The following is a 72,089-nucleotide window of genomic DNA, read 5'->3' as shown; positions in this document are numbered from 1 at the left end:
TAATGCACTATAAATCCGCAAAAGAGATATGGGACAAAATTGTCACGAGCTATGAAGGAGATGAACAGGTAAAACGTGCTAAACTTCAAACTCTCAGAATTCAGTATGAGACTCTCAAAATGTATAATGATGAAAGTGTGGCTAACTATTTTCTTTGGGTAGATGAGGTTGTTAACTGTATGAAAAATTTGGGTGAAGAAATAAAAGAGGCTGTTGTGGTTGAAAAGGTTCTAAGATCATTGTCCCCCAAGTTTGAATCTAAAGTATCTGCAATAGAAGAAAAGGAAAATCTACGAATTCTTACTATGTCTCAGGTACATGGAATTCTAACTGCTTATGAAATGAGAAAGGGAGGTCCATCAGATAGAAGAGAAGCTGCTTTCAAGGCATCAGGCAAAGGAGATTATTATGAAGCGAGCCACGTCCCAGAAGAAGAGGAAGAAGAATCAAATTTTGTCAGAAATCTTCAAAGGGGTTCTGGAAGGTTCAGAGGTAAGTTACCTTTTAAATGCTTTGCTTGTGGAAGAGTAGGTCATTATGCTGCAAAATGTCCTTATAAGGATAAAGGAAAGGAACCTGCTAGATGGAACAAGAAACAGAATGCAAATAAGAAAAGCTACTACACTCATGAAGATAGTGATGGTCTATCAAACAGTGATGAAGATGAACAAGGTAATGAATATAAGTTGTTAATGGAATTTGAAGATGAAGATTATATGGATGCTATAGATGTGGATAACCTTTATGATGAAATTACTAGACTCAAGAGATGTATAGAAGAAAAGAACATGATCATTGATACTCTACAATTTCAAATTGATGAAAAGGAAAAACATCTTGAAAAATTAGAAGGTGAAATTGTTGGTCTTAGAAAAGAGATTGAGAAAACAAAAGCTATTAATCTCAAGTTTTTCAAAGGATCTGAAACTTTGGATGAGATTATCAATGTGCAGCGGTCTCCTCTAAACAAGACAGGTCTGGGCTATAATGGAGAAACCTCTCAAGCATCCACCTCAAAAAGTTATCTTGATGCAGCAAGAAGAAATGACCCCTACTCAACAGACCCCCAACACAAAGATGTGACTCATCCTCGAGTCACTTAGCTAGTACATCCTTAATATTGGATTTCAGGCCCTTGTAGGTAGTATACAATGGATTGAGCATTGTTGTGGATTTATCTGTGACCTGCTACATTTCATCCATGAGCTTCTTTGTCATCAACCCCTCTGCTACGAGGCCAATGGTCCTCTGAGTTTGCTGAATTCTCTTTAGTTTTCCTTATATATCTTGTGAGAGCTAGTGGACCTCAATTTACTAAGGCTACGTCTACTTGGAGATGATCTATGTGTTTCTCTGCATCTCATCAATCTGTCCCTCCATAAGTGTTCCTTCCTAAAGATGGGAGAACTATTTCATAGGTGCTAAGGTTCACACCATGGCTTTAAGTTCATCGAACTGTAGATGCTTGTCTCTGATATCTGTTTCATTCTTATGCACATGTGGGTCATCCTGCAACGAGGCCCACACTTCCATTATATCTTCAAAAAGTTGACTACAATCCATAACTGCAGTCTCTATATGAACCTTAGCATCTTTGATGGCAGCTTCTCTGCTCGCGAACTTTCAATGGTGTTGTAGCATGCAGCTTCATCTAAAGCTCTATAATTTTCATCTATAGTTCAAAGCAAACCTTAGCCTCCTCTTCCTTTGATTATCTGACTACTGTTGCCAGTTTCTGAATATTTTCTGCTGAAGCTGCCTCAGCTAGGATCTGAAGCTCTAGAAGTTCACTACATGCTTTGGTGATGGCCTCTTCTAGTTGCTAGATGCATGCAACTACCTCCTAGAGATCCTGCATTGCTTATGTTTTTCCTCGAACCTCTATTGGTTATTGAGTTTGTCTTCGTCGATGACCAACAAAGCTGAATGTTCCCGTATATTGAGATCATCTGTGATGCCCTGATGAAGTTCGTGCAACGTTTGAAGGGGGAGTGCCGCAAGATTTAGGCTCAAATTCTGCAAGTTTTGGATGTGCTCCCTTTCCACTACAACTTCAACGTGCAGTGATACTTCTGGCAATTGGATTTCTCGAAGGTCTACAGTAAGCATGGCTAAAGGTACCACACTCGCTTGCTTCACGCTCACTTGAAGCACACTCATATTCATCTATAATTCTTTAAGGTGCTACTAGAAATTTGTCAAAACTAACCTGTATTGATCCTCAATGTTCCCCTATGTCTCTTCCATCACAACGTGGACAGTGCCACCAATTTCATCAAAGTCCCCCTTAGTGAGGACCAAAGCTTCAACGCTAGAAGGTTTATCTAACTTCTTCTTCTTCTACTTCTTGATTATAAATGGGGAATCAATGTCCTCTGTGTCTACATTAGGGTCTCCACTACCCTGCTCCCTTTTGCTAGTTGCCTTCTTGACTACGGGCTCAATAATATTTCCCTTGAGGCCAATGCTGACCGTCAGAGGTACTTTCTTGGTATCTTTTTCGGTTGTTGATTTTTTAGGCTATGCACTTGTTCCTACCTTCTCAGCCACCTTCACATTTGTTGGTGTAAGCCAATAACTCAACCACTTACTACTGACTGCCAAGATGTCATCTTCAGACACTAAGTATGGTAGTTGATGTTGTACCTTCTCCGAATCTTTCTTGGCGTAGATAAATACATTGTGAAAATATGCTTTAAAATCAGCAACGTCACCAAACTCTTAAAATAATGAAGGTGACAACCGTGACCTTTGGTTGATGATTGTGCGCAGGTCCATCTCAAAAAGAACCCAAAATATTTTTTTCTCCATAACCTGGGTCGGTTCCTTAGAGGCCCATAACGAGGCAAACTTCACAGCCTCACACACATTAGGTTCCACATTAGGGAATTGTGAATCCTCCCCTTCACTATCGTAATTTTCTCCACCTATGCCATCCTCCTGAATGTCGCACATCCGGTCTTCTTCGACAAGGTCCTTCCTTGGAAAAGTACTTTATAGTCTTGTGTTTCCTTCCAACTGCATGTAGCACTAAGACTGTCCTCCATTCATATAATCATTGCGCAGTCCCAGAGACAGAGTTGTCCCTGTAAAGTTTGAAACTAATCCCATTTACTCACCCAATAATTAATTCTCCATTCATCTTTGTGAGCTGAACTGCGCCACCATCTGAGATATCCCGGATAACGTACGGGCCTAACCAATGCATATTGAACTTACCAAGAAACTGCGGGAACTTACTATCGTACAACAAAACCAAGTCTCCATTCTTAAAAGTTCTCTACTTAATATGGCGGTCATGCCATGCATTTTCTCGAGCTTTCTGTACTTTTTGGTGAAATCCTACAAGGAATCGATCTTCTTCTAGCATGAGTAGTTGTTCCAATATTTCTTTCATAATATCACTGTCTACCATGTTTGTGACTATTGCCATTCTAATATTAGGGACTATATATTCCATTGGCATTAAAACTTCTTGTCCATACACTAGTCTCAACGGAGTCTACCCTATCATCTTCTTGCAAGTAGTCCTATATGGCCATAATACTATAGGTATGCGCACATCCCAATCATTCATGTTAATGTTGCACACCTTCGTCGAAGCGTTCTCCAAATTTTGTTAAAAGCCTCAATCATGCCATTCGCCTGAGGATGATAAGGCATGCTCTTCTGGTGATGTACTTGAAACTCTTATGTTAATGCTTCAATTGTGCTATTCAGGACGTGCGTTCCTTTGTCACTCATCAAGATCTTTGGGCACCCAAATCTTGATAATATATACTCAAAAATGAAGTGCGTAGTAGTATCTACATTACAGTATTTTACTGGTTGCGCCTCATCCCAAGTAGTCAGATAATTCATCGCGGTAATAGTATAGCGTGCACTTGTCTTCTTTCTTTGCGAATTGATCGACCCACAAAATTAATCGCCCACTTATCAAAATTCTGTAATGTAACTTTTGGATTCAGTGGCAATTCATCTCTCCGTGATGGTCTTCTGATCCTCTCGCAAACATCACAAGTACTACAATATTCGTTAGAATCCTTATGCATCGTGGGCCACCATAGTCCTATGCTCAAATTTTTCTGCACAGTTTCTTTACGTGCGTAGTGCTTGTCTGTGACATCACCTTGCGCTTCGACCAAAATTTTATGTCTTTCATGCTCTGGGACATATCTACGCAATATTTCATCAAGGCGCATTTTATACAGATGACCAGCAATCAGAGAAAAATCCGTTGCTCTAACTACTAATTCTTTCTTCTGCTGCATTATATACTCCGCAAGGGCTAGTCTGATAGTAAAAAAGGAAATAATAACTGCAAAATGTTCATCAACAACCGTTATGGCGAAGAGATGCGCATCAGGCAATCCCTCTTCAACATTGGTTATTTATTCACCATTCTCAATCTGAGATAGATGATTCGACCCCACGTTCAGTAGTCCTGGCTTGATAATTACTTCAAAATCATATTCTTGAAAAAGTGATAAGCATCTGCAAATCTGCACCCCCACCCCCAACATAGGTTTGTTCACCAAGTATTTCAGTGTAGAATGGTCCGTGAACATCTTGAAGTGTACACCCAACATGTCATTCCTGAACTTCTACAACACGTACACCATATCCAATCCTTCACGTTTTGTCGTGGAATAATTTCTCTATGCCTTAAACAATTTGTGACTTGCAAATGCAATGGGGTGATCAATATCCCTATCCACTGGCTGCACTAAGAAAACTTCCAAGTTATACATGATGAATCCACATGGACATGGAATTCCTTCTTCCAATTTGAAAACACCAGGATCATCCTAGCAAAAGGTGGAATATTTCTTTAGTAATCGATCCATCAACGCAGTGATATGTGTGTATGTCTTAATAAATTTTCGATAATATCCAATTTTTGATAATATCCAGTGTGTCCAAGAGTTGTGCGTAGGCACTTCACATTCTTTGGTGGATCCAAATTGATAATAACAATGATTTTTGCAGGATCTACCATCAACCCTTTTTATAGATAACATGTCCCGATAAAATCCCATAAGGTACACAATAGATGCACTCCTTCAGGTTGAATGAGAGTTGATACTTCCTGCAGTATCCAACATCAAGCACATGCTTGAGACATGCTTCTTTACCAACCCAAGGACTATCTAGTCATCAACGTATACCTCAAGGAACTTGTAAATGAATTCTCTAAATGCTGCAATGACAACTTTGGAAAATATCATTGGTGCATTCTTCGACCCAAATGACATGACTGTATATTAAGAGGATCCCCATTCAGTGGCGAAGGTGGTATTACTCCTATCTTCCACCATAATATTAATCTGATGGTACCCAGAAAACCCATTTGTAAAGGAGTAGTCCTCCTCACATCCTACATTTTCCAAAAAATTGTCTCTAAATGGTGTTGGGAACGGGTCATGTACGCATGTGTCATTTAGCTTTTGTAAGTCGACATGGATCCTGATTTCAACCTTAACCTTTTTCTCTTGTACTACCATTAGACTCATCCAGTCAGATTCTTCCATAGGTTTAATTACGCTGGCAGTTACCATCTTCTCAAATTCCTCCTTTACCTTTCCTTGTACTTTGGGTTGAGCCTATATGGTCGTTGCTTTACAAGCTTCACATTTGTCTATAAATTGATTTTCATGACACCTAGGTCTCCTACAATGAATTTTAAATTCGTAAAATTCGTTGGGAACATCTCCTGGTACTCATGCAGCAACTTGATGACCTTTCCTACTGTATCTTCATCCTAGTAATCCCCTATGCGTGCAAACATGGACTTTGCCTTTGAGCCTATCTTGACCTACCTCATATTAATAGGTTTTGTTACCTCAGGTTTTTTAGCATCTAGACCTACCACTTGACATTGTCCTTCTAACTCAAGAATGTTAATGCTTCACGGATATTCCTCGCCTTCCTTAATGGTCATATTATAGGACTCCAACGCGTGCTGCAACTGTGAGTTCCAGTTTGGCTATGCCCAATTCATTGGCTCCTTGGGTGTCCAAAATATTTCCACTTTAATTTCTTGAAGAGCATCATCGATACACTGAAATCCATTGTCAAATCTAAAAGGTCAAAATAAAACTTTTCTTCATAGTGTTCCAATCTATGATACCATGGCGCAACTCCGTTTCACAATACTAATTCATTGGTATCACATCCAAAGTGTGGAAAAAGACATGCACCCATTCTGGTTGAGGTTCTTCACCCCATGCCTTAGTCCAATGAGACAAATGATTGTGAGGATCATCTTTTCCATTGTACTTCTTTGTGATTCTTGTGTTTGTAGGACCAAATCTGAGCCTCATTAATCACCGGTACTCATGACAATCTCCAATATTATCCTTATGTGTACCCCACTAGCGCACATGTGTAGCCCTCAAAGCCAGATCAAAGACCTAAAATCATTGGTCTTCTAGTGAATCCCCTTAAAATTTATCCATAAATACGCTGACATCACCTATCTCATCATAATATGGTAAGTTACATACCTCAATTGATATGCATCAAAGAGATTTTGTCATTCTATTATAGCGCAGACCAGAAACTTCATGTAGCCGATTTTTCCAGTTCTCAAATTCTTCATCTGAGTGTGAATGACATGAACTATCCTTCTCCAAAATTATCCATCCATCTATGATGGGGTTGATATAATTCTCATCATCTGCAGTTAACTTATAGATGTGATCAATATCATCATCACTGTATTCATTGTAGACATGTTTTGTATATCTCGCTCCTTCAGAAGGGTCTAAAGGAACAATGATCCTGGTATTGTTTTTTTCGAATACCATACTCCTATATTTTTTATTGATTATGGAGTCCATATCAAAGTCCCAACCAATTTTGAGAAAAGCTGGATGTATATTACTATCATCCAAAATCTCAATTAATTTAAGTCCACCCATAGTCTTTCTCCTTTAATATCCACGTACTTCAAGATAGGAGTGCCCATATTCTTCATGATAGGAGTAAGACTACCTTCTACACTGAATGGGGATCCTTTCAATATATAGTCATGCCATTTGGGGTGAAGAATGTACTGATGATATTTTTGCATTCAAATACCATACTCTGTTTTAGATTGATTATGGTGTCCATATCAAAAGCCCAATCAATTCCAAGCAAAGCTAGATACAGAGTACTGTCATCCATGATCTCAATTACTTCGAAGTCTTCTTGTACCCTTTCTCCTTCAATATCCACCTACTTCAAGATAGGAGTACCTACCTCAGGAGCATTCTTCTTTGGTACTAATTGCGTCTGTGTCTATGATGTTGAAGCTCCCATGCCCATGAAACTCTTCTTCTCCCCGAAGAAATTTTCCTTTTCCTTCTGCGAATCGAACCTAATATTATTTTCTCTTGCTTTCCTAACCCATGTATCTGTCTTAGGTTTGTTACCTTCTGCCTTATCTTCTTCAGTAGCCACACCACTTCATGTCACTATATTAATGCTTGGATCATCCTCATGCAATTCGGATCTCGTCACTTGTATATTCTATGCAGGCTGTTGGTTCTTCTTTTCCTCCATCTTAGCCATTAAAATAGGGAAATATTCTATCACATGGTAAAATTATCCACAATAATGACATGAAGGGTGGGTGCGATTATGAAAATCTCATGCATACTATCTGGCTTTGCCAAAATTATAACATATGATATGAGCCGTTCCTTGTCTAGCAACAAAACCATTTGTTGGCTTCAGGCGATAAGACCTAGGTTCAGAGTTAGCTATGCTAACCAAAAAAACCCTATACCATCAAAGCTTTCAGTAATGATCTGCTCATGCAGATCACAGTCTCACCCGAGGCGATATTGGGGGATGTTAGAACCAGGTTTCTGCATCCAGAGGGACTATGCAGTGTGTCTGTAAGGTTCTAAAAAGTCCAGGGCTTAATCTGACCTTCATGAACTCTTAACCTTATTCTTATAATCATAAAGTGTTTTCTACTTTAATAGATTAGCGAACTGCGTGAAACTAGACTAACATGCATTCTTCATCATATAAAATAATATATGAAGCTTCGCAATGCAAGTACAGAAGATATATATAAAACGAAACATAAATAGTCAAAAACATAGAAACTATGCAAACATACATAAATTACACATATATGTCTCATAACTCTTTTTTATTAGTCAAGTATTTTCAAATATAGTCTTTTTTATCATGTGCACACAACTACAAGGGCATGTGCACTTAGCTACAAACTTACTAAGGTCTAAATACACACAACTATAGGAGCCTTCTCCTTCACCTCACTACAAAAGATCTTACAAAACAGGCTCAAAAGTGTTTCATCAGTTCATTACATCCTGTCTTAGACTTGCAAAATCATCCCTTTATATATGCTTCTAACCTTACAATACCATGGTCCACAAACCATGGGTAGAGCTGAAAATCCTCTAAGTAATCCCACCCCTTTACAAAATAAGGGGCTTTGACCTACCCTAAATCCCCGTTGACTCTTAGAACGCTGCGCTAAACGTGCTCCTCTCCTCAAAATGCAGAGTATTTACATACTTTGGACAAAATTTAGACCTAGGGGACCCCTACCCAACACCAAGGCATAGAGTTAAAAGGATGAAACACCTAGATTTTATGGCAAGTAACTGAGGCATTTAACAGTTTTAGAAAAATACAAAAGGCATGCCCAAGACTTGGTTTTGTGGTGGTTTCACATGTTTTGATGACCAAGGGGTTGTGTGAAAAGAGTGGCCTTCTAGATAATTATAATGAAAAATGGGTGTTGCGGAAAAATGTCTCAGGGGCCTTAGTCTATATACATAAAGAACTACGTACGTATTTAAAAGGTGCTCAGGTCAAATGGGCCAGGCCAGAAGTCTATGCGATATTAAGTCTTATGAAATTCTATTGAAGAAAAATATCCAGGTAGCATGGTATCCAAGCCTCGAACTCTATATCTGCATATGTATAAGAGTAGGGGCTCAGTGAATGCTTAAAATTATAGTCTCGTGTGTTTACATAGCACTGTGAGACTAGGATCTAGAGTTCATGACATGGATGTGTCGGAATCTGAGTAAATGCGCATAGTAGGGTTTGTGCCATTAAGTTAATGACAATTGTAGAATTACACTGTTTAGAGATAGGAAGGACCATGAATAGTCAAAATGAGTTAATGGAGCCAGTATCAAACATGAATAATCCATCTATGATCTTCCTTGCATGCAATGAATAAGTAATTTAAATATGGCTAAGAGAAGAAGCTCTAATTATAGAGAAAAAGAAGCCACATCTTCAAGTACACTCTAATCTCTGTGGGAAATTAAGATAACACTCTGTCTGAACTTAGAGTTAACTCCCAGGATGGAGAATGATCATGTGTACATACCATGTTTAATATAGATGAAGTTTTTGATTGAATCAAGACCACTCACTGTTAGCCTCCTATACCAATAGGTTTTCATTTTTCATGATTGACAGTGGAAATGCCAAAAATGTTCATCTTCCGTGGTACTAAGGTTCCATTTTTGTGAAAGAAACAGACAGTTAAAAAATGTAAAGAGGGTATGCCTTAAAAGAATAATCAAAAGGCAAGAAAATGAACTGGTCAAAAGGAAAAATAAATGAAATGAACCCCAAATAAAGACCATGAAAGTGGCTAAGCCAAAATGCCATTGCTATCGTGATGGATGGTCCAATAGTTCAAGCTGGGCCATACCATGTTTTAAATTGCATGTTCTAGACTAGAGAGAAAGTACCTGCTCAAACAGTTCAATCTTGGCAGATGACTAGTTGGATAGAGAAAGGAAGGAGCCCAATTGCTTAATCTGGGCCCTTGGAAGACATAAGGGTAGACTTAGATAGGAGGGCAGCAACAAAGAAAAAAGGATTATCAGGGTTTGCAAGGCTAAGTGCACCCATCCAAAAGAAGAAAGAATGCTAGGCATATTAGGCAGGGTAGGTAATTGAAGGTTGCAGAAAACAAGATCTAAACACATGATATATGAAAATCATATCTGATCTCACCAATAAGAGAAAGGCAAGAGCAATGGCCTATTTGGCAAACTACCAAACCATCACTAACTTCCCTCATTCCCTTCAAAAGTTTTCTTACTAACATCCCCTTGAGGACTGTAGGATCTGCCTAAACAGTCCTCCTTACATTTCTCATTTGTGAATTTCATGTCAAGTTGTGACCTCCTTCTCCGAAAAGAAGCCACATTTCTTGTGTAAAATCATCCTTCACTCTCATCTCCTTCTAAATCTAAGTTTACTCATTAAACTTAGCTCTCAGTTCCTCTTTAACATCCCAAAACCATATTAATTTTTAAACTTACTATATAGCTCCCTAAGTGTTCCCCCTCCCCCTACTATTATATCATTTTTTGCAAAAAACCCAAAAAATATGTAAATATCCCCCCCCCCTTAGCATTATAGCTAAGTAGCATTCTCATGGGAGACATTAGTCCATCAGGGACTCTAGTCAAACCTTACTTTGGAATTAATCTAACCCCTGGTTAGATTAATAACCTACAACTAAACCCTTACCCATCATTCACTCGAAAAACCTTTGAAAATCCACCCCCGCAGTTGAACCCTTTACATTAAACCACATCCATTTTTTAAAACCACCCCCAAAAAACCCACCATGACTAAGGTCTAAAGCCCGCCGCATTTAAATATTATTTAACTATCGGGTGGGTCCCGCAGCAAACATGCATACCGTGTCGCAGCGACCGCCAACCGTTGATCTCCCGCTGCCCCTGATCCAATGGTGGGCGGGTAATCTGGGCGGTGGATGTGCCGTTGTTTAGCGTCCGGGGAGCGAGTGGTTTTGCTCCCGTACGCAGGACACGCGTCGGTCGCTGGGGTTGTTCGGAGCCCCCCTCCCCAATACCACCTTTCCCCAAAGGCGGTGCGGCGAGACCAGAAACTGCCCTCCCGCAAACCGCCACCCCTGTTGTGTCAACCCCATGTCATGATGACGTCAAGCCCAAGGCCCTCGCAACTGTGCCGCGTCACCCTCCACGCCGTCTTGCCACCTCCGCATGCCTCCATCATGTCTCGCCACGCTGGCATCCAACTCAGCATCCACGTCACCATCCGTACCCGGGGCCTGCTGATGACGTCATGCTGACGTCATCGCGAAAAAGCGCCAAAATGCCATATCCGCCAAATTTATTGTTAAAAACGCGAAAATGGACCGTTTTTGGTCATTTTCATTGGAAAGGTGAGGGAGCTGTTTTGCCTGTTTACGCCGAAATTGCCTCCATATTTCGATTTCAAAAGATTTCGACACCGCCACCTACAAAATTCAACTACATTCTTCACCCATCGATCAACCCAACAGCTCTCGGCGCTAATTTATCCAGGTATTTTGCCAAACCAACCCATTTGCCGTGTTCTTACCATTTCTCTGTAAAATTTCTCCACTGAATCACCTGATAACTCTTAAATTAGATGGTGTTGTTCGGTCAAATGTTGGCCCAAAATAATCCAAAGCGCCTCCCTGTTCAAAATTCACTGTTGTATAGTCATTCTCGGGCCTAATTTTCGATTTACCCTCCCCAACTCCCCGGCATTGTTCCCTTTTGCCGAGCGTATAATTCAAAAACTTCATTACACTAGGTTATAATCCTGCTCCCCTCTGTAATTTACCCTCACTGTCCATAATTCCTGTGAATTCACCAGAAGAAATCAGAGTCAAGTCTACTCATCCAAGTTGCTCCTTCTAAAAAGATAAGTCTGGCCTCATCTGCATTCAGTCTGCCACCTTACTTCTAAAAAGCCTTACAAGCTATCATATTCAAACTGCTACACTTAGAAGCTGCATTCTAAAGATAACACCTGAAGGCTATACAATGGCTGCACCATCAGCTCTCAGTGTTGCCCCCATAAATCCACCAAACAAGGAGCTTGAGGCCATGCCTCTTGCTGACAGAGATTACCTCATCCAGGACCTTGTGGCTGACAACAACCATTTGTAGACCTTTCGCCAATTGAGAGACAACTACTTGAGCAACAAAGACATGTATGGGATATGGGAGTCCAATCTGCCTTACTACTTCCTCCCATCTGTCAATACTTTTCCAGAAATCATCCGCTTATGTGCTGAGAATTATGATCCAACTCAGAGAACTGTCAACTCTCCATCTGGGAGCATACTCTTCCACATCAATCCTGAATCCATCAACCAAATGCTCAACTTCAAGCAAACTCAGCTGTTGTTTCCCTTCTCCATGAACTATTTACTGGATGCAGGCGCCAAACTTTCCACTGCTGACATTGAGAAGGTCACCAAGACATTCATGAGACCTGACCGCCAGCCTACAGGGCCACCTCCTTTCTTGCATGTCCATTTCACTGATGAAGGCAAACTCCTGGTTGACATGATCTCCTATGTGTTGGGCTACAAAACTAGTGAGCACGTTGATGAGATAGTGCTGGTGTTATTAGCTGCTTACAGCCCAGGCCAGCCTCCCGCCTACAAATATAACTTTTCTAAATTTATAGCCAACAAAATACATGACCAACTCTTGAAAGTGGACAGGGAGGGTGTGTTCAAATATTCATCATATATCTACCACTTGTTCATGTATTATCAATCCGAGGCCTTTCAATGCCCTATCAAGAAGCTGGATTCTAGGGGAGAAAGGAGGTTTGTCATCTTCTGGTCATCAGTTTTCCACCAAGTCCAAGATTCACCATATTCATACTGTGAATTTATCGACCAATTTGTCTACCCGGTCTCTTGCCTATTGATGAGATCCCCTCCTCCCAGACTGTCATTTGAAATCCAGAAAACTCTGCAGTTTTCCAAGAAATATAAAATAGGTGATTGGTACCTATACCAAAATCACACAGTCATCAGAATCTATGGCTGTGAGCTCTGTCCATATAGGCTCCCAAGATATGTACCGATGAGAATGTTTTCCTTGGAATATTATAGGCAGATCATTAACTCTGACCTCACCCACTTTCATAGTGCCAAGAAGAAATCCCATCTCAAGTTCAAAGACCACCTGGGCCCCTTTATCATGAATAAGAAAGAGGGTTGGCAAGAGGCTGATCAAATTCTCAAAGATAAATACAAGCTATCAATAAGCTTCTGGTGGGTCCCTTATGACCCCGAAGGCTTCATCAGTGCTAGAAGAGTCAAGTACAGGCTGGTAGGGTATAAGCACTGTAAAATTCCACAAATTGAGCAGTATGCCAACCAACAAGAATGGTTGCAAGGCACATTAATTGAGGAACTAACTCAAGAAGAAATAATGGAAAGAAATGTCAAGGATTTGGAAAAAACTCTTGACTTAGATTCTGTGCAGTAGGTAACTTTCAAGCAGCAGGTAACTCTTGATTGGAGAAGGTACCTCCACTGCTGCAGCTGCACCAGTAACCCAGGCGCCATCTACATCAGCATCAGTTACAGAAAAAGGCAAGGGAATAATGGGTGCTGAAGAAGAAGTAGTGAAAGAAAAGCCTGCCTCCTCAATTGGGCAGCAGCAAGAGCAAACCCCTCCACCACAAACAGAGGCACCAACAGTGCCTGCCTTGCAGACCCCTGCACATGAGGAAAGGGGCAAGAAATGAGACCTAAAAGAGTCCACACCTGCTAGTGGATCCTCTCAGCAACCCGAAGCCAAAAGACAAAGGGTTGATTCTCTGGTCATAGAAGAAATCAGCGAGGAAATCCTTGAGATCCCAAGGAAAGAAAGAGGAGACAGCCAGCAGACAGCCACAAGCTCTTTTCAACAAGAGCAAGGAGTACAGCTTGGCATGGAGGTGTCCTCCTCCACTCAGTAGAGCAAGAAGCCTTCCAGTACCAAGGCTTCCTTCAATGAGATAAAGGCACAAAATGAGCTGTTAAGAGTGGAGGTATACAAACAATTCCTCAAAGCAACACCAACTAAACAAGAGAGGCTGATGTCAGTATATGATATCCAAGAGGAAAAGATAATCCTCAGCCATTTCAAACCCAAGGTACCGCAGCCTCACTCAGTTGCAGATTTTGTAAAAACAAAGCTAGAAGTTATGGCAAAATACATTCACCCCATGGATCAGATAGAGCTGCATAAGAAAACGGGGGAAATGGTCTATGCCACACTGGTAGACAGGGCTACAATGGCCCATGAATTGAAAGAATCGCTGAAGAACACCAACACTCAGCTAGATTTGGAGAGAATGTCCTCCACGGCCAAGGACAACAGGATCAAAACACTGGAGGACATCATTGTGGACCTAGGACATGATCCTAAGGATCCTAAGGGTGTGAGGGCCCTTATGAAAAAGAAAGAGGATGATATTGCTGCATTGAAGAAAAGACTAAAATTGCTTCCTACTGAGCACCCTCAAACAACAGAATTGTAAAAAGAAAAGGAGTCTGAAGATCAATTGGACCTAATAATGCAGTTGAATCAAAGAGTTATTGATCTGGAGAAGGAACTAGAAGGGGCACTTCTAGACAAATAGGGAGAATCAACCTCCCAACCTCCTCAAACTACCTCAACCACTACCACAACTATAGAGGTAGCAGCAACCCCTGCAACGGCTACAGCAACAACAGATGCGGCGGCAGCAACAACAATAGCTCCTGAGTCCAGCTTAAACATGGATGAATTGACAAAAGTTATCAAAGAGCTGGAGCTTCAGGTGACAGAGATCAAACAAGCCAAGGAGAAATTGGCAGATCTGGAAGCTAAGTATGACAAATCAAAGATGACTGTAGCAGAGAAGACCAGAGAGATTAAGGCCCTCAAAGACAAAATAAAGGCCTTAGAGGAAGAACTGAAACTTGAAAATACTCTGGCAGAAATAAAAAGGATTTTGTGGGCCCAGATTGACCACTCCCTTACCAGAAAATGGAAGTCAATCAAAACAGTGCATGAACAGATGGAATTAATTGGCCAAGCACAAATTGAGAGCCAGAAAGCCAGAACAACACTAGGGAATAGGCCGGACCAGGCCAACAGGATGATAAATTTCCTTAACAATCAGACCAAGGAGGAGCTGGTAGCCCTGAACATCATCAACAGAACAGATGCTGTCCTCACAGCTAAAAAGGTGCTGACACTCAGAAATTTTGTACAAACTGTAGAGAGAAAATGTCATGAAATGCAGGCTGAGGTGGATGAATACAAGCTTAAAATGAGGGCACTGCAAGACAAGGGATTGCCCAGCCTACTGACCAGCACGGGAAGGCTACTCCCCTGTGAGCAATATGCTACGAGGATGACAATTTTTATTGAAAATCAGATCACAGCATCCGCAAGTACTTCTGAAGAAACAGGACCTCCATCAGGGCAGAGCCTCTATGACAAGCTTGAAAATCTATTCTATATTGAGCATGAGATTAATCACTTATTTGAGGTCCCACCAAATTTTTACAGATATACAGAGGCAGATGAAACCTTGATAAAGATACGAAGACACCAACTGCCCAAGGAAGATTGGTGGCAGGCAATGCTGCAAATTTTGCCTCAGTAATCTCAGTTTAGTCAGCCCTAGTCCACTTCAGCTCAACCAAAGTCAAAAAACAGAATCAGGACAGCATGCAAAGCGGCCAAAAAAGATGACTCAGCGTAAATACCATGACAGCAAGCCAAGCCAAAGGAAATGCGCAGATTTTGGGCAATACGGCTCCAGCCGACTCAATATGTCACAAAGTCAAAGTTCTCTGACAATTTTAGACAGCTAATACACTAAGCAGTTATTACAACATTTATTCTCTCAGCTGCAATTCTCCAGGAGTTGGCACAGTATTTATGAGCCATTAATTCATGAGCTAGATATTTTCTGATCTAAATTTTGTATATATACCTCCCCTGGCAACGTATTTGTGGTTGGTGATTTTCTTTCTAAGACAATATATTGTATATTTTCAGATGATCTAATGTCAAAGGCTGGAAAAGCTCATTATCTCCTGAATGCTTGATGTCTCAATGATGCTCTGTGTGCTGTTACAGAATTCCTGTGCTATCTAATGGAACAATAAGTTTTCTCAAACTATGTTTTATCTTCTTATGTTTCCTTGAATCATATGCGTGTTTCACCAGTCTAACAATAGAGAAAAAGAATAGTACAGGAAATGTTTGATTACACCCTGTGCTTAATCTCTGTCGTTGAAAATGTTTTCTTCAGAATTAATCATGGACATGAATTCTTAATTGCTCATGTTTGTATCAGTTCTATAATTATGAATGTTATCCAGGAATTCTTCAATGCTTCTAAGTAATGTTCCCACTGTTCCCCATATCAGCTTACTGAAAGATCCTTAGTTGCCTTTCACGCCCTGATTACGTCCCATCAAATTACAGATTTAAAGAATTGTTCCCTAGACACTTATCTGGCTCTGTAGCATCATCGTTGTTTCAATACAGACATATCAAGCAATCAAACATCATTGACTCCATGCCCAATGGCCTAGATCACCCTGCAAAATATACCTGTTCTGACTGAAATCATCATCCAGCAAATTCAAAACAAAACCTTGTGCATCATAGCTAGCCTAAAACATCATATAAACAAAGTTAGATCATAAAGAGAGAGCCCTCTCTGGTTACAGGTAGGCTAGGACCTGTAACCCAAAGATTGGTTAGTGGTTACCTCGGCCGTATTCCCTTAGGAGTCAAAGGGAAAAACCTGAGTGTTAACATAATTGGCGACTCCACTTGGGACAGAACGAATTTTTCAACTGCTGCCTGCTTTAGATAGTGGTTCCAAAAACTTGAGCAGTTCCTTAACAATTCTAAAAATATTCTCAAAAATACCAAAAACAAGTTCAGAAGTTGGCTCCTAAAAAGAGAACTAGGCATACCAGGTCAAACCCTGACCCAAATCCTCCACCTGTCTTCGACAATCATAATTTGATTCCCAGGACTCTTAGGAACCAAAAAGAATCAGAAGAGTCTGCTGTGTCCAGCCCTGAGGCAATTCAACAGAGTTATATCCCAACACCGGTCAAACCATCAGTTCATCCCCATATAACCTAGTCTTCCCCCTCTTCCTCATCCACTTCCCAAAATACACTATTCACACCTCCACTTAATACACAAACTGCTATTGTTGTCCCAGTTGTTCCCCTTCTACCTGTTGTCCCGTTGATTCCTGCAAATATGGCTAATCGTTATGCCCCCCTTCAGCTACCTGGTAATCCTGGGGCTATGCCTCAGGACTACCAAAGTAAGATCACCTATTTTGATGGAACCAATACATACACTGCCTTACAGCATACTAAGAAAATGCAAGATTACTTTGAAAACTATGAAATAGATGATGATGACGTAAGAATGAAAATTTTTGTCCAAAGTTTAATGGGTGAAGTAAGAACATGGTTCAGGGCGCTTGCTGCAAATTCCATAGCTGATTCGGGTGCCCTTTATCATTCCTTCCTGAATAGATGGGAAAAGAAAAAAGATCCTCTACACATTTTATCTGAATATGACACCATAAGGAGAGGACCACAAGAAACTGCCTTAGACTATTGTACCAGATTCAACACTGTCTATAATGCCATTCCTCAAAATCTTAGACCTCCACCTGATCTTGCCTTAATCAAATTTCTGGATGGGTTTGATGCTGATATGGCATATCAATTAAGAGAAAGAGCCCCTACAACCCTGGAAGACATGCAAAACATAGCTGTAAGTGTAGAGGCAAATCTGATCGCCAAAAGAAATCGGGAAAGAACTGAAAGAAGAACCACTTTTAAGGAAGAATCCTCATCATTTGAGCAAAATCTAGATGCAATCATCAAAGGCATGGACAGACTTGGGGACAGGGTGGAAAGCATAGAAAGAAAATCATCATGGGAAGGTCAACCAAGCAATGTTAGAAACCCAAATTTTAGAAAAAATCAAAATTCTAATGTTGCGAGGACTGATCCTGATCAGCACATTAGACCTCCTTTCCAAGAAAATTATGCTGAGGCTTCAACATCTAATGAACCAAATGAGGAGCCTCACATCAACCTAATGGGTTTAGACAGTGAACATCAGGTCTTTTTAACACAGGAAGATCAAGAGGTTTATAATGACAATCAATTTCACATTAAGTCAGGAGAATCATTTGATTTTAGAGAAGGTTATGATGCAGCAGTCTATGAGGTACATAAACAATATAAACTAAGGAGTAGAACTATAGATGTACCTGAACCTCTTAAACCAAGGGACAGTAAGCAGCCAAAAAAGACCAATGACAAGACTGTTCTTCCAGAATCAGCTGGCAGCTCAAACCCACATACCACAGAAGTCACTGTGGAGGATATCTCAGAACAACAGCCCTCTGAAAACCAGCTAGCTCCACCCCATCCTTCAAAGGCAAGGTCACATACCACCTCTGAAAATAAATATGGTACCAAGTTCACTCAAAATCATACCAACCATGAAGAAAGGACTACGGAAAACCGAGCTGAAAGGGAAAAATCTGCTGCACTTAATGCCAAGATTCAAATAGAAAAGCCTTTTAACTTGGAAACAGAAATAAGTAAGCTGAAGATATCAGTCCCTCTTTCGGAATTGGCCAAACATGAAGTATACAGACAGCAGATTAACAATTCACTCCAAGTATCAGACAATAAAGATGCGGTGAATGTCCTAGATGATCAACCAGAGTTACTGTTTGGCCCTGAGGTTAATGGAAAAATAGAAAATGGAGGAGTTCCACCCTTCTATGTCAGTTTAAACATTCATGATAAGGTTCTACACAATGCAATGTTTGATTCCGGGGCCTCACATAACTTAATGCCCAAATATGTAATGGAAAAACTCGACCTAGACATCACAAGACCTTATAAAGATCTATTCTCATTTGATTCAAGCCAAGTCAGGTGCTTAGGATTGATTAAAGACTTATGTGTCTCCCTGGTCCAATACCCAACCAAAAAAAATTTGATGGATGTAGTAGTAGCTGACATACCTCCTAAGTATGGTATGCTCTTGTCCATATCCTGGGGGGTCAAACTCCAAGGATCTTTGCAATTAGACATGTCCTATGCTACCATTTCAGTCTTTGGGCAGCCAAAGAGATTATACCGAGAAACATTGATGAAATATGTGGTAAGCAGTCAAGAGAAGCCCCAAAACTTCCCAATCTATTCAATACACTCTGACATGGATTCATTTATTCTCTATAATACTGACATCTGCAATAAAGCTTATTCTGAACTAGTAATGGTAGCACAGACAGAGGGATTAAATGAACAATTTGCCCCCCAACACCAAAACACTTTAGGCATAACTGATATAAAGAAGGAGCATGATCTATCAAGCAAATTGCAAGAAATCAATCTTCCCATGATACAATTTTATAAAAACCTCAATCCAAATCTTGATCATGAAACCTTATGGTACTTAGAATTTGATGGTTCTGTAAACAAGTTAGGAGCTGGGGCAGGAGTCTGGATCCACAATATGCACAATGACCAGGCTGAGGGTCATGCATACAGGTTAAAATTTCGATGCACAAACAATATGGCTGAATATGAGGCCCTTTTGTTAGGTCTGAAACTCATAAAAAATTTGGGTGCAACCAAAGTTTCAATCTCAGGAGATTCAGATCTGATCATACAACAGATGAAAGGAAACTTTATAACGAATGATCTAAGGTTAAGAGCTTATAAAGGAGCAGCTATACGGGTACTTGATACCTTCTCACAATCACAGTTGACTAAAATTTCTAGAGAACTCAATCTACATGCTCATAGCTTGGCAACCTTTGCCAGCACTTGCAAGATGCCTTTCAAACCCAATCATACTTTTACTGCTGAAATCAAACATAGACCTGCAGTTCCGGATAACATCAAGAATTGGCAAGTCTTCGAGAGTGATACACAGATAAATAACTTCCTCACTTTAAAAGAAGAATTTTCCAGCATGAACATTGATACTAGCACTAGAGATGATCAACCACAAGCATACACAATTACACAGAAAATATCAGCTGAAAGAGCTAGTCTAGTTTTTCATCCTACCACCTTTAACAAGGAAACTATACAGGAATTGAAACAACTAGATGGAGATGAACTGGCTGAAACAGAAGCAGAGGTAATTGAGCTAAAAGATAATTTTCTGCCCACAGGTTTAACCCCTTTGGAGGATCTGTTTGATTCAAATGATATCTCAAGAAAACCAAAAATGCAACCACTGAATGCTGAAATTGAAGATTGTAATATTGGAACTACAGAAAATCCCAAAATGATAAAGTTATCTAAAGCATTACCACCTGATCAGAAATTGAAATACATTGAGTTGTTTAAAGAGTTCCAAGATGTCTTTGCCTGGAGCTATGAGGACCTCAAATCTTATGATACCTCAGTCATCCAGCATACTGTACCTTTAAAAGAAAACCAAAAACCTTTTAAACAAAAACTTAGAAGAGTCAACCCGGTGCTCCTTCCCCTTATTGAAAAGGAAGTGAAACATATGTATGAAGCATGAATCATTGCTCCAATCAGGTTCTCAGAATGGGTTTCAAACCTAGTGCCTACTAGAAAAAAGACAGGAGAGATCAGACTGTGTGTTGACCTAAGAAATTTGAAAAACGTCTCCCTCAAAGACCATTACCCCTTACCAAAAATGGATCATATCCTACAAAGGATAGTGGGAGCCTCTAGGATCTCATTATTAGATGGATTCTATGGATTCAATCAGATTCTAGTACACCCAGATGATCAAGACAAAACTGCATTTACAACATCATGGGGGACTTTCAAATATGTCAAAATGCCTTTTGGGCTTAAAAATGCAGGGGCCACATTCCAAAGAGCAATGGATATTGCCTTTGCCAAAGAAATCCATGATTTCCTAGTTGTCTATCTCGATGACCTTACCGCCTTTTCAAACTCAGATCAAGAACACTTAGAACACTTGAGGTAGGTTTTCACAATTTGTAGAAGATATGGCATATCTTTGAATCCAAATAAATCACTGTCCGGCCTGGAGGAAGGTAAACTCTTAGGGCACATAATCTCAAGAGATGGTATTAGGATTGATCCTGACAGAATTCAAGCTATCCTTCAGGTTCCCCATCCAAGGAACATCAAAGAACTACAAGGATTTTTAGGAAAGATCAACTTCTTGAGAAGGTTTATTCCTAATTTGGCTGAGCTCATAAGGCTGTTAAACAATATGTTGAAAAAGGATTCCAAGGTCAAATGGACAATGGAAGCTAGACAAGCCTTTGAGGATATTAAAAGAGCATTGACAAACACACCAGTCCTAACAAGCCCTAGGTTTGATAGAGATTTTATCATTTTTTCTTTCGCATCTGAGCATACAATTGCTACTATTATGTTACAGAAAGATGACCAAGGATGTGAAAAACCCATTGCATTTTTCAGTAGGGCCCTTAAAGATGCTCCCTTAAAATATCAGATCATGGAAAAACAAGCCTATGCATTGGTAAAAGCCATCAAGGACTTTAGAATCTACATCCTGTACTCTCATATAATTACTTATGTCCCTAATGCAGTGGTTAAAGACATTCTAACCCAAGAAGGAATTGAAGGCAAAAGGGGTAAATGGATTGCCAATATCTTAGAATATGACATCGAAATAAAGCCTACCAAAGTAATAAAAGGACAAGGTCTAGCCACGCTGATGACTGAAACCAACTTTCAAGCCCTTAACAGTAATGAACTGGACAACGAACAGGAGATGGCGACTCCACAGATCAACCAAGCCTTTATGCAATCTCCCTGGTATGCTGATATATGTTTTGTATTGTTAAACCTGCAAGCTCCTCCAGGGTTGTCCAGAACCAAGAAAAGGTTCTTGAAAATGAAAGCATCAAAGTTTTGTATCATAGACAATGTTTTGTTTTGGAGAAATCACGAAGGAATTTTACTTAATTGCCTAACATTGGATGAAACTGACAATGTCCTCAAAGAATTTCATGCAGGTGACTGTGGAGGACACTTATACTGTAAATCCACAACTGATAAAATCCTAAGGGTTGGATTTTATTGGCCTTCCTTGTTTACTGATGTGAGAAAATTTGTAATGTCTTGACACAAATGCCAAATTTTTGAAGGCAAGAGAAATTTTCTTCCTTTACCACTCAAACCAGTTTCAACTGAGAGACCATTCCAGCAATGGGGTTTAGACTTTATTGGTGAAATTCACCCTCCATCCTCTAGCCAGCATAGGTGGATTCTGACTGCTACAGACTATTTTACCAAATGGATAGAAGCCATCCCTTGTAGGCAAGCCAATGACTCCATTATTATACAATTTCTAGAAACCAACATCTTGTCCAGGTTTGGCTGTCCAGACAAAATTATTACAGACAATGCTGCTGCTTTCAAGTCCAAAAAAATGATCAACTTTTGTCACAAATATCATATGACCTTAGGTCATTCCACTGCCTACTATCCTCAAGGTAATGGCTTAGCTGAGTCTTCAAATAAAAGCCTCATCAACATCATCAAGAAAGTTTTGGAGGAAAACAAAAAGAGTTGGCATAAGAAGTTAGTGAATGCACTGTGGGCAGACAGACTGACTACTAAGAGGTCCATTGGCACAAGTCCATATGAACTGGTTTATGGAATGGAAGCAAGGTTTCCTTCATCTTTAGGTATTCCTGTAATCAAGTTGCTGCAAGAAATACAAGCTGAGCCCAATGACATCCAAAGAAGGATCAATCAGACAATTCACCTACAGCAAACGAGAGAGGAAGTCTATCAAGGAACCCAAGTACTGCAAGAAAAGCTCAAAAGAATATTTGACAAAAGAACCAAAGATGAAGACTTATTTTTAGGAAACAAAGTGCTGAGATGGGATTCCAGGAGGGAGGACAAAGGGAAACATGGTAAATTTGATTTCTTATGGAAGGGGCCTTATGTCATTTATGTCGTACAAGGTAATAACACCTATTTTCTAAAGAGTTTGGATGGCTCAAACACTGAGGAAGGCCCAGTCAATGGGAGGATGCTCAAGCATTATTTTGACCCCCTTTGATCAAACACTGCACAGTCATATATTGTACATAAATATTTGTATTCCCAGTATTTTCATTTACAGCAGATAAATAAAGCACCAAGTGAAGCACATTTTGAGAAAGATCAGGGTACTGCACCATTTTTTGGAATATGTTTTGATCCTATCATTGGAAAGCAAGAGAAAACACTTGGAAACTATCAAGGTGATGAAGAGAACTCAAAGAAACAGGTAAAAAACAGAGCTGTAATTTCACATCAAATCAGCTCAGTGGCTACTTCACACAACTATCTAAGATCCGGATCAATATTCTCCAACAACCGGAAAATTTAGACTGCAGCAAGAATGGAGAAATAAGGCAATCTGACCTGTTGTTCTTGGCTTTTCATCTGGAAAAGCCATCCCCAAGTGGAGCCACTGTTAGCCTCCTATACCAATGGGTTTTCATTTTTCATGATTGACAGTGGAAATGCCAAAAATGTTCATCTTCCGTGGTACTAAGGTTCCATTTTTGTGAAAGAAACAGATAGTTAAAAATGTAAAGAGGGTATGCCTTAAAAGAATAATCAAAAGGTAAGAAAATGAACTGGTCAAAAGGAAAAATAAATGAAATGAACCCCAAATAAAGACCATGAAAGTGGCTAAGCCAAAATGCCACTGCTATCTTGATGGATGGTCCAACAGTTCAAGCTGGGCCATACCATGTTTTAAATTGCATGTTCTAGACTAGAGAGAAAGTACCTGCTCAAACAGTTCAAGCTTGGCAGATGACTAGTTGGATAGAGAAAGGAAGGAGCCCAACTACTTAATCTGGGCTCTTGGAAGACATAAGGGTAGACTTAGATAGGAGGGCAGCAACAAAAAAAAAAGGATTATCAGGGTTTGCAAGGCTAAGTGCACCCATCCAAAAGAAGAAAGAATGTTAGGCATATTAGGTAGGGTAGGTAATTAAAGGTTGCAGAAAACAAGATCTAAACACATGATATATGAAAATCATATCTGATCTCACCAATAAGAGAAAGACAAGAGCAATGGCCTATTTGGCAAACTACCAAACCATCACTAACTTCCCTCATTCCCTTCAAAAGTTTTCTTACTAACATCCCCTTGAGGACTGTAGGATCTGCCTAAACAGTCCTCCTTACATTTCTCATTTGTGAATTTCATGTCAAGTTGTTACCTCCTTCTCCGAAAAGAAGCCACATTTCTTGTGTAAAATCATCCTTCACTCTCATCTGCTTCTAAATCTAAGTTTACTCATTAAACTTAGCTCTCAGTTCCTCTTTAACATCCCAAAACCATATTAATTTCTAAACTTACTATATAGCTCCCTAAGTGTTCCCCCTCCCCCTACTATTATATCATTTTTTGCAAAAAACCCAAAAAATATGTAAATATCCCCCCCTTAGCATTATAGCTAAGTAGCATTCTCATGGGAGACATTAGTCCATCAGGGACTCTAGTCAACCCTTACTTTGGAATTAATCTAACCCCTGGTTAGATTAATAACCTACAACTAAACCCTTACCCATCATTCACCCGAAAAACCTTTGAAAATCCACTGCCGCAGTTGAACCCTTTGCATTAAACCACATCCATTATTTAAAAACACCCCCAAAAAACCCACCATGACTAAGGTCTAAAGCCCGCTGCATTTAAATATTATTTAACTATCAGTCGGGTCCCACAGCAAACATGCATACTGTGTCGGAGCGACCGCCAACCGTTGATCTCCCGCCGCCCCTGATACAATGGTGGGCGGGTAATCTGGGCGGTGGATGTGCCGTTGTTTAGCGTCCGGGAGCGGGTGGTTTTGCTCTCGTACGCAGGACACGCGTCGGTCGCTTGGGTTGTTCGGAGCCCCCCTCCCCAATACCACCTTTCCCCAAAGGCGGTGCAGGGAGACTAGAAACCGCCCTCCCGCAAACCGCCACCCCTGTTGCGTCAACCCCATGTCATGATGACGTCAAGCCCAAGGCCCCCGCCACTGTGCCGCGTCACCCTCCACGCCATCTTGCCACCTCCGCATTCCTCCACCTTGTCCCGCCACGCTGGCATCCAACTCAGCATCCATGTCACCATCCGTACCCGGGGCCCGCTGATGACGTCATGCTGACGTCGTCGCGAAAAAGTGCCAAAATTCCATATCCGCCAAATTTATTGTTAAAAACGCGAAAATGGACCATTTTTGGTCATTTTAGTTGGAAAGGTGAGGGAGCTCTTTTGCCTGTTTACGCCGAAATTGCCTCCATATTTCGATTTCAAAAGATTTGGATGCCGCCACCTGCAAAATTCAACTACATTCTTCACCCATCGATCAACCCGACAGCTCTCGGCGCTAATTTATCCAATTATTTTGCCAAACCAACCCATCTGCTGTGTTCTTACCATTTCTCTGTAAAATTTCTCCACTGAATCACCTGATAACTCTTAAATTAGATGGTGTTGTTCGGTCAAATGTTGGCCCAAAATAATCCAAAGCGCCTCCCTGTTCAAAATTCACTGTTGTATAGTCATTCTCGGACCTAATTTTCGATTTACCCTCCCCAACTCCCCGACATTGTTCCCTTTTGCTGAGCGTATAATTCAAAAACTTCATTACACCAGGTTATAATCCTGCTCCCCTCTGCAATTTACCCTCACTGTCCATAATTCCTGTGAATTCACCAGAAGAAATCAGAGTCAAGTCTACTCATCCAAGTTGCTCCTTCTAAAAAGATAAGTCTGGCCTCATCTACATTTAGTCTGCCACCTTACTTCTAAAAAGTCTTACAAGCTATCATATTCAAACTGCTACACTTAGAAGCTGCATTCTAATGATAGCACCTGAAGGCTATACAATGGCTGCACCATCAGCTCTCAGTGTTGCCCCCATAAATCCACCAAACAAGGAGCTTGAGGCCATGCCTCTTGCTGACAGAGATTACCTCATCCAGGATCTTGTGGCTGACAACAACCATTTGCAGACCTTTCGCCAATTGAGAGACAACTACTTGAGCAACAAAGACATGTATGGGATATGGGAGTCCAATCTGCCTTACTACTTCCTCCCGTCTGTCAATATTTTTCCAGAAATCATCCGCTTATGTGATGAGAATTATGATCCAACTCAGAGAACTGTCAACTCTCCATCTGGGAGCATACTCTTCCACATCAATCCTGAATCCATCAACCAAATGCTCAACTTCAAGCAAACTCAGCTGCTGTTTCCCTTCTCCATGAACTATTTACTGGATGCAGGTGCCAAACTTTCCACTGCTGACATTGAGAAGGTCACCAAGACATTCATGAGACCTGACCGCCAGCCTACAGGGCCACCTCCTTTCTTGCATGTCCATTTCACTGATGAAGGCAAACTCCTGGTTGACATGATATCCTATGTGTTGGGCTACAAAACCAGTGAGCATGTTGATGAGACAGTGCTGGTGTTATTAGCTGCTTACAGCCCAGGCCAGCCTCCCGCCTACAAATATAACTTTGCTAAATTTATAGCCAACAAAATACATGACCAACTCTTGGAAGTGGACAGGGAGGGTGTGTTCAAATATTCATCATATATCTACCACTTGTTCATGTGTTATCAATCCAAGGCCTTTCAATGCCCTATCAAGAAGCTGGATTCTAGGGGAGAAAGGATGTCTGTCATCTTTTGGACATCAGTTTTCCACCAAGTCCAAGATTCACCATATTCATACTGTGAATTTATCGACCAATTTGTCTACCCGGTCTCTTGCCTATTGATGAGATCCCCTCCTCCCAGACTGTCATTTGAAATCCAGAAAACTCTGCAGCTGTCCAAGAACTATAAAATAGGTGATTGGTACCTATACCAAAATCACACAGTCATCAAAATCTATGGCTGTGAGCTCTGTCCATATAGGCTCCCAAGATATGTACCGATGAGAATGTTTGCCTTGGAATATTATAGGCAGATCATTAACTCTGACCTCACCCACTTTCATAGTGCCAAGAAGAAAGCCCATCTCAAGTTCAAAGGCCACCTGGGCCCCTTTATCATGAATAAGAAAGAGGGTTGGCAAGAGGCTGATCAAATTCTCAAAGATAAATACAAGCTATCAAGAAGCTTCTGGTGGGTCCCTTATGACCCCGAAGGCTTCATCAGTGCTAGAAGAGTCAAGTACAGGCTGGTAGGGTATAAGCACTGTAAAATTCCACAAATTGAGTAGTATGCCAACCAACAAGAATGGTTGCAAGGCACACTAATTGAGGAACTAACTCAAGAAGAAATAATGGAAAGAAATGTCAAGGATTTGGAAAAACCTCTTGACTTAGATTCTGTGCAGCAGGTAAATTTCAAGCAGCCGCATCCAATTGGAGAAGGTACCTCCACTGCTGCAGCTGCACCAGTCACCCAGGTGCCATCTACATTAGCATCAGTTACAGAAAAAGGCAAGGGAATAATGGGTGCTGAAGAAGAAGTAGTGAAAGAAAATCCTGCCTCCTCAATTGGGCAGCAACAAGAGCAAACCCCTCCACCAAAAACAGAGGCACCAATAGTGCTTGCCTTGCAGACACATGCACATGAGGAAAGGGGCAAGAAACGGGACCGAGAAGAGTCCACACCTGCTAGTGGATCCTCTCAGCAACCCGAAGCCAAAAGACAAAGGGTTGATTCTCTGGTCATAGAAGAAATCAGCGAGGAAATCCTTGAGAGCCCAAGGAAAGAAGGAGGAGACAGCCAGCAGACAGCGACAAGCTCTTTTCAACAAGAGCAAGGAGTACAGCTTGGCATGGAGGTGTCCTCCTCCACTCAGTAGAGCAAGAAGCCTTCCAGTACCAAGGCTTCCTTCAAAGAGATAAAGGCACAAAATGAGCTGTTAAGAGTGGAGGTATACAAACAATTCCTCAAAGCAACACCAACTAAACAAGAGAGGCTGATGTCAGTATATGATATCCAAGAGGAAAAGATAATCCTCAGCCATTTCAAACCCAAGGTACCGCAGCCTCACTCAGCTGCATATTTTGTAAAAACAAAGCTAGAAGTTATGGCAAAAGACATTCACCCCATGGATCAGATAGAGCTGCATAAGAAAATGGGGGAAATGGTCTATGCCACACTGGTAGATAGGGCCACAATGGCCCATGAATTGAAAGGATCACTGAAGAACACCAACACTCAGCTAGATTTGGAGAGAATGTCCTCCACGGCCAAGGACAACAGGATCAAAACACTGGAGGACATCATTGTGGAATTAGGACATGATCCTAAGGATCTTAAGGGTGGGAGGGCCCTTATGAAAAAGAAAGAGGATGATATTGCTACATTGAAGAAAAGACTAAAATTGCTTCCTACTGAGCACCCTCAAACAACAGAATTGTAAAAAGAAAAGGAGTCTGAAGATCAATTGGACCTAATAATGCAGTTGAATCAAAGAGTTATTGATCTGGAGAAGGAGCTAGAAGGGGCACTGCTAGACAAATAGGGAGAATCAACCTCCCAACCTCCTCAGACTACCTCAACCACTGCCACAACTACAGAGGCAGCAACAACCCTTGCAACGGCTACAGCAACAACAGATGCGGCGACAGCAACAACAACAACTCCTGAGTCCAGCTTAAACATGGATGAATTGACAAAAGTTATCAAAGAGCTGGAGCTTCAGGCGACAGAGATCAAACAAGCCAAGGAGAAATTGGCAGAGCTGGAAGCTAAGTATGACAAATCAAAGATGACTGTAGCAGAGTAGACCAGAGAGATTAAGGCCCTCAAAGACAAAATAAAGGCCTTAGAGAAAGAACTGAAACTTGAAAATACTCTGGCAGAAATAAAAAGGATTTTGTTGGCCCGGATTGACCACTCCCTTACCAGACAATGGAAGTCAATCAAAACAGTGCATGAACAAATGGAATTAATTGGCCAAGCACAAATTGAGAGCCAGAAAGCTAGAACAGCACTAGGGAATAGGCCGGAGCAGGCCAACAGGATGATAAATTTCCTTAACAATTAGACCAAGGAGGAGCTGGCAGCCCTTAACATCATCAATAGAACAGATACTGTCCTCACAGCTAAAAAGGTGCTGACCATCAGAAATTTTGTACAAACTGTAGTGAGAAAATGTCATGAAATGCAGACTGAGGTGGATGAATACAAGCTCAAAATGAGGGCACTGCAAGACAAGGGATTGCCCAACCTACTGACCAGCACGGGAAGGTTGCTCCCCCGTGAGCAATATGCTACGAGGATGACAAATTTTATTGAAAATCAGATCACAACATCCGAAAGTACTTCTGAAGAAACAGGACCTCCATCACAACAGAGCTTCAATGACAAGCTTGAAAATCTATTCTACATTGAGCATGAGATTAATCACTTATTTGAGGTGCCACCAAATTTTTACAGATATACAGAGGCAGATGAAACCTTGATAAAGATACGAAGACACCAATTGCCCAAGGAAGATTGGTGACAGGAAATGCTGCAAATTTTCCTCAGTAATCTCAGTTTAGTCAGCCCTAGTCCACTTCAGCTCAACCAAAGTCAAAAAACAGAATCAGGACAGCATGCAAAGCGGCCAAAAAAGATGAATCAGTGTAAATACCACGACAGCAAGCCAAGCCAAATGAAAGGCGCAGATTTTGGGCAATACGGCTCCAGCCGACTCAATATGTCACAAAGTCAAAGTTCTCTGATAATTCTGGACAGCTAATACACTAAGCAGTTATTACAGCATTTATTCTCTCAGCTGCAATTCTCCAGGAGTTGGCACAGTATTTATGAGCCATTAATTCATGAGCTAGATATTTTCTGATCTAAATTTTGTATATATACCTCCCCTGGCAACGTATTTGTGGTTGGTGATTTTCTTTCTAAGACAATATATTGTATATTTTCAGATGATCTAATGTCAAAGGCTGGAAAAGCTCATTATCTCCTGAATGCTTGATGTCTCAATGATGCTCTGCGTGCTGTTATAGAATTCTTGTGCTGTCTAATGGAACAATACATTTTCTCAAACTATGTTTTATCTTCTTATGTTTCCTTGAATCATATGTGTGTTTCACCAGTCTAACAATAGAGAAAAAGAATAATACAGGAAATGTTTGATTACACCCCGTGCTTAATCTCTGTCGTTGAAAATGTTTTCTTCAGAATTAATCATGGAGATGAATTCTTAATTGCTCATGTTTGTATCCATTCTATAATTATGAATGTTATCCAGGAATTCTTCAATGCTCCTAAGTAATGTTCCCACTGTTCCCCATATCAGTTTAGTAAAAGATCCTTAGTTGCCTTTCACGCCCTGATTACGTCCCATCAAATTACAGATTTAAAGAATTGTTCCCTAGACACTTATCTGGCTCTGTAGCATCACCGTTGTTTCAATACAGACATATCAAGCAATCAAACATCACTGACTCCATGCCCAATGGCCTAGATCACCCTGCAAAATATACCTGTTCTGACTGAAATCATCATCCAGCAAATTCAAAACAAAACCTTGTGCATCATAGCTAGCCTAAAACATCATATAAACAAAGTTAGATCATAAAGAGAGAGCCCTCTCTGGTTACAGGTAGGCTAGGACCTGTAACCCAAAGATTGGTTAGTGGTTACCTCGGCTGTATTCCCTTAGGAGTTAAAGGGAACAACCTGAGTGTTAACACTCCCAATGTTTAATGTGAGTGTAGAGATAAGGAAATTAAACGCAATGGAAAAATTGAGAGCCCTCTTTCAGTTACGAGATTAAACATGCAGACTTGTCCTACACATCATGGGTAGCCATGTTGGTGCATTCCATGAGGAAACATGAAAGGTAGAGTAATGGCTAGAAAAGATAACATTGTTCCTTATGCAGCAATAGAACCAAACCTTTTATGGTAGTTTTGCAATGGTGGGGATGTAGAATTATTATGAGCAATAGGGTTAAGTGTGAGGAATTATATGGGACTGTAAAGTTTGAACACTAACTCAGGCCAAGAGTTAACAAATATATAGAGTAGTTGAGGTTCATGACAAGATCTGGTTGGGAAGTGAAGGGGGCAGTTTAAAAAGAACTGCAGAGTGGAAGATGAGAACTTTTAGGTCAGTCATCTCTTTAATGGCTAATGTTTTTGCATTAAATATCATAGGCATATATCTTAAGACATTTTGAGCACTCAAGGAGGGAATTTTCATCTCCTAATCCAAGTAATTGCGTGAAACAATGAATAAATTTGGATTGGAAGATTGCAAACTGGTTAGCACCCTTATGGTTATAAGCTGTAAGTTATGTAAAGAAGATGAGACACCTCCTATAATCAAACAATCTACAGGTCGATGATTGGAATCCTACTTTGCCTCACAACATCTAGATCATACATCATGCAAGTAGTAGGTTTGGTAGCCATATCTCAAGCCTACCCCCATGAAAGCCATGTCATTGCTGTAAATATAATTTTAAAATACTTTTAAGGAAAAGTAGACTATGGGCTATGGTATGCCAGGAGTGGAGAGTTTAAATTAAAGGCCTATACTAATGCTGATTATGAAAGAATTATTGATGACAGGAAGATCACCTTTGGTGCAACATTATTTTTAGGAGATTTCTTAGTATCTTGGGTCAACAAGAAAAAAAGATCCATCTCTTTATAAAAAAGGAAGAAAATCATATTTCAACTACCACTTTCTTGTCACAAATTCTTGGATGAAGCATATTTTGAAGGAAATTAAGGTAGAAATGACTGATATAATTCCAATTATGTGTGACAACACTAGTGCTATCTAAATTTCTAAGAAACTTGTCATGCACTCAAAGACGAAGCACATTCCTATCAAGTTTCATTTCTTAAGATAACAAGTTGATGCTAATTTTTTTTGACTTGAATATGTGGCCACTAAAGAGAAACTCACAAGCATTTTCACTAATCCACTGACAAGAGAATCCTTTGTGTATCTTCGATAGTAGATAAGAGTTGTGACTCCTCCACCAAAATTCCTCAGTTACAATGAGTGATTGCAACTACTTAGCTTATTAGATCAATTGAAGAGTAGAATGCAATGTTTTATGGGGAGATTTTGGCAGCACCCTTTGCCATTGATATTAAAGGGGGAGAAGTTTATTAAAGCCCAAGGGGAAGAACAACGATGGAGAAAACAATGTCTAGTTTTGGGGGGAGATTGGCATATTTCTATCAATGCTAAAGGGGGAGATGGTTGGGAAGTTGGATTTTCCAAATGGTTGGTGGAACTCAGTATGTTGGTAGTGATGTCAACCAACTCAATTTTGGTGTGTAGCTCAGGGGGAGTTCCATGGTTTCTGTAGTCTCCTGTGGAGAATCATCATAGTATCGAGCTTAGTGGAGAAGCCATAAAAATATGACTATTATGGTTGGGAGACCCATACTTTGGAGGAGATTATGCCTTACATGTTTATTAGATGTTTGTAGAGGTGGCATAATTGGAAAGTGCTTTGATCGATATTTTGAATGGTATGCTAAAGTTTGTAAATGGTCCCATGAATCAAAATTTGTTGCAAGTCATAGTTGCAGTGCTCAGGAGTCCAAAAATTTATTTATAAGTGCTACGAGACAATATTGAGCTGGGGTAGCAAGAAAAATGCTCGAAATCCCAAAATCCCCGAAGCCAGTTGACAACTAGTGGAGATTGCATGCAAGCGCAGAAGCTCGGAAACTCAAAAGCTTGTAAGGTGTACGCAATTTCATTTCATAAGAAGTTACAGGCATGTATGGTTTTGGGTTAGTGTTTTATGCAAGGATTGAGGGCTATAGACATAACGCTAGAACAAAGGCACATGTAGTGACTATGACCAAGGGCATGAAGTTAAAAGGATGAAGTGTTGATATTTTATGGAAAGTAACAGAGTTGGGTGACAAAATATTTTGCCCACATTTGACAGTTCCATCAAAAGATGAAAGGCACACCCAAAAATTGGTTTTTTAGTGATTTCAAATGTTTTGATGGCCAATGGGTTGTGTGAAAAGGGGAGCCTTCTGACTAATTATAATGAAAAAATGGCGTTGTGGGAAAACATCTCAAGGGCCTTGGGCTATATATTAAATCAATGTGTATATATTTAAAATGTGCTAAGTTTAAGTGGGTTAGGATGGAAGCCTACGAGCCCATAATTATTAAGAAATGATATTGAAGGAAAATATCAGGGCACCAGGGAATCTAGGTCTCTAAGTCTATAGTTGAATATGTATAAGAGTAGGGGCCCAATGAATGTTTAAAATGGTACTCTCATGTGTTTGCATAGCACTGTGAGCCTGGGATTTGGAGTTCAGGGTATGGATGAGTCAATAGCTGACTAAATGCACACAATAGGGTTGGTGCCATTAAGTTAATGAAAACTGTAGAATTGTGCTATCTAGAGATAGGAAGGAGCACAATTGCTTAAAATGAGTTAATGGAGCCTGTCTTGAACAAGAACAAGCCACATATGATCTACCTTGCACACAATAAAGAAGTAATTGAATTATGAGTAAGAGCAGAAGCTCTAATTATAGAGCAGAAGCTCTAATTATAGAGCAGAAGCTCTAATTATAGAGCACAAGAAGCCACATCTTCAAGTACACTTTGATCTCTATGGGAAGTTAAGAAATAACTATGTCGAAACTTCGAATTAACTCCTAGCGAGGAGAATTATCAGGTGTCCACACCATGTTTAATGCAATTGTAGTTGTTGATTGAACAAATCCCACTCCTAGTGTTTAATGTGAGTGCAATTTTGCAATGGTGGGAATGAAAAATTATTGTGTTCAATAGAATTGAGTGTGAGGTGTTGTATGGGAGTGCATGGTCTAAAGAGTTATTGGGCCGAGAGTTAAAAAATATATAGAGTAGTTGAGGGCCGTGAAAACAGATGGTTGAGCAGTGAAGAGGGTAGTGCAAAGAGGAATTACAGAGAATAAGGGAAAGTGTTGGGTAGAACAAGTGATCAAGTTTACATTCTAAGCATTTGTTGAGGACTCTTTTTTCAATTTGAAATTTTCATGTAAAGAAAAATAGTGGCTATAATAGGTAGTGAACTACATTCGTAAGAGGTTTGTGCCTCTTGGAAAGTAGTGGCTTGCTATATTTAGGGTGTTGGGGCCTCCTGTGAGTGGGTGCTGACAAACAACTTGATGTAATTAACTTAGGTGCTTAATTTACATCATAATAACAAACATATTGGTGGTTTTATCCCATTGGTTTTCCATGTAAAAATACCTATGTCAATATGTTTTTTCTGCTCAAATTGATGGATTTTGTGCTCATTTGAATGATTTACATTATTGTATCTATGCTGTTTTAAGTATTATCATATAAGTAATTAACAAGAGTGAATAAGAGTATTGAGATTAAAGTTTTAAAATATCACTAATTACTAATTCACCCCTCCTCGTAATTCCTTATTCCAACACTTATGATATATTAGACCATATAATGTGGAAGATTATGCCAAAGAAGGATCTAGTGATGCGTGAAGGTGTGACACATGCTAGAGTGAATAAAAAGTGAAAACGACACTCAAAGTGAAAGGAATAAAAAAATAGATCCTCAAAAGTAAAAGCAACAATTGTACTTGAGAAAAAGTGTGCAAAAGTGATAGTTGAGAAAACTCACTGGAATAGTACTACAATTACAACCAAAGTGAAGGGGGAATGTCAAACAATGTTTTTCATGAACTATCAGCATGGGATATGCAACTCACAGTACTAAACTTTGCGCAAGAACTTTTTCCAGAGATTGTGCAAGCCGTACTTTGAGGAGATGCACAATGCCTATCTAGTCTTGCATAGAAAGAATGCATTTATCAATTCATCATGGACGTATATGTATGAGAAAGTGAATTTGACACTTAAAATATAAGAATAAGACTTAAGGGATTAGATAAACATCAACCAACCATTAAATGACATATCATGATAGATCGTAATATCCTCAATATTCTCCAAAATTCAAGTGTAGGGAAAATTTTGGAGGGTGTTGATGCAATGTCAACATTTTGTGACACATTGGTAGAACTACAACTTCTCTATTTAGGTTCTCCCTTAAGTGCAAGGTCTTAGTATCTCAGGAAATATTGATTCACCATGTAGATTACCCTATATTTGCCACTTATCTCGGTTAAAAATATAGCCTATTCTCTTCCTTTCTTAGATTCAAACACATTTACAAGACTAGACATATCTCCACTGTTTCGATAAGGGATAAGGATAGTAAGTATGCCAAACTTTTGATAATCAAAGTTAAATGCATTCCATTATATTTCTCTACTACCAATGAGCATGCAATAACATGACGAAATCACCTCAAGGAATCATAAGCATTGCTTCACTGCTAGCAGGCCTATTTAGTACCCCAGTGAAGTTGCTTTCTTTACGTCTCTATGTAGGAATCCTTTCTCTTCTTCAACCTTTATTAATTTGAAATATATGCTTGAAGTATTTACTAGACATTTGTATCATCGGTGGAAGAGGGATCCCAACTTATTTAATTTTCCATATTTCCTTGTTTAAGGGACTTGAAAGATAACTGAAGTTAATATTCCTTTTTTAAAAGTTTCTCCTTTCCCTTCTCTACTCAATTGAGTCGACAGATCAAATGACACCATTCACTACAAGGCTAATTTAGGAATTGAGATCCTGATAAAGATACAATATTTGTAGTTTGACCAAAGGATTTCCGTTAGAAATGATTCATATTTTTCATCTAGAAGTTATTGACTTTAAAAGGTATATAAACCGTGAAAAAGAAGAGGATTACAGATTAGCCAAGAATTTATCATTGTCACAATTTCCCTTTTAAAGATTTACCACATTTCTTTTTGAGCCAAACAAAGTAGTTTTCATGTAGAGTCTTATTAAAGAAAACAAAAAACAAAATACATGAGAAAACAAGAGATCAAGATAAAAAGAATAAAGGAAATAGAAAATTAAAAAGAAACATTCAAGAAAATGTAAGAAAACGAAAGAAATACTAAAGGATAGAAAGTGCACGATGAGTGTAAAAGGGAAACTAGAATGCAACTAGACCTACTCCTAATGTAACCAGCTAGAAGGTCAGGGTTAAGTATAGTGAAATTTCCAATGTAGCCACATAAGCTTCTCCTGACCTGCAAAAAGAAAGATGTGAAGAATTAGAAGCAATATAAAATAATGTCCAAAAATATAAATATGGTCGTGAATAATTTAGAAAAGAGATACAAGGCCTGTGCTAGAGGAGAAAATATATTTTCCATAAAAACTAACCTTAACCAACCTTCAACCTTACCTTTTAGAATAGAACAAAAATCATGCAAACCTAAGAAAATTCTTATGAACATACCTTCATTTATGTTTTCATTCTCAGAAAGCAACATGAAAGATTAAAAATTATTATTAGTGACAAATCCTTCTAAGTAGGATGTTTCCATCCAATCATAGAATCGATCATGAAATCCAAAATAATCCTTTTGGGAAACCTAAAACTCTCGAGAGAGTGAAATTTCAATTAACATGCCCAAATTACAGGGAGAACCTTGTAAGAAAAAGATACATGATCCCATTCATAAACTTTGTCAAGATATTGAGGACCTCACATAACCATAAACAAAGGCTGAAGTGCCTTGATTGTGTGACAAATATCTGAATAATGAGATGATAAATCACAAATATCAATGGGTTCAACAATATCAAACAATATAAAACAACTATCATCTAATATACTAGTGGGAAAATGATTATTGGAATGACAATTATTAGACCCAGTGTTTGGGGATCTCATGAGCATTTCTAGAACCTAACATAACCATAAAAAAAAAAGTTGAAGTTCCTTGATTCCTTGACTAGTTACGAAACATTGGAAGGTTGGATAACTACATTTTGAGAACTGAGTCAGATTGAAAATTGCATGTGGGAAGCTACTATCAGTTAAACTAACAAGATCACTATTACCTGAATGGAAACAATCTACATCACTGGTTTTATCAGATTTTACAAACTCAAAAAATAAATTACTCAAGTCATAAGATTATTTTGATTACAAATATGGAGATATATAACTTAGAGACATCTCATGAGTAACCTAATTTGAAGAGTTGTCTTCATGCAAAACACGAGTTCGCAAGGAATGGGATGGCTTCTCAATGATTTGATTATTCTTTTCTTCATCATGAATGATCTCACTATTTTATGTCAATTCATAACTCAACCCGTCAAATTGTAGATTCGAAGAGCATGCCGTGTCTTGATCACAATTTAATTCATTACAAATAGTTGGACACAAGGAATGGAAAATATAAGAAGAGGTGTCCATAAGAAAATATTTTTGAGAAATCGAAAGACTGGCTAATGTACCTAGGAAATAATCACCATGTATATCAATGGAATCATGATCATCAGAATGATAGTTTCCTGATGCTTTCTCCTGGTTAAGAGTTTAGACTTGATCTTATTGACTATAAAGAAGAATAGGTTCCAAATAAGCCAAGAATGAAGGAACACCATTTTGACATGGAGGATTTTGAAATAGGGAAGAGAAATCAAATGTATCTTCACCATTTTTCTACTTTATCTATGAAAAATGATCACTTTGTACCTAATCAACATTTGGACCAATAAATTGAAAATCAAAAGTGTTTGAAGGACTAGATAGTCGGGCAAATTGATTAAGGGGATCGAGGTAAAATGGGTCATGATATGTAAATGATAGAGGATGACAAGTGTCCCTTGAGGAAAAAACATTTTTAATGATGTTAGATACTGAATTTTGGTTATGAACATTTTTAATGATGTTAGATATTGAATTTTGGTTATGTACATTGATGTGATATGGGGGAATATTGGGATCAACCTTCAGATTAGGTTTCATGGGATTAAGATAACATCCAAAGTTTTCTAGGATGATACCTTGATCATAATAAGGAAATAGAGGTAGGATAAATGGATCAACAATTTTATTTACATATATCCTAATGCCAACATCAAAAAGAGGAGGAGAGGGAATAAAAGATGTGGAAGGTCCATCCTATGAGATTAGAGATGTGTCATTATTAATATAAGTTGGAAGAGAAAAATCATCTAGGGGTTCTGATTCAAATTGTTTCAAAGAGATTTGAACCAAATACTAAAAATTTTCATCCATGAAATCCCAATCCACATCTTATTCTAAAAACTCGTAATAAAGATGAAGAAACCGATCAAGAAAATCCTCTAATCATTCGTCAAATTTCATTGTAAGTTGGTTGATCCTTTTATATACATCATGATAATCATACTTGTTAGAGGCTTCACGAAGCTTCTTAACAAGTTATTCACATGAATGGATGGAAGTGGCTGGTAATGTATGAAACCATTGTTTGATACAACCTTTAAGGGTGAGGGTGAACAACCTACTCTGAACATGTTTGTAATGAATTCCATTAGAGAGACAAAAATGAATGAATAGAAAGAAGTGTCCAAGAACAATGATTTCCCCCCCACCATTAAACCTAAATTGAGACAAGTTATTTATTATTCATGCAAGGATTTTAATATCTAATATTTTAGAGAAACACCCTATGATTATGATTTGGGGATGAGCCATTTAAGATAAGATATTAAAAATAGGCTCAAAGGGCTTAGCTTGTTATCTCGACCTCCTTCTAGCACCAAATTTTGAAGGTTTTGGAAACTCGTCAACTAAGGGGGTATCCCCATTATGAAGTCTCAACTAGAAATTACATTGTTTGGACTAGGATCCCCATCCAAAGTATCAGCCTAACGACCATAACTCAAAGGTTTGTCTTTAAAACAAGAGATTATACACATAATCTTTAAAACAAACAAGTAAGTTGATACTATGAATCACACATTTTCAGTACATAAAAGGAGACTTCCATGAGAGGGAAAAAGAGAGTGTGCATCTAGAAGGAAATTAATAGTACCATACTAAGAGATACACATAAGAGAAAGGAAACTTTCTCTAATTAACTTGAAAATTAGTTCACAAGATAATAATGATTCATGAAAGAAAATAAAACACACGATCAAGAAGATGAATACCAAAGCCAACAAAATAGTTAGTTTTATTTAATACATATGAACATGACATATACCACAAACATCTAAGAATAATATTACAACATTCACGATACATGCATGAAAGTGTGTCAACTCAATGAGATTCTGATAATTAGGTGAAATTTTCAATTACATAATTACAATGGTGAGACACTAGCTCCAATAGTGGAACATTAAGTCACTACTTTCTCCTCTAAAGAATGATCCTCTCCTATGCCAAACTAGAGGATCCAAGGCTAGCTCTCAAAAATACCAACCTCCAAAATCCCTTTGCTTGAGTTATGACGTTTATTTTATGACAAGAGGAATTACCTTTCATATTCCTTATGAATCTTGAGTTGTAACCCTCATGACTCTTGGACTCTTAAGTGACCTTTAAAATTCTATTAACTCTTTGGTCCACATGTGACCTTTCATATTCCACGTGCGACTCTTGGACTTCCACAAATTTACATTTTGTCAATTTTTGAGATACATAATTGCATTCCAAAACATGTGGGAAAAAAATGGACAACATAGGACTTTGTGATGAAACTTTTAGAGGTCATAAGTTGGACACTATGACATAATACTTCATTGTGATGTATCCATGCCAAATGCCTCTCCTTGTTTTTATGTCTTGCATTCTTGATGATAGATCTGATATTTACATCATCTTCACCCTCCAAAGGGTCTTGGATCAATGTTGGAACTTTCTGAATCATCATGAAATTCCTCATTCTATCATGGTCTAGGATCTCTTCATGTCTTAATGATGGTTCTTCTTTTTGCTTCTTATTTGCATGTGGCTCTTTGTTTCTTATCCTTGACATCTTCCTTGAGCACCATATTACTATGATGAGGTGGCACACCTGCCTATGAAGTTCACTCATGGAAAGGAAATATCAATATGTAAATAATCTATTCTACCCCTACTTTGCTCATGGAAGAAGGTGATTGTGATGGGCCTGTGTAAGGACCAAGGAGGAAAGGATTGATAGAAATTATGTAGTTGAAATCAAAAATGACTATAGGATGACCCCACTATCTACTCAAGTTGCACAATGTGAAATAAGGAGGGGCTCTTCAGGGTCCAACGTAGTGGGCAAGTGCGAGAGATAAGGTTGATGAGCTTGATAACTAAAATTTCCCAATGCGCAAAGCTAAATTGAGAAGAAGCCAATGAGAGCGCAGTTTAGATTCAAAGTGAACAAGGGAAGGCCTCACTATGCACTAGAACTAGAAAATGTACAAATGGAGGAAAGGCATAACAAGGCATGGCATAGTGAGGGGTTCCAATCAGTAGAGAAGGAAATACTAGACAATGGAACTACACAATGCGTAGTGCTTGAGGGGTGAACTCCTATTCTTGCATAGTTGAGGGCTATAGTGGGGTAGACATGGACTAGCTATCCACTAGAACTATTAAATGTGTAGAGGAAGGCTCACTAGAAGGGAATATTGTGCAGTTGGTTGAGGCAAGCAACAAAAAGTCAAGTCACTTTTTCTAAGATATGTTCACTACACTATGAAGGAAGGAGGACCTTTGCATTTCATAGTTTGCTATTGCAAGGGGGTGGAGGAGGTACTTGCTATCAAATAGAATTATTTCATGTGCTATGTAAATAAGAAATAATCAAGGCTCAATTCAATGAGTCAGTACAAGAAACAAGGGTCAGTGACCATGCCTTGAAGGTGCTTAATGTGCAATCATAGGAGTTAACCTGGGGAAAGAATAGTTCCCAAGTATAGGAGGTCAATGTTTGATCAATGAGGCTAATGAATAGGTATTTCTCATCACCTGGGATTGCATTAATGCCTTCATAACTTGTATTGGATAGGAGGACCAAGAAGAGCTTTAAAATGGCTAAGTGTTGGATCACTAGAGTAAGAGAGGAAAGAGACATCAGAACAAGTCCAAAACACTAATCACACACATGAATGCCATCAATACAAGGTAGGGGAATGATCAAGACTCATGATAATCAATCAAACCTAGAAATCAAAACAAAGCAACAATTATTTCTAAGTGTGACGGTTGAAACATAACATTCCGACGCTCAGAACACAAATTGCGACAAATGTGTCAACTGCGACTAGAAAGTGCACTAATCTATAGGAATGTGTCTAGAACATATTATTATGATATATAAGACCATATAATGTAGAATATTGCACTAGATCTAGCTCTAGTGATGTGCAAAGGTGAGACATACAAGAGTGGATATAGTTAAAAGCGATACTTGCGACAATAACAAAAAGTGAAAATGACACCTAAAAGAGATAAAGAAAGTGAAAGAAATAGATGCCAGAGTGAATATAAATTGAAAAAGGAACTTGTTAAAGAAAAATAAAGAAAAATGACAACCATGAAAGTAAAAGCGACACTTGTAAGAGAAAATGTGTGCAAAAGTGACAGTTGAGAAAACTCACTCAAATAGTAGTACAGTTGCAACCAAAATAAGGGGGACATTCAAACAATTTTGGGCACTAACTTTCAACACAGGTTGTGCAACTCACTGTACTAAACTTTGCACAAGAACTATTCAGAGAGTTTGTGCAAGCCTTACTTTCAGGAGTTGCACAATGCCTATCTAAGATTGCATAGAAATAAGTGCATTTATGAATTAATAATGGATTGAGCATGTATGAGAAAGTGACTTTGACACTTAAAATATAAAATAATACTTAAGATCTTAGAGAAACATCAACCAACCATGAAGTGACATAGAAAGACATATCATAAGATCCTCAGTAGGATCCAAAATTCAAGTGGAGGGAAAATTTTGGAGGGTGTTGACACAACTTCAACGTGTTCCAACTCATTACCTTTGTACATGATGTATATAATCTTGCAATGAACTTGTATCGTGTCCTCACCACCTATAAATGTTTGGCTCAAACTTATACAATTTTTTAGTTTTGATTTTGTATTATTTGCTGGTAACACATTATGTTCTTCACGTTTGACACCTTGTACTATCGCTTAATACATTGCATGGTGCTATTTCATTGTTCATTCACTTTTCTCACATTTCATTATGTTGATTTATCATTTTTTTCATCATAATATGTGGTGTTATCGCTTCATATGAAATAATGCCTTCCTTACATAACCTTTTTACCAATTTGTTTGCACCCTTTATGATTCCATGCCAATCAACCTTCTTTGAAAATGTGTAACCCTTTCATCGTAATACTTGAAATTGACTTTCATCAAAGTATCATCACATGTTTTTCCATTTCACATTATTTTTTTCCATATTGATTTTCATTATAGTGCATCTTCCCTTTCATCATATCACATCTGTTATTATCTGTTCCAACATAGCCCCCTTTGCGCAAGTGTGGTACAAAACCAACTAAAAGGTATACTATTGAACAATCCCTTGTGAGAATTCATAGTCCTTTCATAAATTCAATGGGCCTGTGATTGTGCCATATGTCATCCTCCTTTTAAGGTCTCATTGAATAATTTAGCTTATTACATCTACAAAACTTAGAAAGGTTACCCTGCATGCACAAACATAATATGTATTAGTAAGATTATGTAATGTGATGGGCTTCCAAATTCGACATAAATTAAGTCCCATCTAACAATCCTTCATTACATTAAAGCTATATTTTTGCATTAGATTACATATTTTTAGCTTTAATGTGTTCATTAGGAAGGTTTAGAGATAATTGCAAATTTGTGTGTAATATTATTTATTTTTGTAGAATATTGTTCTAATATTGGGCATATTATGAAGATTTGGAGGAGATAATATAGGGACTTTATCCCTACTACAGGAGGATAAATATTGGATAATAAATGAACAATATATTATGATAGTATTTCACAAATTTTGGAGCTCCAGTGATTGAGAAAATCTAGGAATGTGTTCCCTGTCATTTAATGCAAATTCCTAGTGTAGGGAACTAACTCCACAATTTGAGGGATTTTGGAGGGGAAATATACCTCCTTTAGAGGATAATTCTTCCACACCGCTTTGTATAACTGCCAATTCGAATTTTACTCTAGGGGTATGTATTTCTCAGTCTTCTTGTGGAGAAAACTTGCTATTTAGTAGCTCCACTTTCATTTCTAGCAGGGATGTACTTGGATTGATTCAAATAATGAAGTTTCGTGCCTTTTTTAGCTTCCAAAGCTTGATTTCCTTTATAGGACTTCCATTTTCCTTGGGCTTGGCCATCACAGGAGGCTTAGATCCCTCTTGTATAATTTCTTTATTTCCCTTGAATGTCTTTTTCACTTGCATCTCTTATTTTTGCATTTAGTATTCATGCTCTTATGTTGTAGGTTACATTGGTTAAATGATTGAATTGAGTTTTTTTTTACAGGTTATTTATAGATATACAAGCATGATGCATACTTAAAAAAACTTTTAAAATTCATATTCATCATTGAGCTACTTGGATTGGTTTACTAGTTCACAAATCTAGAATTTATGGAAGTCCCTTGTAGCAAAATAGTAGTAATTTTCTGCATTTTTTTAGAACATGTTAATGAGCTTCATTTGAGTTGATTCCATTTGTATTAGGTTATAAAAAATTCATGTTAAAAAAAATATTTACCTCATATAATTTTAACTTCATTAGGTTAGGCATTTGGTAGGTTAACTATTTCACTAGTTCTTGAATTTCCAGTTTTTAGAGTAGTAATTTTCTGTTATTTTTTAGTACGTGTTAACAGGGGTATTGTGGAGTGATTCCACTTGAAATGGAGTCCTAAGGCATAATAATTAATAAAACAAAAATTCCCATCCCATTTTCATTTGATTTAGTTGGGCATTTGACCTCCTCCTGTAGCAAAACAGGACCTCTTGTAGCACCTCTTGTAGCACTCCTGTAGCACTTGTAAACTTGACCATATTTTCTCCAAAAGCTTGGTTTTATCTCTTAGTCTTGAATAATAACCCATAGGCTCTATATCTGTGATTATAGAAGATAAAACACCACTTACAACTTTCCTTTTTACAAAGTAGATTAGGCCTATTTCCTTGAATTCATGCTCTTAGGATTTCAATTACAAGTTGTTGTTGTTGCATAGAAATAATTTATTTTCAAGGAAAATTTTTACATTCTGCAATTAGACTAATGATTCAAATTGTTGAAAGTAGCATATGGTTTACTGATCTAGGTGGCTCCAGACATGCTCATAATTCAACAATGGCTATGGAAAAGTTCAAAAATTAAAGTCCATAGGTTGAAGTGAAACTAGGACTATATTGTAGTGCTCGTCATCCTAATTCCAACGACATGAATGACACTAAAATATGAGTTTCTATGATCAAGATATTCGTGGTAAAATTTTGGGGCAAACTTGGCGAAGTGGAAATCCTCATGAGACAGCAATTAGGCAAAGTCCCAGTGCACCAAATCTGACCACTGGAACATGCGAATTTGTTGCCTATTTAATTTCTCTAGTGACCCTTAAAATCTTGGTCAAATATTTTGCCTACCTATTTAAAAAAACCAAAAAAATATTAAATTGTGGGCTAGGCTACCACTTCCACCATCCTCAGTTGTATTATATTTAAAAAAATGAACAAGGTTCGAGGTCCTCGACTGACCCAGGACCCTACCCATGACCCATGACCATTCAACACATCACCTCACATTATATTAAAACATATATATAACCGCCGCTCAAAACATGCAATGGTGGACCCGCAAACCATTAACGACTTACCGTACATGTTCTGGAGGGTGTCAAACCTACCAAGCTTAACATCCAGCCGATTTTCCAGTTGAACAACACCAAACCAAGATGTGTCACAACAACTACATTCCATACCATAATATACAACCCGTGAACCTCACGGTTATGAACTAGTCTTCTGGCTCGCCAGCTGAACAACACCAAACCAAACTATGTCACAACAACTCCATTCCATACCATAATATACAACTTGTGAACCGCACAGTTATGAACCATGTTCCATACCACAAACCTCCAGAAAAATATATCGCCAACCTCCCTCGCCAAAATTAGTCACACAACCAACACACCACGATGGTGAGCTTTGGAAGTTCCGCCCACGAAGTAGTACTTAAACCATGTCATTTTCCATTCGACGAGGGGCTGACGGTGGGGAGTGGCAGAACTAGGAGCATCCTATGCAGTGGAATCCTTAGTGGCCGAGATGTAACGAAACCATGAGTGAGGAATCCACAAGATGCTAAAATGATTCCCTTAGAGGGCCAAGGTGCTAGTGTCATAATTTGACAAGTTTATAGTCATTTTTGCACATTTTGTTTCACGGAGTCCAAACATGTGGTACATTTACCCATATGAGAAGCAAAAATTCAGGGATCCAGCAACAAGGAATCTTTACAAAATCTTATGGAATCTAAAATATTTCCTTGGAGGCTGATTTTTGACAGAGGTGGAATGATTCGAACTTTATAGTCATTTTTCACAGAATTTCATAGGGAGCACAGTGGTGTGCTCAAAATATTCATTTGAGCAGTGGATTTTTTGACCATCTTCAGGAAGGAATCTTTGGGGGAATCTTCGATCTTCCTGAGGGTCCAAAATGTGACGGTGTCAGAAAGGGGAAAAGTTTATAGTCATTTGACATGATTTTGCACCACAAATTGAACAGCGCAGTCCATTTTGTCAGCTGAGCTTTTCCTTTTTTGTCCATCCCCGAAATTGGAGGTATATGATGTAGTGATGTCATGATTTTCTTTTGATTTGTTGAGATTTTGTTTTTGAGTTTAGATCCTTGCTACCATTATGATTGAAGAATACTTGTATGCCACGTCATGTGAGAATTTGTTAGCTTGTCATGCTGAAGGAGGGCCCATTTGAGTGAGAGTTCCTATAGGGAGAACGTCTCATGGAGAGACATACCACTTTGGTTGAGGATATTTATCTTGTAATGACAAAGAATATACCATGTACATCATCATCATCTTGCAACATTAATGAAGAGACCTCACCACTCTTCACATGGGGCCCAAAGACGTAACCCGAACTGGGTGAAATTCATTATCAATGTGTTTTGTGTTCTTGATTTGATGGTCATCATTATGTTTCACCTTCTTTACAGTATGCACATGTGGTATATCATACTCTTTCATATGCAATTATGTTAAAATCCCAAAAGTAAAAGATCTTGGTTAATTTCGATAGCTGAAGATATCCAAATGAAGTTTGGTATTAAAGAAGTATTCTCGCTGATGTGAATTGTGAGTGTGAATAATTGAAAGAGAAGGGAAATGGAGAACACAAGATATCTCTAAGAGGACCTCCTCAAGATGGAACACATGGACATAATGTATGCATATTATGAGGATAAGATGGCAAGAGAGGAAAAGGAGAAAGAAAGAGAAGAGGATGATGCTCCATCTACCTCATCAAGTGATTATTCATGTTCTTCATCATCATCTTCTCATCATTCAAATGAGGAGATCAATCAAAGCCTTCAAGAAGAGAATTTTGAATTGAGGAGACTTCTACGAGAATAAAAAGAGGAGAAGAAGAAATTGTAGCTTTATTTACGAGCCACAAAAGAGACCTTGGAAAAATTGAAGCACGAAGAAGGCTTAGCGAAGCCATCACTGCCTATTTTAGAATCAATAGCTGAGGTAAAAATTGTTGATTTTTCTTCAGTTTCATTTTCACATGACACTATTTCTGTTGGAAACATGGAGGTACCCATTCCAGGAACTAGCATGAGACTCCTTACTAACATGGGGTATAAAGGAGGAGGATTTGGTGTTAATGGCCAAGGAATGACTCAGCGAGTGGAGGTTGTACAAAGACCTTGGTTTGCAAGTTTTAGATACACTGCAGGAGAGTGCACACCTCACAATCCTCCCATGGAAATGCACATCGTAGGGAAAGAGCCAAGGCAAAATCTCATCGCTAGGATTGCACTGAAGAAAACCAAGAGAGGTATAAACAGTCTCTGTATTCTATAGTCTATTTTGATTACAAGCATGTTAATGATGAAAAAAATTCATGGCATAGAAAACTATGTAGTTTTTGTGGTTTTCATAACCATGTGGTTACTGAGTGCTGGAAGAGAATAGCAAAAAGAAAGAGGATGACGCATGAAAGGCCTTCTGTACATCAGTGAAGGAAGAAGGTAAGAAAGTTTGGAGGAAGAATACTTTCTATAATCATTGCAACAAAGGTGGAAATCGAAGAGCCATGTGTTAGAGGCTCCATATAGAGCATCATCTCAAGGACAAAGTGCATGTGCTGAAACGAATTAGTGAAAATGTTCAACCAACAAATCCACCACAAGTAGGTGACCCATTCACCTTTATGATGAGAGATGTTTTTACTAGACATGGTAGTTTATCATGTCCACATTTTGTAAATCATGTGTTTCTATATAAATGTAAAAGTGATGATGTTTTCTTCCATCGCTTGTTAAAATCAACGATGATGTTGTGGCCTTGTATTCATAGCTCGGGTATTGGTTTCTATTCTGATGTAAACTTGACAAAATAGTTTGTCTTATAAAACCTTGGAAAGTATGGGGATTCTTGGGTCATGATTGGTCATGTAATTGATCATGTAATTTGTAAATATGTACTACAAGTTTTCAGAGGATGTAGGTGTCGACTAATCACTTATGGCTCTAAAGAACAAGGGTGAAGGAGAAAGAAGTCTGACCTATCAGGACACTTGTAGTGGAGACAATGAATAAAACAATTGCATATTATGTTCATGCTTTTGGAGGAGAAAAAGCTCCTCAGTGGGGATGAATGATCTAGTTGGCTCTAGACACACGTAGGATTCAGTAGTGGCTATGGAAAAGCTCAAAACTAAAAGTTCTCAGATTGAAGTAAAACTAGGACTAGATCGTAGTTCTCGTCTTCCTCATTCCAGCGGTGTGAATGGAACTCAAATTTGAGTTCGTATGCTCAAGATATTCGAGGTCAAAGTTCAGGTCAAACTTGGCCATGTGGTAGTCCTAATGAGGAAACAATTTGGCAAAGTCTCGGCACATGGAATTTGGCCACTGGAACAGGTGAAATTGTTTTCCACATAATTTCACCAATGACCCTTAAAAACCCAGTCGAAAATATTGTCTACCTATTTAAAAAAAACAAACAAATATTAAAATTAGGAGGCAGGCTACCATCCCTACCACCCCCAGTTGTGATATATATATATATATATATATATATATATATATATATATATATATATATATATATATATATATATATATATATATATAGATATAGATAGATATATATAACTGCCAAACAAAACATGCAGTGGCGGACTTGCCAACCATTAACGACTTAACATATATGTTCCGGTGGGTGTCAAACCTGCCCAACTTAACAGTTAGCCATCCACTAGCGAAATAACACCAAACCAAGCTATGTCACAATAGTTGCATTCCATACCATAATATACAACCCACCAATTGCACAGCTATGAACCATGCACCATACCACAAACCTCCAAAATAATACACTGACAACACATACCCATTACATGCCAACCAAAAAAATTCCAACTTTGATATGCGGTCGAGTGAAGTGTTGGAAGTGCTGACCTGCCCCACCAAAATTATTCGCACAACCAACATGCCATGGTGGTGAGATTTGGAAGCTCTATCCACAAAGTAGTACTTAAATCACGTCATTTTCCGTTCGACTAGGGGCTGATGGTGGAGGAGTGACGGAACTAAGAGTGGATTGTGAAATGAAACCTTGAGCGGCCTAGATGTAGTGGAACCATGAGTAAGGAATCTATGAGATGCTAAGATTATTCCCTTAAAGGGTTAGGGGTGCTAGTGCTAGAATTTGACAATTTTATAGTCGTTTTTTCACATTTTTTCACGAAGAGTCCAACCGTGTGGTCCATTTCCTCATTTGAGAAATGAAAATTCAGGAGGCCAACAATAAGGAATATTTGGGGAATCTTGTTGAATCTAAAATATTCCCTTGAAGGCTGATTTTTTATAGAGGTGAAATGACGCCAACCTTATAGTCATTTTTCATAGAATTTCGCAGTGAGCGTAGTGGTGTGTGCAAAATCTTCATTCGAGCAATGGATTTTTAAGCCATCATCAAGAAGGAATATTTGAGATTCCTAAGGGTCCAAAATGTGATGATGTTAGAAAGGTCAAAAAATTATAGTCGTTTGACATGATTTTGCGCCATGAATTCAATAGTGCAGTCTATTTTTTCAGCAGAGATTTACAGTTTCTGACCATCGCTGAAAGTGAGGTATATGATGCAGCGATGCCATGCTTTTTTTTGATTTGATGAGATGATGTTTTTTTTTTGAGATCCTTGCTACCATTATGATTGAAGGATACTTGTATTCCATGTCATGTAAGAATTTTTTAGCTTGTCATGCTGAAGGAGGGTCCATTTGAGTGAGAGTTTCTCTAGGAAGAATGTTTGGTGGGGAGACATGCCACTATGGTTGAAGGTATTTATGATGTAATGAAAAAAAATATACCATATACATCATCAACATCTTGAAACATTAATGAAACAAACTCACCACTCTTGACATCAGGTCCGGAGACATAAACCAGACTGGGTGAACTCTGTTATCAATGTGTTTTGTGTTCTTGATTTGATGGTAATTGTTATGTTTCATCTTCTTAACAGTATGCACATGTGGTATATCATGCTCTTTCATATGCAATTATGCTAACATCACAAAAGTAAAATATCTTGGTTAATTCTGGTAGCTAAAGATATCTGGATCATTTACGTTCTACAAATAGTCAATAACTTTTCATTCCTACAAATAACATGACCTTAACCTTCTTTCAATTAGGAGTAGTTTTTACATTTGTGAAAATACCATTTCCATTTCTTGAAAATAGAGTAACATTTCCATTGTTGCAATTAGTTTAGACTTTGATTTCATGACATTCAATCAATTACATCAAATCAACGAAATAAAGACACATTGTATGAGGCACATATAGTGCCTACACCTCTTAAGTTTGTACGAACCTCGGGTTGAATATTTAAGTTGGTAGCCTTGGGAGTTACGAAATTCTTGTTGCAATACTGGGGATCATCACTTTTTGGTGCCATTTTTGGGGTGGTGTCAAAGTATGCATTATTTTCTTTCATAGTTGATTCATTTATTTTACTTTCTGCATGAACAAAAATTTCATTAGGAATATTTCATTTGAAAGACAAAAAAATTGCATTGCATTAGCATTCTTGTTCAAAAAAAATTATATAAAAAATTCTTCTCCAACACCAAACCCCCCTACTTGATCACATGGTAGAGTAAGAGCCACATCACCATCCACTTTTGCAGGTAGAAAAAGAAGAGGTGGTAGACAAGGTAGAATAAATGGATGAAGATGATGACAATGAAAAAGATATTCTTAGATTTCCCATTCAAGATAGTGATATGAGTGTTCATATTATCCCACCGTCTTTCCTTCCGAACTTCCATGGTTAGAGGTTAGAGGATCCAAAAACCTTTCTCTTCGAATTTGAAATCCTTTGTAGATCTTATGGTTACTTACTAAACACTCAAAAATTGAGATTGTTTCCAACCACATTAAAGGATAGAGCTCTTAAATTGTTCATGAGTTTAGGGACTAATTCAATAAGATCATGGAATGATATGCAAAAGATATTTCTATAAAAATACAAAAATCATGATCTTAAAGAAGAAATATTTAGAATGACTCAAAAGGAAGATGAGAACCTTGATGATCTAATAGAGATATTTATGTATAACGTTATGAGGGGAAAATTGCATCATTTAGGATTTGACACATTAAAAACCCTCTTACTTAGAATAATTAAGGATGAGTGGATTTATATCCTTGATCTCATGAGTAGAGGTAATGTATACCAATTATTATTGGAAGAAATTTTTGAAACATGTAACCACATATCAAGAGGAAGGGCAAGAGTAAGTAAATCAACATCAAGGTTGGTAAGTTAAGATGAACTTGGAAATTCACTTGATAATTTAAAACAAAAATTCTTAGCAATCTAAGAAAACAAGTAGGAATTTTAAGAATGTTAAATGAGAAAAAAGAAGATGCTGATATTTGTGTTGTCCATGTAGGATCACATGCTATTAAATATTTCCCATCATTACCAAGATTGAAGGAAGTTTACCAAGAGGAAAATGGAGCAAGTTAGTCACTAAAGTAGCTATGTCATGTAGCTCAAAGAATACCATGTCAGCCTACTCAACCTGATATTATGAAAGAACATAATTTACATTTTCAAGGTTATGCACATTGTTTTGGAGAATTTGGTATCTACGGATAAATACTAGTTTCCTAGATAAGTATCCATATCTAGAAAAATAGTTTAAAGTGTTTTATTATTTTCCTATAAGCAATAGATATTAAGATGAGAAGATGAGAAGACCTACTTGTAGTTCTGCTTTCCTCTCGTCAACCTTGTATTGATCTTGTCACTCCTTCTCATACTTAATATGCTTGAGAAGTACCTATAAACACAACAGAAAACAAAGAATCAATTAAAGCAAAAGATCTATTGAATATAAGTGGATGGAATCAGATACATTTCACACATATACGCATTATAAAACAATAAAAACATATGGCAGAAAGGTTCAAACACTTTATTGAATAGAAGAAGGAATTACAACCATTTGTGTCTGATTCAAAGCCATTCCTCTAGCTTGGATCCCATCCACATCACATCAAAAGGATGACAAACTTGTAGCATTACAATACTTGCTTCAAAGCCAAATCTCATAGCAGCGTGATCTCCTTACAATTCAACATAATCCAACCCCTGATCACTTAGATGAATGGTCAATTTATTGAAAGATGAAGGAGGTTTTTCCATAAATGGTGGCATTGAATGGCCTTCCATACTTAGAATTAGTTCCATGGAGGAAGGGATGAGAGGACAGGATGCATCTTAACTCATTCCTCATCCATTTTTGATCTCATAGGAGTTGATAGGCGAGGGAACCTTCTAGATGACTCCAAAAGATAAGAATATTCCCCAAACCCTACGTGAATTTCGCTCAATCTCACCCAATGCAGGTAAAAGGAAGCCTAAGTTCACTACAGAGCACCATGGCATGGACTTAACTACTCTACAACGCACCCTCACATGGGCCTACCTGTGCTAGTCCCTATAGAGGTCTTTTTGGATGTCTTCAAGTCGTGAAACTGTCTGGGAAGGAGGCATTGAAAGGGTTGACTTGTTTAGGGCATGTAGCAACTGAAATTAGGGTTTGATGAGCCCTAAAACACTGATCTGAATGGTGGGATTGATGTGGTCAAATGGATCTGTAATAGCTGCCCCCTAAAGCATGAAGTAAAAAAAATGCAATGTTAAATGAAATTCTTTACGATGTGATGAGGAGGTATTGAAGTGGAAGGTAACCTGCATCAATTACAATACATATATCATGATATTTGATTTTTACATGAATCACTGAGGGAAGGCATACACATGCTCAACTTATAAACTTTTATTACATGTACATAAACAGTTGTCTACGGATATAGACCCATGATCAGAATGACAATCAATGTAAAACCATTGTACATATGATTTAGTACTCTTGAAATCACAACCCAGATGGATGAAACTAGATCTGAGGTCTTCTATTTCATTCAATTTTTCACTCAAGTATTAGCCTAACCATGTGAATATGTGATCTGAAGCTGAACATGGGAAGACACCATCTAATTACTAGCCGATGATGTAAGCTATTAACAGATGCGAGAGAAATCACCAATAATGATAATTATTCTCAAGGTACTACAATACATTTTGTATGGTGTGAATATATGTTTTGATGTGGAACACCATACAAAGTCTTTCGGTCGAAGGCCATTGATGTTAACCTATTTCCAGAAGCAAGAAACCAGCCATTGATGCATGAAAGCCTCAAGGTACAAGAAGGGTGTTTCTAAGTCAACTTCTTAGATAATGTGCTGATGTTGACAAGAAGTGACTCATCGCAGGAGGGCCTTGATGTATCCCACATCAATGACACAAAACATGTGTAATGATTTTGGTGATGGAATTTGACTAACGACAAAAGGTTCAGGAATGGCGGTAATGAAAATGAAGGTTTATGGTATTGCAAAGGATGAATTTTGACTGAATGACTTCTCTTGAACATGTCAGTGACAATGCAGTGAATTGGTAGCATTGACCCAAAACAAAGTGATGGATGGTATGATAGACCAATGGTACGATAACCATCAAGCTAATAACCCAACCCAAATAGTCACGATGATGGAGTGAAAATGTGATGTTCAAGAGCGACCTGCTACCATAAAGTGGTTTCCCCTTTTTCCTATTTTCCCTAGTCATTGTTGACTAGTACCTCGTTATTTTTATCAAGCTTGAGGAGGATAACATATTCTTGTTGTATAATTTCACCCTTCGGGTGAATCCATCACTATTTGATGTTTTAATGAGTCTAGCGAAGGTGAAACTTGGTCTTGTCTAGATGGATAAGTTTGTCACTATTTAATGTTTTAATGAGTTTAACGACAAAGATAACTCGGTCCTTTTCATGTTTAGAGAGTTTGAAAAGGGACAAAAAGAAAACTCCACAAGTTCTTTTTCGTAAATTAATCTCTCAAACCTGAAAAAGAATAAAATAATACAAGAGAGATGTTATTTCCAATCGTTAATGAGCTAGAAAGGACAAGCACTTGACAATATTTTCATGTTTAGAGAGTCTAAAAGGAGCTTAAAGAGGACTCCACTTTGAGGAACGAGTGGTGTGTAGGATAGAAACTGGTTCCGGTGATGTTGGAACTTCTCAAAACATGTTGATTTATGTGAAGAGGCTGGCTAATAAGACCGCTCGTTGCAACTGTCCCTCAAAAAATGGTAAAACAACCAAGTGAAAGCGTATGATTGGCCAAAGGGATGGTGGTGATGAGATGAAAACAACCAAGGCTTATCTGACGAAAAAGGCTGATAGAATGAAAATCACGAGGGTTAAAAATGGAAATGGGTTCATTTTTACACAAGCTTGAACTATAGGAAGCTATGCTTGGATTTAGTTTCATGTTTACACAAGCTTGAAACGAAAAAATATGCTTAAAATTGGTTTACATTCCCCCAGCATGATGAAAGGGAGAGTCTACTGTAACCAGATGGAAGTCGCTGCGGTGAAGTAGGAAGGTTATCCAACATCTTTTTGGCTTCTTGAAGATAGGGAAAAAGGTGAATAGGGTGATTCCCTTCACATAACCTACAGGGAAACTTAACTTTACCATTAGGTGCATGCCCCCCAAGCTTCACTATATTCACCTAAGTAGATTCCTTGTGGCTATCAGGTGGATGGAATGAAGGTTCACCTACGAGATCAAGTGAAAGACTCGACTAGGATTTGACAAGATCTACTCAAAGACTCACCTTGGAACTTTACTCTAGGGGACCTTGTTTCATTTTTTAATGAGCTTGACATAAGACGAGGAACTATGCTCAGATTCGTTGTTTCATTTTTTAACGAGATTGACACAAGACAAAGAACTATGCTTTGGGACCTATTTCATTTTTTAATGAGGTTGAGACAGTAAAATAACTATCCTCGTATTCCTTGTTGCATTTTTTAATGAGCTTGACATAAGACAAAGAAATATCCACGTGACCTGTTTCACTTTTTAATGAGGTTCACAAAGCAAAGGAACTATCCTCATTCCCTTTGTTTAATTTTTTAATGAGGTTGACACGAGACAAGGAACTATCTCATATTCCTTGTTTCATTTTTTAACGAGGTTGACACAAGACAAGGAACTATCCTCATGTGATGTTGGGCATGGAATCCCCCCACAACATGTTTTGGGGCTCAGAGCCCAAGTTTTGAGTATTATTATTGTCAAGACATTGTGAATTGTGGGCGCAGAGCGCAAATTGTATGATACAGTCATAGGGTTTTCTACCCTAAGTTTTGAATGTAGTGTTGGCCTACCCATGGTCCGCGGACCATGGGATTGTATAAATGGAGTGAGGCTATAAGTTGTAAAGTAGCAAGAAGCAAGTAACCAAGAAATGGAGTCTAGAAGAGAGCGAGCATAGAGTAAAGGTCTAATTGCTTTGAGTCGTAGTAGTAGGAAGAGGCTCTGTAGCTGAGTGCATGGACCCTTGCAGTTGAGTGCACAGGGAAGAGTAGAGTCTGTAACTTGAGAAAGAGATAATAAAGAGAAGTTTGATTCCAAATCTTGTGTATCTATTTTGATTTATTATATGGTTGATATCTTTTGCAATTGTACTATTTTATTTATTGCGCGCACTTTTATGAATGATGAGCACTGTTAAGTATAACTAAACACATATAGATAAGCTAAGTGATCAACTAATATTGGGTTAACAGTAAGGGATTGGGGAATAACGTGGATTGGGCCCATGGTAGGGTTGCGCAAAGGTAGCATCGCAGGCTGCGAGGTAATGATAGGTGTGCATAGTGATGTGCATGCTGGGTCAAATCGCAGACCACCGAAAATCATCAGACATCTCTAGGGTGCAGAACCCTAGTTCTAGCACCCTCCCATATCTTAGAAAATTATATATTACGGAGCAATGGAACACATAAAATATTGCAAAGATATAAACACAGAAAATGCATAAAACAAGAGAGACATAGATATATGTGGTTCACCGAGTTTGGGCTACGTCCACCTCGAATAGCCAGTCCTTCCTTTCTATTATCCAGCAAAATGAAGAGACAAAACCTACAACAAATCTGCTGTAATATCATCTATTTTCTCTCATAGTCTCACCTCACTGCTTCTTGCTCAGAGAATACACATATATTACACAGAATCAATTCAATGCCCTCATACAAAGAGAGGGGTTGCCTTCTAGGGCAAAAAACCCTGAACTAAACATAAGTCCTACCGTCAGATCATTTGCCTAATGAACGGCCCAGATTGACTAGAAATTACTATACTTTTACAAGGCAATTTTACATCTGTTTTTAGCTTCAGGGGCGCTGCCCCTGAACCCCCCGCCAAGGGGGGCTCCCCAATGGTCGCAACCACCCCCCCTAGACCCCCCATGCAGGGACTATTTTACGGGTGGTGTTGCCACCGCATTTCAAACTGGGGTCCAATGTGGCGATACCTTTGAATACAAAAGATAATCAGGCTCCACACCCAACACCATACTACTTCAGGTGAGACCTCAGTCCACGCTCTGCGGACTGTTGCCGAAAGGGCCAGTAGTATCAGGATTTGTTTAGCTAAATCACCTTTGATCCTAGGTCATGCCCCTACAAGCCAACAAATGGTTCCGTTGGGACTGGGATCTGCATAAGGGATGTAGGATGTTGTGTCACTGGAATCCAACAAAGAAAGAAATTTAAGGGTGGTTGGATAAAAATATTCACGAGTTCGCGGTGCAGGAAAACAGGAATCCGCGAGTATCTAAGGAACAGTGGTTGGAGTGTTACTTATATACGAAAATCCATTAAATTTTCTTTACATCCTTTCCTTCTGAGCTATATGAATGGATTGCGAAGCTAGCACACAGTCAGGGAAGGTGTAGACTCGATAAACCAATCGTGTGGACTCTAGAATTAGTGCGCAGATTAGAAGCATCAGAAGATAAGATCGTGTGAGTTGTGGACCATTGGCTCGATAGAATTATAGGAGGATTAGTCACTAAGTTCGCGGTAGATACCACTGTCAACTACAGTGAGGCAGAACTATGCTTCCTCAAAGGACTGCGAGGTAAGTATATTAAAGCTTTGAACACTTGGATTAAGATACTATTGTGTGAAAAGTAGGTTATGCGAATAAATTAATGCTTGGGACTACGCGAAGTGGGAAGATCTATAGAAACGGAAGTAGTGAAGAATTAGAAACTAGTCCCTTAATTTCACCCTCACAGGAAAGCAAGGAAGAGCTCGTGAAAGTTTCTCTGAGAAGCATGGTCAGTCTGATAAGGTAGTGAATTCTGTGCTTACCACCTGCACCTACACCGCTACCCTAGTCTAGTTTTTGCGAATTACTTGGTGGGAGGAGGGCCAATGCCGTTAATACTTGAGGCACAAGTAGGAGCGAGCACAACGCCTGCATTATGGTGCACAATTTGTCAGATAGGAGGAAAAGACACTACGGATAATTTTCATCTATTGTAGAAGTATACACAGACATCTCAACAATTGTTTTGTAATTTCTGCAGGTCGGTAGGCCATGATGAACGCACCTGCAGAAGCTACAAACTAATGATAGATCAGGCTCCTGCCTATTGAGTACAGACCGAAACATGAGCCCTCGACCCAAATGCAAGAATGGCGCATGCTGGATTTCAGGAGCGCGGATGAGTTCGAGGTGGAATGGGATCAGGAAGGGGTTACAAACAACTAATTTTCTGCAATTGCAGAGGGCTCAGACACTATTCCCATGACTATACTATCCGAAAAGAACATCATGTTTGTACTGTACTCAATTTGATCATGAGGTAGAAGACTACCCTACATTGATAGTGAGGCTGTGCGAAAAGGGGTACTCTAGCCTCCCCCGACTCAGAATTTACAAATGATGAGGTCTAAGCCGCGCGAAGAAGACCTGAATGTAAACATAGTGCTTAGAAGCAGTATCACCACTGGCAATGATAAAGGTAAGTAGTCAGAAGAAAGTGCGTGGGTTCGTAAGGCTCCTACAAAGGAACTTGAATTTGATTTGGAGCGCACGAAGGAGACATTCATGGAAGCTAAGAAGAGCCTCACGGAGGCCTCCACTTCAGGTAGTAAGGATCGATTAGAACCAGGGATGGATCCTTCAATGCTCACTACCTTTATGGATACATGCATGAAACTGCTGCGTGATAGCAATGCTGTAAAAGGACTATAGGAACTTATCACTAGGTGCACGGGGTCAGGATAACCGCGCTTGGTCCAGAAACTTGGAAAGCATGCATTGCGCATAGGAATGGAAATGCGATTGACTGCGCAAATCAGAAAATATGAAATGGATCAGGTAATTCTAGATCTTGGATCAGATGCGAATGTACTACCAAAACAAACATGGGAATGCATGGGCAGACCCACGCTACAATGGTCTCCTATCTAGTTGTGAATGGTGAACCAACAGAAGATCCTACCCATGGGGAGATTGCAAGGGGTAACGGTGGATATTGAAGGTGCGAGTGCATTGACAGATTTCAAAGTGATAGAGATTGTCGATGATAGAAATCCCTATCCCGCGCTACTGGGCATAGACTGGGCTACTGATATGAATGGATTCATAAATTTGAAAAAGCACAAAATTATTTTTGAGAAAAAGTCACTACGCATAGTATTACCCCTATATCCAGATGAAGGAGCACGATACACTAAACCAGTGCGTGACGATGATAGTGATGATGATCTTGATTACATCTACAAGATAACTGCACAAGAATAGGACTGGGTGAATCCAACTGTAGATGGTAGGATTTCATGGGAGCGCGAAAGCTCCTGCACTTCAGATTCGGATGAAGAAATAGAATGATGGAAGAATCAGATGCATGAAGTAACAACGCTTAATTGCAATATGATGATAAGATCACTACACTACGTAACCATAGAAATAAAGGATTGTTAGATGATCCAAAAATACAAATTTTATCATAGGTTATAAAATTAGAATAAAATAATTATTAATTTAAGATATTAAATTAATAATTATTATTCTAGAATTAATTATTTAATGGAGACTTTTAGAATTAGCATATTGTTGTAACTAGATATGACTTTCCAAATGTGTCGTATCTTAGGCTCTATTATAGGAGATTAGTTAGCTAATTGGTTTGAATAGCATTTATTGTAAATGGACACTTGTTATTTAATAAGTGATCCATAATTAGAGGTAGTTAGGACATGGAGCTTATAAATAGCTCATTGCAAGAGTGTTTGGTTGTTCGGGTGTAAACTCTTGCAAAATCAATTATGTAATTGTTTTTTTTTTTATTAATAAAATTACGTGTCTGAGGACACTTCTGCCATTATTGTGGTATCAGAGCTCCAGTAATGTTGCAGTGGATTTGAGGAGATTCCAACTCAACAAAGTCCTGGAAAACTCCATTCAGTTGGCCAGCAAATCATTGGTACCCCAGGGAAAGAATGTACAGGAATTTCTGCTTTTAAAGCCGTCTGAAGAGTATTACGTTATATGGATTTTAGAATTCGGCATTGCGTTTGAGGCTATATTTCCACACCATATTGTTGTGTTTGATCAGGTAGAGAAGACATTGCGTAAATCTACAAAAATGTTTGAACAACAGTTGGCAGCGGAACAGTCTGCACGAGAAAAAAGTTGAGAGAGATTCGCGTGAAAGAATCTGTGAGCTTGAACAGAAATTGTGATCCACGTCTTCTGCCTGTCCTGGTCGAGGCATTTCCTTTTCTGTTAATCTTCCTTGTGAGATTATGTAAGTGTGGATAATTTTGTTTTAAAAAATAGAGCAACACATAGTATCCAAACAATTCTGATGTCATGTACATATATATTTTGAACACTTGCGATGAAAGCATAAGAATGATGGCTTTGAGGAGAAACTTGAATTCAAGTGATTTCATAAAGTTTTAATAATTATTTTTAATGGGAAGTATGTAAAGGCTTTTTTAAAGAGTTTTTATAAAGTCATTATGGAATTTTAAGTAGACATAAGGAGTATTTCTATTTCCTTATCTAATGGAGTGATAAGTTTGGAGAGATCTAATGATTTGTAATTTTGGGAATTTATTGTTATTGGAGTAATAAGGGTCTTGTAACATTTGTTAAGGTGATTGTAATTTTTTGGAGCAATAAGGAGTTTGTTATTTTTGTAATTTTTTGAAGGAGATAAATGTAACTCAAAGTAATTTTACTTTGAGGGGGGGTAAATTTTTTACCAGATTGTGCAAAAGCACCATTGTAAAAAGTCAAATTTTGAAAGTTTCTCTGTAAAAATTTGAGAAATTGACTAGAGCCAAGTGCAAAGCTCAGTCAATATTCTCTTGTTTTGACGACTATTCGAGGGTCAAGGCCAAGCCTCGATAGATCATGTTTTTTGCGTGGTGTGTTGTGTTGATTATCTTGTCATTTTTGTTCTGCTTCTTGGTGCGTCTCTTCATCGCTAAAAATGTCTAAGTTGATTAACTTATTTTCTGATTCTGACAAACTTGAGGGCACCAAATCTTATAAAACGTGGCATCATCTTATTGAAAGCACAATCATTTACAATGAATTATGGCAAGGAATATGTGATGGAGATGTAAAGCCGAATAAACCCACAGATTCAGATCCACTGGCAAAATGGGAAATCAAGAATGCTAAAGCCTTAGCTCTTATTAAATCGTCTGTGAATGATGAAATGTATGTACATATAAAGAATGCCACAGATGCATGGACTACCTTGAAAACTTTTAAAGACCTCTTTGATACTCAGCCGAAATCAAAGAAGGTTGATCTACAGTTAAAATTGTTGCAACAAAAATTAACTGAAGATGGTGATATTCTTGAATATCTCTCCAGACTTAAGAATATTAAGCAGGAAATTATTAAGGCTGGTTTTCCCGCAATTGATGATAGCTTTATGGTCACAATTGTAATTGCTGGGCTTCCTTCTTCTTATACACATTTTTTAGAAACTTTACAAGTAACTGGGAAATTAGAAAAACTAAAGTTTGATGAACTTTGTGAAATGTTAAGTCAACATGATAAAACTTTTGGGAAGAAGAAGAAAGTTGGTGAAGATGTTTTTCTCACAGAAGCTAGCACAAGTAAGTCATCAACAGATAGTTCTCGAGGAAGAGGCAGATGGAATCAAAATCAAGCAGCACATAATCGAGGTCGAAGCCAAAGAAGAGGCAACAATTTTAACAGAGGAGGAAGAAATAATTTTCAAGGTAGAGGAAACAACCAAGGAAGAGGCAATTTTCAAGCACAAGGATGTAATAGTCAAGGTAGAGGACAATCTCCAAATAGAGGTCAAAGCAGAGGCCGAGGACAATCTTCAGGACGAGGAAGAGACTTAAGTCAAATTGTGTGTCGAAGATGTAACAAAGTTGGCCATTATGCTGAAGATTGTCGAACTTCACTTAATAAAATTCCCAAGTTTCAGCAGCATTCAACACAATTTGCAAATGATCAAGATGAAGACAGCTCAAAATATGTTTTTACTTCCTCACCAGCATCACAAATTTCATCTCATCTTAGAAGTGACTATGAAGATGCCTGGATCTTGGATTCCGGGGCAACTCAGCACATGACATGTCGACGTGATTTTTTCTGGAATTTTCAAGAATGCCAACTTAATTCAATTTTTCTTGCTGATGATACAAAACATACTCCTTATGGAAAAGGAGTCGTAAAAGTTTTTCTCCCTGACATTGGAGAAAAATTGATTTCCAATGTATGGTATGTACCCAGTTTCAAGAAAAATTTGCTCTCTTTAGTCACGATTCGACAAGCAGGACATCAAGTGATTATGGAAGATGGTTTAGTGAAGATTAATTCAGTGAAACAGAACTTGAAAACAATTATGACAGGTTATGAAGATGGAAAACTGTTACGGATGAAAGGGACAGTTATTCCAAGGCATTCTGATTTTGCAGGGGCAGTGACTACAGGTATTTCACCTATCAGACTATGGCATGTAAAATATGGACATTTGAATTTTGAGAGTCTTTCTCAATTGCAGAAACAAGGAATGGTTAAAGGACTTCCCACATTCAAAAGGGAAAATGCAAAATGTGAAGCTTGCATTTATGGCAAAAAAATCGAGAAAGTTTTCCAACAAGTTCATGGCGTGAAAACAGGCGGCTACCACTAGTTCACAGTGATGTTTGTGGTCCACTACAAACCTCATTTGGTGGTTGCAAGTATTTTTTACTATTCATTGATGATTTCAGCAGAATGACTTGGGTTTACTTCTTGAAGAACAAGTCAGAAGCATTTGATAAGTTTAAACTTTTTCGCCAACTTGTTGAAAATGAAGTCAAAGAAAAGATAGGTACTCTCAGGACAGATAATGGGGGAGAATTCACTTCAAATGAATTCAAAACTTATTGCAGTGAAAATGGCATAAGACGACATCTCACTAATGTTTACACTCCACAGCAAAATGGAGTAGTCGAAAGAATGAATCGCACTTTGTTAGGAATGGCGAGATCCATGTTAACATTCAAGAGGTTAAGTCCAACATATTGGGTGGAAGCAATACATACAACTGTCTACTTAAGAAACAGATCTCCAACTGCTTCTTTAGACGGAATCACACCTTATGAAGCTTGGTTTGGTTTCAAACCTCGAGTTAAACATCTTAGAGTTTTTGGGTCAGTGTGTTATGCCTTAGTTCCGAAAGAAAAATGAACTAAGCTTGACTCAAGAAGTTTAAAATGCACAATGATTGGCTATTCTGATGAGAAGAAAGGGTATCGTCTTTTGACCAATGGAAAATTCATTGTGAGCAGGGATGTCATTTTTGATGAAACAGAAAGTAAGAGTGCTGAAGAAATTGAAAATCTTCTTCACAAATTAGAAACTAAGGGAAGTAAAAGAAATGGAAAAATGCAAAGTCAACCAACTTCACCGAATTGGTATGAACTTGATTTTCCTTCCTCTAAAGATGAGTCATCCAGTCCATCTACATCAACAACATCATCTGGGTCTTCTAGCAGTTCATCCGCATCTCCAAGCAGCAGTAGTTCTTCAGACAGTGAGTCTCCACATTCTTCACCTGAACGACGAACATCAGTTTATATTAATCCTCTTTACAATGATGGGGACTTTACAGAAGCACAAACAAGTGAGCACCAACTTCCGAAATGGGCAGTTCAACTTTTGAAAGATGTAAAGCCTGATGAACAGAATAAAACTGGCACCCGAAGGGCACATAGAAGTGAAGGCAATTTTGCCTTGATAGCAAATGATTTTACTGAACCTTCCACATACAAAGAGGCAGTAAAACATAAAGAATGGCAACAGGCTATGGTTGACGAATATAAAGCAGTAATTGATAACAACACTTGGAAACTTGTTGATTGTCCAGCAAATGTTAAACCCATAGGATGCAAATGGGTTTACAGAATTAAGTATAATCAGAAGGGTGAACTTGACAAGTATAAAGCACAACTTGTCGCAAAAGGTTTTGCGCAGCAAGAAGGCATTGATTATGAAGAAACCTTTGCTCCAACAGCTAAATGGAACACCATCCGATTAACACTTGCATTGGCTGCTCAAAAAGGATGGAAGGTTCATCAAATGGATGTGAAAAGTGATTTTCTCAACGGGGATTTACAGGAGGACGTGTATATGACCCAACCACCAGGTTTTGAAGTGGAAGGACAAGAACATAAAGTCTGCAAATTGATCAAGGCTTTATATGGGTTAAAACAAGCTCCCCGAGCCTGGTATGTAAAGATGGATGATTACCTTAAGAAAGTTGGTTTTCATCGCAGTGAATCTGATGATACTTTGTATGTGCACCAACAGGGAAAATATCTGGTAATTCTTGTTATGTATGTCGATGATTTGATCATCACTGGCAATCATGATGATCATATTGCACAGGTCAAAAAGGAGTTACATGCAGGTTTTAAGATGACAGATTTGGGATTACTTCACTACTATCTTGGAGTTGAAGTCTTCCAACGTCCACATCATATTTTCATTTCTCAGAGTAAGTATGCCGCAGAGGTTCTTCAGTGATTTGGCATGCAAGATTGCAAGCCCGTTCTCACCCCCATGGAGCAAAACTTGAAACTTTCAAAATTTGAAGGGGGGGAAAAGGTGGACAGTACAACTTACAGACAGTTGATTGGCAGCTTGATTTATTTGACAAATACTCGTCCTGATCTATCTTATGCAGTCAGTATTCTTTCACGTTTTATGCAGGAACCACGAGACAACCACTGGAATGCAGCCAAAAGAGTTCTTCGATATATCCAAGGAACAAAAGATTTTGGTCTTCTTTACACAAAGACTAAAAATTTTGTACTTGGTGGATATTTTGGTGCTGACTTTGCTGGGAGTATTGATGATCGAGCATCAACATCAGGTTATTTAATGAATATGGGGTCAGCAACAGTATCTTGGAATTGTAAAAAACAAGCTACAGTGGCCACTTCTTCAACAGAAGCAGAGTACATTTCAGCATGGGAAGCAACATGTGAAATTGTTTGGTTGCCGAATTTTGCAGGACTTGGGCATTTCTCAGGCAGAAGCTACATCATTGTTCATTGACAGCCATTCAACCATCAAACTTGCCAAGAACCCAGTTTTTCATTCAAAGACAAAGCATGTGGACACCAAGTATCATCATATCAGGTCTCTCATTGCCAAAGATGTCCTCAAACCAGTTTATTGTCCTTCCGAAGATCAGATCTCCGACATTTTCACAAAACCGCTTGGCAGAATAAAATTTACTAAGTTCAGGGATGAACTTGGTATCTGTTGTAATGTATCTTTGGATCATAGGGGGGAATGTTAGATGATCCAAAAATACAAATTTTATCATAGGTTATAAAATTAGAATAAAATAATTATTAATTTAAGATATTAAATTAATAATTATTATTCTAGAATGTTTAATTATTTAATGGAGACTTTTAGAATTAGCATATTGTTGTAACTAGATATGACTTTCCAAATGTGTCGTATCTTAGGCTCTATTATAGGAGATTAGTTAGCTAATTGGTTTGAATAGCATTTGTTGTAAATGGACACTTGTTATTTAATAAGTGATCCATAATTAGAGGTAGTTAGGACATGGAGCTTATAAATAGCTCATTGCAAGAGTGTTTGGTTGTTCGGGTGTAAACTCTTGCAAAATCAATTATGTAATTGTTTTTTTCTGATTAATAAAATTACGTGTCTGAGGACACTTCCGCCATTAGGGATCTTCCTACATATGACGGGTTGATAGCAGTGGATGAATTCATAAACAACTTTGAGAGCGAAGTATCGAAACAATAGTGTTTTGACGCTTTGAAATGGGCATTGCATGCTACGCCCGTAAGGTGGTGGGGTATGCACCAGTAGAGTTTCAAGGATTGGCGCGAATACAGAAGGATGATGCGCCTATGATTTGGGAAACCACAGATGTGATTAGAAGATAAGTATGATGGGTAAAATGTTCCATGAACACACCTCGTGAAATGAACCAGGGCCTACAGGGACGAGCCACGACGTGAATGGGTTCATTTGTTCTATCATAGCTTGGATGTCATACCCATGAATTGATATACTGAGACACACCATAGTACGAGAAAATGGGATATATTACACGAGGGATTTTTGTTAACTTTCACATTCGAAGATCGTTGGTGGGATACTGTTCATGATGCGTTGTAGGCAGTAAAAGAAACTATCTTCAAAACATCCCAGGAGCCCATAGAAGTACTCCAGCCAGAATGGGCGACACAGCTGAGTTGCGCGCTAGAGTTTTACAACGTAAATGTTGAGGAGGATGATGAGGACCCACGAAATATCAACATTACAGAAATGGAAGGCTATCATGAGGTTTGAGGACCATCGATTGAGGATCCCGACATCACCGTGCTACTAAAAACAAAGCAGGTCAACATTGGAATGGAGGTGGAGCCGAGGTACGCAATGCTTGGGGACTATTGGGATGATGCCATGGTGGACAAGGTCGCTAAGTTACTTCGCGAATACCAAGATTTGTTCCCAACCAAAATTACATAAAGGGGATCATTAGCGACTTAGGAATGATGAAGATCACCCTAAAACCCGACGCAAAGCCGGTTAAGCAGCGAACTTATCATTCGATGTCGAAATATAAGGAAAATTTCTCTGAAGAATACAAAATGCTCACAACCGGAGTTAATGAGCCAGTGGAAGAATTCAACTGGGTGAGTCCTATGGGAGTACAAGAGAAAAAGTAGACGGGCGAAATAAGAATATGTGTGGACCTTAGAAAGCTGAATGATGCCTGTGTACATGATCCATTCTCGACACCGTTCACAGATGAAGTACTGGAGGATGTTGATGGCTAGGAATTGTACTCATTTGTGAATGGGTTCTCAGTGTACCATCAGATCAAGATTGTGCCGGAAGACAGGAGAAAAATGACCTTCGTGACAGAATGGGGTTGATTTCAATACACCGTTATGCCGTTTGGAATAAAGAACGCGCCTGCCATATTTTTGCGCATCATTGTGGCCGCATTCGAAGAATACATCCAAAAGTTCTTGGAGGTCTATCTGGATGATTGGACTATCTTTGGATTAGTTAAGCACCATGTAGCAAGCTTACGCTTGATGCTGGATACTTGCTGCTGACACCAGATTGCGCTGAACCTTAAGAAGTGCACATTCCTCGTCCCCTTTGGAAGCCTGCTGGGACATGTGGTTTGCAAACAAGGATTGATGGTGGAACCTATGAATATTATCCTTATTCTAAATTTGGAAGCACTGCGAAGTGTTAAACAAATGCACGCTACCTTGGGGCATACAGGGTACTATAGGAAGTTAATCAAAATTTATGCCCAAATAACAACGCTGATTGAAAAGTTATTGAAAAAGGATGTTACATATTACTGGAATGATGATTGCATGAAGAGTTTGGATGTCCTGAAGGGGAAACTGGCCTCCGCTCCAATCCTGGTCTTCCCAAAATGGGATGTGGAGTTTCATGTACATGTTGATGTATCGTGTATTGCGCTGGGAATAATACTCACATAGGAGGGCGCAGAGGGTGTGGATCACCCGATCACATTTGCAAGTCAAAGATTTTCCTAAGCAGAAAAGAACTATTCCACCACCAAGCACGAGGGGTTAGCGATGTTGTATGTGCTCCAAAAATAATGACACTATTTACTCGGAGGACATTTTAAGATGTATACTGACCATTCCGCGTTGAAATACCTGGTCAATAAGCCTGTGTTGGGGGGGCGCATATGAAAATGGCCCTTATTGTTCCAAGAATATGATTTTGAGGTCATAATCAAGCCAGGACACCTGAACGCAGGACCAGATCACTTGTCACAAATTAAGATGGGTGAGGAACCCACTAATTTGGAGGAGGGACTACCTGATGCATAGCTCTTTGCGGTGCACGTCGCAGATGGACATTTTGAAGATATAATCCATTTTCTGACAACAGGGATGGTGCCGAAGGAATATTCTATCCAACAAAAGAAGGAATTGGTGGTGTGCACGGTGGATTTTTCTATCATCGTGGGGTACCTATACAAAATGGGAAATGATGAGATATTGCGAAGATACGTACCTGGATTTGAATGAAGCCAGATCCTCGCGGAAGCACATGGGGGCACTACAGGAGGACACTATGTTAGATGTGCAATTGCACAGAAGATTCTTCGTGTAGGGTTATGGTGGCCAACCCTGCACCAGGATTCGAAAGAACACTATAAGGCTTGAGATATATGTCAAAGGATGAGAAAACCATTGCGTAGGGACAAGATGCCGTTACATCCACAAATGACATTGCAGTCATTTGAGAAATGGCAATCGACTTTGTGGGATCAATCAAACCTTAGGGAAATACGGGCGCACGCTACATCATTACCGCGATAGAGTACCTGACATGATGGGCGGAAGCGTAGCCGGTCAAAGACTACACAACCACTATAGCTGCGAACTTTTTGTTCGAAAACATGTTGACCCGATTTGGTTGTTCGAAAATATTAATGAGTGATCGTGGAAAACATTTCCTGAATGAAACCATCAGCGTGCTCATAGAAGAATTCCCAGTGTATCATCAGAAAAGTACATCATCCTATCCAAAAGCTAATGGGACAATAGAGGCATTCAACAAAATAATGGAGACTACACTGACCAAAGTATGCAACGCACAATGAAATAATTGGGACCTGCACGTACTTTCCGTGCTATGGGCTTATAAAACAATGTGCAAGAATCTAATGAGACAAACACCTTTCCAATTAGTTTATGGCGTGGAAGTTGTCACGTTGATGGAATATATTGTACCTAGTCTACGAATAGTAGTGCTTATGATCATGACGGACCGCGAAGCTCTAGAAGAAAGGCTCGTACAACTAGAAGAACTCGAGGAAGAATGGTTTTTGGCTGGATTTCATCAGCATGTACAAAAGCAGCATGAAAATGCCTGGAATGACCGCCATATCAAGTTGCACACCTTCAAGGTAAACGACTTAGTCCTGTTATATGACAGTAAGTTTGAAATATTTCTGGGCAAATTCAGAATGCACTGGCTGAGACCATACGTGGGTAAGGAGGTCATAGAGAGAGGCATGGTCTAGTTAGTCAAACTGAAGGGAGAACCCTTCCCAGGAAAAGTAAATGGCAGCTGCTTGAAGCCCTACATGGGAGGGCCGACTATCTGACTAATCGGCCGAAGTACAGTCATTGCGACTCGAGGAACCAAACACGGGCGTGGGACTCTAAACATACACAACATATGTCGGTATAGATTTAAGGACACAATTCAGACATGGCAGAATGAATGTAGTAGGCTCATCAAGCAGCAGCTCAGTGTGTTCCCGACATCCAGACCATTCGGGACCAAGTAGAGGGACTTCGTGCCATGATTGTCGCAATGACAGAGTGACTCAAGGACGAGTCACGATGTTGTGTTGGGAGACTGTTGGGCATGGAACCCCCCCACAACATGTTTGGGGTTCAGATCCCAGGTCTTGAGTACTATTGTTGTAAAGATTCTGTGAATTGTGGGCGCGAAGCTCAAATTGTATGATAGAGTCATAGGGTTGTCTGCCCTAAGTTTTGAATGTAGTGTCAGCCTACCCATGGTCTGCAGACCGTGGGATTGTATAAATAGAGCAATGCTCTAAGTTGTAAAGTAGCAAGTAGCAAGTAACCAAGAAATGGAGTCTAGAAGATAGCGAGCATAGAGTAAAGGTATAAGTGGTTTGGGTCGTAGTAGTAGGAAGAGGCTCTGCAGCTAAGTGTGCAGAAGAGTCCGCAGCTGAGTGTGCGGACCCCTGCAGCTGAGTGCACAGGGAAGAGTCGAGTCCGTAACCAGAGAAAGAGATAATAAAGAGAAGTTTGATTCCAAATCTTGTGTATCTGTTTTGAGTTATTATATGGTTGATATCTTTTGCAATTGTGCTGTTTTATTTATCGTGCACACTTGTATGAATGATGAACACTGTTAAGTATAACTAAACACATACAGATAAGCTAAGTGATCAACTAATATCGGGTTAATAGTAAGGTATTGTGGAATAATGTAGATCGGGCCCCGAGTAGGGCTGTGTGAAGGCAACATCGTAGGCTGCGAAGTACTGATAGGTGCGTGTAGCGAAGTGCACGTAGGGTCAAACCGTGGACCACAGAAAATCATCAAACATCTCTACGGTGTGGAAACCTAGATCTAGCACCCTCCCATACTACTTCGGGTCAGACCTCAGTTTGCGCTCCATGGATTGTTGCCGAAAGGGCCAGTAGTACCGGGATTTGTTTGGCTAAATCACCTCTAAACCTGGGTCAAGCCCCTACAAGCCAACATGTGAGCTGTTTCATTTTTTAATGAGGTTGATACAGTAAAATAACTATCCTCATAAACCCTTGTTTCATTTTTAAACAAGGTTGACACAAGACCAGGAACTGACCTCATCTTTATGTTCACGACCCATAAGAGGTCATGACTTCCAAGAGGTTCTCATCAGATGGGAAAAAAATTCTCTAGAAGGAGAGATCTGGTTCCAATGCCCCCAGTACATAATGTAGAACATCACTGAATTGATCGTGAGTTGATGTAGGCATGGAATGGCTTGCCAGATAATTAACCCATGGCGGGGATGATACCATTGGTACAAAAGGACCAATTAGGGAAGATGGTTGACTAGAAGCCATATTTGGACTGGGAAATGAAATCTGGTCAACAGTGAAAATTTTGCCTTCATGAGGGAAACAAATCATTCGAAAGAGTGTTCAAACAATAGATCCCATGTCATAAACATAGTTGCGCCCAAGAAGTAAATTGTAATCTAAAGGACCTGGGACTACCATTACATTCAGATAAATGATTTTTCCTCCCAAAGTAATAGGCAATTGAGGAAGGATCCATAATGGTTAACTAGTTCCCTTGCTAAAAGCCAACAGATTGTGGGTAACAGGCACAAGTGGTGGTGATCTGAGCGCTTGCCAAGTAGTAGAGGAAAGGATACTCATAGATGCACCTTCATCTATAATAGTGCCAGATACAATCATATTACAAACCTGTACTATGATTTGGAAAGGCACATAAGAAGGAAGACGAAATCCTGTCAGTCAATTCCAATCAAAGGAAGTGACCAGAATACTTGGAGGGGGTATCGTAAGAACATGAGGATTATCCCCTTGAGTTACAAGAGTGGGAAGATTCTCCTCCTATCTTGATGGAATATGAGGACTTCCTCCAAGCTCATTGGAATATGAAGAAACGAAAAGAACTAGAGCGGTATCATATTCACTCTCTTCGAGAAAGGTACAATTAACTGAAGGTGAAATCAGGTCAACTGTGACCTCGACCTATTGATTTGGGTTGGGAATAGACTCATAGGATTCACTTTCAGAGAGAGTGGGTTTGACCGATGGTTGACTTGAGTCAGTCAATTCATCAATTAGTGAAGGATTAATGGAGAGTTTCCTGTAACCAGATAGAAGTCGCTGTGAAGAAGCAGGATGGTTATCCCACACCTTTTTAGCTTCATCCAGACGGGGACAAAGGTGAATGGGGTGATTCCCTTCACATAACCTACAGAGAAAATTAACTTTACCCTTTGTTCCATGAAATTTACTACCACTAGTTGATGGTGTGTCACCAGCATGATATCTAGAAGTTGATGACATAGGATGATGTGAAGGAGAAGACCATTCTTCTAAGATTTGAGGAATATCAGAACAATTTCGAAGAATATGGTCTCCCGTACAAATTTTGCATGTATATTAAACTTTGTGAGGCTTGACTAATGGTTTCTCATTGGACATTGCATTGAAAGCAATGGTTTCTTAGTTGCCCCTCTACTGAATTTGCTTCTTCTTCTTCTTCCCTTTCTTATTTTTCTTAGCCACCTGGTTACTAGTACCAATACTTTCACCAAGTGAAGAGGAAGAAGGGGAGGAAGAAACAACCGAGGAAGAAGGAAAAGCGTCAACTTTAGGATCACCTAGAGGTTGATTTTTTCTAGTTGGAGGTGTACTCGATTGTGGAGAAATCATGACATTTTGAACCAAGGAGGTTGAAAACAACCATACTGGTAAGTCAATGGTAAATCCCAGAAGGGATAATGTAGCCATATAAGGAGCACCAATATTTCCGAAAGGAGGAAAAGAAATAGGATTACCATCAAAAGGAATTCCTTGATTGGTGGACTCCGGATTTGTTGCCATATGTTTCAACCTAAGATCAGCTAAGGATTGAGCGAGGAGGATGTTATCCACGGTCAATTAATTTTATTTTAATAAAAGTAACATAACAAAACAAAAGAGGGATAATCTAGGCAAAAGGTTTACCAAGCAACTGTGAACTACATAATACATCCTAGCGAACCAAGAAGTATGGGCAGGCAATCTCCCTGAATGTTGTGTTCGGTGTATCACAATTTACAAGGCGACTGACTCGGTTATCTAAGGATGGATAGCAACCTAGTGTTTTCCTCCCATATATACCTGAAAGTACATGGAGGCACAATCCGTATAAGTGCTATCTAATGCAAAACTGCACAGTGAGAGCATTCCTATATACTTTACGTACTGTAAGATTTCCCTATATACCAGAAGATACATGGACGAGCAACAATATACTCACATACGTGGAATGGGGTATCACACTCAGAATGTATTGTAGACAAGTTAGTGACAAATACTTTGTTTTACAATGTTGGAACATGTCTCTAGCCTAGAACCACTAAATGCTTTTCGTTAGGTGACAATGCTCCATTAGGTAATTCAGATAAATTTTAAGTTGATCTTCTTTAGAATTTTCCTTTCAAGGTTCACCACATGATGTATGCTTGCAATTCCTAAAATGAAACTAATATGATAAGAATTATTTTCATTCAATTTAACGATGAAAATCCTAGCTACTTAGGGATAGAGCGATCAGATTTCTTTCATTCAAAGAGCAAAGAGCACAATCTAATGCAATTTCCCTACATTATTCCTATGAACACACAAAACTTTTTCAATGCAACATGCATGTATTTATTTTCGATTTCCTTAATGTGAATATGAACAAAAGGAAGTATGCACATACAATTAATCAATCTTTCATAAGAAAGAAGACTTTTACGACAGTTTTGTTTTGAAGGAAAAGAAGACTTTACGATACTTTCTTTCAAACG

This window comes from Pinus tabuliformis, chromosome J, assembly GCF_031772625.1.
Source record: "Pinus tabuliformis cultivar Carrire ecotype Pingquan chromosome J, CPIR1, whole genome shotgun sequence".
In the NCBI taxonomy this organism is placed as follows: domain Eukaryota; kingdom Viridiplantae; phylum Streptophyta; class Pinopsida; order Pinales; family Pinaceae; genus Pinus; species Pinus tabuliformis.
Note: the sequence above shows the minus strand (reverse complement) of the source record.